Source organism: Panicum virgatum, chromosome 3N (assembly GCF_016808335.1).
Source record: "Panicum virgatum strain AP13 chromosome 3N, P.virgatum_v5, whole genome shotgun sequence".
NCBI classification, from domain to species: domain Eukaryota; kingdom Viridiplantae; phylum Streptophyta; class Magnoliopsida; order Poales; family Poaceae; genus Panicum; species Panicum virgatum.
Genome location: NC_053147.1, coordinates 27,327,247 through 27,397,370, shown reverse-complemented (window position 1 = coordinate 27,397,370; position 70,124 = coordinate 27,327,247). Strand labels below are relative to the sequence as shown.

At 48.9% G+C, this 70,124-nt stretch overlaps 3 protein-coding genes and 1 long non-coding RNA gene across 6 annotated transcripts; 1 reads left to right on the top strand and 3 right to left on the bottom strand.

Moving 5' to 3' along the window:
• Positions 1 to 14,284: 14,284 nt before the first annotated feature.
• Positions 14,285 to 17,683, bottom strand: LOC120665465 (probably inactive leucine-rich repeat receptor-like protein kinase At5g48380). 3 transcript variants are annotated; one of them, XM_039945036.1, is made up of 4 exons: positions 17,307 to 17,545; positions 17,096 to 17,139; positions 15,806 to 16,696; positions 14,285 to 15,689 (listed from the first exon to the last, which is right to left on the bottom strand). In XM_039945036.1, the coding sequence occupies exons 3-4, from the start codon at positions 16,619 to 16,621 to the stop codon at positions 14,697 to 14,699; spliced, it is 1,809 nt and encodes a 602-aa protein (XP_039800970.1). In that variant the 5' UTR covers positions 16,622 to 16,696; positions 17,096 to 17,139; positions 17,307 to 17,545; the 3' UTR covers positions 14,285 to 14,696. The 3 variants fall into 3 exon arrangements, with proteins under 3 accessions (XP_039800970.1, XP_039800969.1, XP_039800971.1); XM_039945035.1 differs by lacking the exons at positions 17,096 to 17,139; positions 17,307 to 17,545 and adding an exon at positions 17,555 to 17,683; XM_039945037.1 differs by lacking the exon at positions 17,096 to 17,139 and having other exon boundaries at positions 14,299 to 15,689; positions 17,307 to 17,683.
• Positions 17,684 to 53,247: 35,564 nt separating this feature from the next.
• On the bottom strand, positions 53,248 to 57,106 carry LOC120667711 (preprotein translocase subunit SCY2, chloroplastic-like). Its single transcript, XM_039947730.1, has 4 exons — positions 57,058 to 57,106; positions 56,821 to 56,962; positions 56,474 to 56,593; positions 53,248 to 53,755 (listed from the first exon to the last, which is right to left on the bottom strand). The coding sequence occupies exons 1-4, from the start codon at positions 57,104 to 57,106 to the stop codon at positions 53,527 to 53,529; spliced, it is 540 nt and encodes a 179-aa protein (XP_039803664.1). The 3' UTR covers positions 53,248 to 53,526.
• Positions 57,107 to 58,473: 1,367 nt separating this feature from the next.
• LOC120665462 (beta-hexosaminidase 3-like) lies at positions 58,474 to 63,960 on the bottom strand. Its single transcript, XM_039945034.1, has 14 exons — positions 63,345 to 63,960; positions 63,162 to 63,236; positions 62,329 to 62,364; positions 62,127 to 62,238; positions 61,407 to 61,477; positions 61,139 to 61,269; positions 60,828 to 60,893; positions 60,505 to 60,605; positions 60,218 to 60,277; positions 60,103 to 60,136; positions 59,874 to 59,972; positions 59,733 to 59,792; positions 59,171 to 59,421; positions 58,474 to 58,823 (listed from the first exon to the last, which is right to left on the bottom strand). Exons 1-14 carry the CDS (start codon positions 63,678 to 63,680, stop codon positions 58,657 to 58,659), a joined length of 1,599 nt encoding a protein of 532 aa, XP_039800968.1. The 5' UTR covers positions 63,681 to 63,960; the 3' UTR covers positions 58,474 to 58,656.
• LOC120665464 lies at positions 58,720 to 59,964 on the top strand. Its single transcript, XR_005671177.1, has 2 exons — positions 58,720 to 58,845; positions 59,641 to 59,964. It is a non-coding gene; the product is annotated as an uncharacterized LOC120665464 (long non-coding RNA).
• Positions 63,961 to 70,124: the final 6,164 nt, after the last annotated feature.

Here is a 70,124-nt window from a genome sequence, read left to right as displayed (position 1 = left end):
ACATGAGTTTTCCACATGTTCCACCAAGTATCAAAGCCGGTTGATGAGGAGGTGAAAGACAAATCGGCTGGTATTGGAATTTGGAGATTGTCAAACATGCTGTAGCATCTCGAGCTAGTGAGACCATCAGGCAGATCGGCGCTGCTCTCCACCAAGTGGTGAATATGGAAGTGGGGAGGGACCTGTCCTAGGCCAAATTGCTGAGCTGCTATGACTGGCTGGTAAGATTCATAGCCTGGCTTGATAATTCTATTAGAAGTGCTGATGCCAATAGGAAGGAAGCTAGGTCGAATCATCAAAGAATACAAATGCCGAGTGCTGTCGTCATCGGCAAAGCTATCTAATCTGAAGGCAGTTGGGTTTTCAAAGGATTCAGATTCAGTAAATGGGAAATATAGGGGATTATCTAGTCCTTTGTAGAAGACTCTGAACTAGTTTGCTGCATTTGCTGAATTTAGTTTACTGCCAGGAAGACTGAATAAAGCTTGGCCATAACTAGTACATCTAATTGGTTTGCCATTCTCATCAGGAAAGGAGTTCTTGGTTAGGCGTTGGAAGTTGGGAATATGGTGCTGAAAGTACAGTTGTGCCCATAATTGAATAAACCACCGAGGGCCTTCGGTTCTCAGTTTCTTATGGTTGAGCAAGTTAGATGTCATCAGATGGAGATATCTGTATGTTTCTCCAAGGAAAAGTTTGCCTAGGCCGGTATGATTACCATGGGCCAGGTGATAGGCCAAGGGGAGATAGTTCTTAGTTGGAGCTAAAGAAGGACCACAGAAGATGAAGTGCTCTAGCCAAAGATTTAAGAAGGCTGTGTGTTCCTTCTTAGTCATTGGACCTTTTGTTTTCATGTGCTGACTCATGTAAGTACCCCAGTTTGTGCAGTTAACCTTGGAAGAAAGTTTGAAGGGGACTTCTGCCATTTTGTGAGCAGCAGGATTAGGAGAGCTAATGTCTAGTCCATTGATCATGGTAACGTCCAACAGGGTAGGGGTCATGGGTCCATGACCAAAGAGGAAACAATTCAGAGCATCAGACCAGAAATAGCCGATGGTTTTCAGAAGATTTTCATCTTTGTCAAGGGGTGACAGTGATAAACTAAGTGCATCGGCTATGTTTAAATCTTGCCACAAGGGTATGTGAGCTTTTGCTACTCTGTTGTACCATGTAATCCAGCTCTCAGGTGGATTAGGCCAGGCTCTTAAGCAGTCGGCCCCGAGGTTCAAATCAATGTTTTGACTCACAAAAGGGATCCTATTTGCTTCACAAGAAATCAAATCTATGGGATTTTCATGGGTTTGTGGGCCAAGACAAAAAGATTTTGGATCGGAGGGATGCGACAGAAGGATGTTTGACACCTAAAGTTCAGAAGTTCAGAGATATGCGTATAGTGTCATGTTTCAGAGTTTCAGTTTCAAAAACTTGGTAAGCTGAAAGAAAACTAAAGGTTTAGGCCGGATATTACCTTCAGGCCGTGGGTTGCCGCATCATTAGAGCTTGTCGTCTGAGTTGCAGAATCTGCCATGGTACAGATCTGTTGACTTAGGGTTTGCCTGCTGTGGGCTCTGATTCGAATTCTGGCTGTTTGGAGAGTTATTGCTCGGATTTGTAGAGCGTGGTTTTCGAATTGTGCTCAGATTCAAGAGTTCGGTTCAGGCTGAAAGTATTACTCTATTCTTTTGCGAGTTGCTTCTAGTTTGAATTCCGTCGGCTCTTGGATATTTATAGAAGCCTGATGCGTTGCCATCGGCTTTTTGGAAAGTAAACGAAGACACATGGAATTAAAGGGAATTTGATTTCATTAAAAGGAAATTCATTACAGGGAAAGCCGATTTTACAAAAGGAATTAATCCTTCGGCTTTGAGATTTTACTCCTATGATACTACCTACATCTACCAGTCGTAGGTGTCTGAATGCCTATGGCGCTTCGGGCTTCGCGACGGTGCGTCTTCGCCGTCGTCGTCGTCATCATCGCCGTCGTCGCTGCTGCTTCGCCCGCCGCCGCTGCTGCTGCTTTCTGCTTTGCTTCCCTCCGTGGGGTCTTGGAGGAATTGGTGGGGATTCCCTCCCGCCGCCGTGTCGTCGCTGGAAGGGGAGCCGATCTCTTCGGAGGAGTCGGCTCCTTCCCAGGAGAAGGCGTCGTCTTCACTGCTCTCCAGTTCCTCTTGGAATAGGAACTGGAGGTCTTCCTCTCCTTCGGTCATGGGCTCGTCCTCCTCGGAGGCGACCCCGAAGTTGAACTCCTCTGCATCCCAGTGCAAAGGAGCCAGCGCCTCATACGCTGAAATCGGGTCCCATTCGGGGATCGGCTCTCGGCTCTCTGGGATAGAGTCGATGGAGGAGGCCGAGAGGGAAGAAGAAGAAGGGGGAGAGGAGGAAGAAGAGGAATCTCCAAAAGAGTTGGAGCCGGAGGAAGAAGAGATGGCCATGGCTGGTGAAGGATTGGGTTTCTGTGCTACTGGCTTTGAGAGGAAGAAGGAGTTTCGCTGTGAAGAAGAGCCGATGCAGAGGGAGGTTAAATAGTGAAAAGGTAGAAGATGGATCGGCAGTTTCACATTCTACGAGGAGACAGTTGCAGAGACATTGCGTCTTCTTTGGTAGTTGCAGTATGGTTAATGAGCATTAACGGGAAGATGATGCGACGGATTGGTTTTGGAATTATCATTGCCAAAACCAGGGGGCATGGGCCGAAAGCAAGATGGGCTTAAAGCAGAAGATTGAGGAAGACTTGTAAGTCGGCTCCTGCGTGAGCATATGGGCCACATTGGCCGTGTATCCTTAGATTTAGTTTAAGAATAGAGATAGAGTCCAATCGGGACAAGATTAGTTTAGATTGTTTCCCAAGTCTCCGGACTATAAATATGTATCCTTTGTTATTCATGAAGGAGAGCGTCATCACGTCTCGCAAACAACAACTCTCGGCGCATCACCATCCCTAATCCTAGGGTTTTCATCCAAGTAAGTGCCATGCTGCCCTGATCGCTTCCTGCGATCAGGGCAGCGTAGTTCTTGCTTTTACCTTGGTATTACTCATACTGAAGCATTTTTTATGGCGAGTAATGCTAGTTATCCTGATGTTCGTAGCATGGCTTTTTGTAGATCTATTGTACTTCATTGCTTATCATCTACGAATATCATGTTGTCTCTGTGCAGTCACGTTTCAATCTTATGCTAATTCTTGTCGCATAGAATTAGTTGCACAGAGGCAACACCCTTCTTCTTTTAAGTTTAATAGATCCGATTTGTTATGGTTTGCTCTTATTCTTAAGAGTTGGCATAATATCTGCTAGGTTAGGCCTTGCAAACGGATTGGATGATCCGGTGGTGTAATAGATGCTTTATCTAAGCCTTGATAGGAATTGTTCCGGGAATGGGCTCTTGCTAGTTCTTAGGCCTCTGTTTTGGGTTATAGTTTAGTTGTCTGTTATGTTCGCTAGGCCTAGTCACGTGTAGGATGTTCCGATCTAGCGGTGAAGCTTTTACCATCGTGGATTAGATTAATTAGATTTAATTGAGGCAATTTCTGTAGTTATTTGCTTTGTTTATCACATCTGGATGCAAACAGATCCCATCTGACACCGGGACTCGATCGGCTCTTTAAAGCCGATGCAAGAGTCGTCCCGGGGAGCCGACCACGGCTCGGACTTACGTTTACACGTGTCTTTGTATGCAGGAAACTGTTCGGAGCACGTCTGCACCCTCCTGATCGGGTATAGGTCAGGTGGCACGCCCGGTTTTCCACAAAACCTCCGGGCGCGTGACGGAATTGCGGGCCGTCGACGAGGGAGCAGTGCCTGCTAGCGCCCCAGCAACCTCCCGGCTCTTCGTGTTGCCCATCGCTACTCGCCGGTGGGTTTCGACCGACAACAATGTCGCATTGCAAGGGCTCAGCACCAGCACGAATGGCTTCATGATAGGCATTAACTGCCTGCGTAGCAGCTTGCTCACGACATTCTGTGTCCTTAAGCTCTTCAGCCTTCGCTTCCAGCGACCGGTGAAGCTCTGCTGCCTCAGCTTTGGCGGTTTCGGCTTCAAGGCGAGCGGCCCGCAGCTCCGTCTCCATTCTGGCACGGGCAAATGTCAGTTCAGCTTCAAGCGAAGTCTTCTCCTCTTCCAGGTTGCGAGCTTTTTGCTCCAGACTGGCAATGCGAAGAGGCTGATCACGCTCCACATCTAACAGACGGCAGGCGCACCTTGCCGCAACATAAGACTTCAGAGCAAGGTCCTCGGCACACTGCAAAGCGTTCCTGGCTCTGGTCAGCATGAGCCTTCGCTCCTTGAGCGGGAAGCAGAACGAGCCACCCGCTTCGGTAAGGTAGTCCCGCTCGTGCTGCCCGCTCTCAAAGCAAATTTTCCCGACAACCTGGCCACCAATTAACTTCGCATGTCTCATCCCGAGGGCCTCCGTAATCTCAGAAGGGACAGACTGACTAATCAAATAGGCGCTGCTATCTGAAGAGTCCGAATCGTCCGAGTTACCCTCGGCGGCAATCTGCTTCCCCTTCGCGGTCGCATCAGAATTCATGACATTAACATTCTCCTCCTCCTCTCTGACCGAAGAGGACGAAGCCATCTTCTCGGCACGATTCCCAACTTCCGTAGCCAAGCCAGCAGCAACGTGGGTCTCCGGGGCAACTTCTTCATCGCTCTCCGGCTCTGGCTTGCTGAATTGGAGGGAAAAGGTGGGCATCGCCCGCTCCGGAGCAATGTTAGCCAGATCAGCGGGGCTTCGCGTCGCCGTCGCGCTGTCACCGTCCGACTCCACCTGGCCTTGCTGCGAATAGGGGACGGCGCGAGGACAGCATCGATTAGGCGGGAACGCTTCTTTGGAAGCGCCCCCCCCACCTGCGGTCTTGCGTTTCTTATTCTCTAGGGCCCCGGTGTTGCCACCGCCCTTGGACTTCTTCTTGCGCTTGCCCCCCCCCCCCCCCCCCCCCCCCGCAGCACCCGAAGGCTCCACTTTCGCCTTTTTCTTCTCTTCAGCCTCAGCTAGTCGAGCGTCGGCGGCGCGCTGAGGGGCCTCAATCTCAAAAAATGCGAACACCCGATTGTTCCAAGTGCCCCCTAACCGGGACTCAAGAAGAGTCCGCTCCTTCGCAGCTTTCGCCCCAATGGCTTCGTCCGCAAGAATCTCTATGGCGACGGGATCAACACCTGCGCAAAATATGCGAAGGAGAAATTTTTTAAAAAAACTCGAAGGCAAGGCCAGGGGCTTACCGTCCTTCGTGATCCCGAAAGACGTGGAGAAGTTGGGCATAGGAAGACCGCCCACACGCTTCTCCCTTGCCGCCCACGAAGTTATGGACCACCCTCCGCGAACGGGAAAACACTTGCAAGCAACATACTCTTCCACAATATCTCGTGTTGAAAACAACTTTGACACCTCACGGAGCATCGCGACCTGAGCCTTCGCCTCCTCTATCCCTTCATCAACCTCCACGGATGGAGGCTGCTCCGGAAGCAATCCAAACTCTTTCACCACCAGAGGATGGGTCCGCGAGGATCCATCAAGGGGACCTTGTGGTAAAACCACATCGTTGTCCACGCGCCCCACCTATTGCGATAAGCAACGACCGGGCTTGGAACATGGGTGTGGAAAGCAAAGGTGTACACGCCGAATTGAGGGTCCGCCTCCGAAGCTTCAGCGTCTTCGCTCGCCTTCACAAACACCGTCTTCGGCTGAAAGTGGCATCTGAAGAGGCGGGCGAAGCCAGTGGCAGTAGGCTTCAGTTTATAGGTCTTCGACAGCCACATGTACAGGTTCAGCCGAACGAAGCCTGTTGGCGTCATCTGATGAGTATAGACATCGAATAGCTTGAAAATCTCCACCACCACCGGATCCAGCGGGAAGCGCAGGCCCGCAATGAAGAAGTCACGAAAGACAATGACTTCGTTAGGCTGAGGCTTTGCTTCAATCTCACCGTCTGGAGGAGGCCGCGCCATACCAGCTTCGAGGACACCTCGCTTCTCTAGGTCTTCGATCATGCCTTGAGTCATGTAGCTTTTGCCGAGAATCTTCGTTGGAGGAAACCAAGCTCTGTCGCGGGACGCCATATCCTCGGAAGAATCCGTCACGCCCGAAGAAGGGAGCCGAAGCAAATCAGTCAATCAGTGCCTCGCGAAGGCCTCAGAGAGCAAGAGCAAAAGAGAGGCCAGGGGCTGGGGGCCGAGGCATGGGAGAGGTGAGCTCTCGCCCCCGGGGATCGGTTTATATAGTGCCGGCCCCCCAGCCGTGGCGCATGGGAGAGTGCGCCTCCAGCGCAAAATTTCGATTTTGCCCATGCATCAAACAGAAGGAATCCGAAGAGCCGTGGGGTAGTGGCGTCTTTTGTTGAAAAACTTATCTGCATCTTTTTTCTAGTTTAATTAATCTAATCTTGTGAAAAGGACAGAACCAATACCTGACTTCGTCAACAGGCATTTCTTTTTACCTTTTCTATTGACTCCATAGATTCAGAATGTTCTCGCACGCTCGCACGACCGAAGGGTGGCACTTGAGGCTGCATTTCACGCGCCGGATGATAGAGCCTTCGGGTGCCATGAGGAGCAGCCGAAGCCTCGAGGGGCTGCTGTTGGGGAAGTCACCTTCGACGGAGTGCGAAGATGCCAGTACACGACAAGGCACCAGCGGTCAAGAGCGAAGACGCCGAGGCGAAGGCCTCGGAGCGAAGTTACCTCGACAAAGACCCCGTCCACCGGCGCAGCTGTCGGCCTCCATCCTGCTCGATCGCGAAGGGTCCGAAGTGAAGGTACAATGATGAATGGAAACCAAGCGAAGGAGGAGTGGCGGACTCGCTCGGTGAAGGCCCAGATCCGAAGCCCTAGTCGAAGGCATCCGGCAGCAAAGGATCTGGAGCAAGACTAGGACCCGCATGTCGGGCCAGCTGTAATCCATTGAGAGTTTGTATATTTTATATTACCTAAAAGCCCACATAATATTCTGTATTTGGGGCAGTTAGGGGGCATTATGGGAATTTTAGCAAGTGGGTAGGTGAGCCGTTGGGCTATAAATACCCCCCCTGTAACTGTACAGATCATTATGGAATACAGAGCAAACTCGCGGTTGCTTTGATTTTCATGTCATTATTGTATCTACTGCCATTTCTCGCAAGGCTTCGCCTTCTGCCATTTGAGCTGTTGTGCCCTCTTCATCCCGGAGAGTGTCCTACACCAACACGAGGTCTGTGGGAATGTTGGACATTCGGGTGGTCATTGCCCGGAAACCCAAGAAGAAGCTCTATATCTTAATGGCAACAACAACGGGTTTCGTCCACAAGGAGGTCAGAGGTGGAATCAACCATGCCCGTACTATCAAGGAGATAATGGTACCCGAATTCTTTCAATCATAACCAACCTACCTTGTGAGATCTTGTATACGGCCAAGTGAAGATCAATGAGTCCCTTCAGAAGAAGTTGGCCGCTAATGACAAATCCGTAGAGACCATCCATGCTAAGATGGACGGCTTCTCCACTGCCATCAAGAACCAGCTGAATTTCAACAAGATGAATGAGACTCAGCTAGCTTAGCTGGCTGCTGCTACACCTGCTGCTGAAATAGGAAAGATTTCGGGGCAACCCGAATCAACTCTAGAAAGTGTGAATGTCGTAAATGCTATGTGGGAAAAGCCGCCTAGCAAAACACCCTTCACCAGCTATGCAGAGAAGCTCACACGTCCCAGAAGGAGCGCATGGGGCGAACTAGTAGCTACAATACAAGAGGATCCTGGAACCCCAGTGATCAGTTGCTTAATCTTTGATTACAACTTCGATCACGCTCTGTGTGACCTTGGAGCAAGTGTCAATATCATGCCCAAGGTAACGTTTGAGAAGTTAAGCTATCCGGCACTCTCCCCTACCACCATGTGTGTACAGCTGGCAGACTCTACCGTGAGGTATCCCGAAGGAGTTGTGGAAGACCTCTTGGTGAAAGTCAGGAACACTTTCATACTCGCGGACTTTGTGGTCCTCGACATGGAAGGGGATATTGGAATCCCGCTCATTCTTCGGCGGCCATTCTTGGGAGATGCAAACGCCAGAATAGACATTGGGTCAGGGAAAGTCAGCCTCCGCATCATGGGCAAAACTATGAAATTCAAGTTTCAAAACAAGGATCCATGAGGATAGCGAGAAACAGGTGTTATGGGCAGAACCCGGATGGGAGAATTTGGACATTTATCATTCACCATCCAAGCCTGCCTGGGAAGATTGGGAAATTCATACTCCCCCGACTGAACTGGTAGACGACATCCAGAAAATTTCCGATTTCATCACCAACACGGCATGTGAAGATCTGGAAATTGTCTATTCTACACCCGAGGATCCTACTCTTGCGTCATCTATGCCACCAAAGAAGACCAAGAAGATATGGCACAAAAAGAAGAAGACATCATCGCCCGCTACTACTTCTCCAGGTACAGACGAAACGACCTCAACCTGATCAGGTATGGAGAAAGGTCCTGCTTTTTGGACTCTAAATCAAGAGCTAACTTGGGGGAGGTCCCCTCCCCTAAGTCAACTGTATCCTTTACTTGCTTTTGAATAAATTTGATAAAACTTCCAAAACAAAAAAATATTTATCGCTTTATTTCCCTTTAACATGCGCGGTAAGAATATTTTAACTTCTTATGAAAGTTGAAAGGATGAGTTTTGCTTTGTTTTGTCTTGTCTGTTATATCTGGTCTAGCAACAAAAGTTCTCTTAAGTTTCAGTAAAGGCTTCAGAAATGCCCTGCATTGGCGCCAACAAATGCCTCGACATTTCATATAGCAATTACTGATGACCAAACTAATGAACCATGATTCATTCTGCAAGCGGACAGAATAACCTGTGCAACATTTTACCCAGTGAGTATACCGGGGTGTCATTTATAATTCTGTAGGGAAGGCGGTGACTAAGTTGTGTAGGTAGACAACATGAACTTATCTCAATAGAATATTAAATCCATAAACAGGGGTAAGATAAATTATGGATGGAGGTAGTGTGAGAGAGAGACGAGCAACTCCTATTTCTAACACAAGGGTAAAAGGAAGGTAGGGAGCTAGGCCGAAGTTAGTTAGTCAAGGTCTATCTAATATTCTTGTAATTATCTATACCGTTTACTAGCATTATACACTTTGCACATGTTGGTTTGGATACTATCAAATTATGCCTAAAACACGGGAGCACTGTGCAAATGGCTGACAGATATGACTTTCAAGTCATCACAGACATTTATACCCTCCTACCCCCTAACCGAACGTGGAGGATTACAATGGCACTAAACATGATTGTCACCAGTTGCAGGCTACCTCTACAAACCGTGAGAAAGGACGATATTCAGCAACACTTAACTGGCCCAGACACCATGTCTACACTAGCAAGCGATACTCTAGTAAACCGTGTGGAGCTCCCACGCTTCGGATGGAGAGACATCATAGTAGAGCAAACATACGAATACTGGAGCATGTAGAAGTTAACAAGAACTAATTCTCTAACCAGGCAAAGCATATAATAGCAAAATAAACTAACCATGAAATCTATGTCTGTAACCACGGGGCATATATCATGCAAATATAAATAACTATAAGATAAGTCCAGTATACACGACCAAACATTACAAAAGAGATCTAGTAGCAAACCCATACCTATCTTGGATGCCGCGTGGCAGCTGGAACCGACCTAAGGAAACCAATAGGAAGCTTCCTGCAGAGGCTGGGGGTCGGTGGGGGCCGAGCCCACTCGGCCGACCATGGTGGTCGGCCGACTGGCAGGTGGGCCCCACCGGCCCCCCTCTGCTCTTGTGGCCTACCACGTGTGTCCTGGCTCCTTTTTCATGTGTCCAAGCTTCTGTTATGTCAGTTAGGTGCTGCATGTGGGCCCTTTGATCCATGTCAGCCTGAATTCTGCGCTCTAATTGGTTGACGATTTTTTCCCGTGGATCATAAGGTAGTCCTAACCTGCACTTTTGTCCCATTTTCTATCTTTGCATAATTTTTAGAGCATAGTGGATTTCTACTTTATTTTAGATAAAAATGCATATGAAATATTTAAACTCTACAGATTTTCTGATCAAATTGACGCTTGAAATTAGTCGTTAGCAAGCGTCAACAATCGCGGGCGGTGGAGGGGGACTGTGCGGCAGCCGCGGCTCCTGTGCGCGCCTCCCCCCTACGCGTCGGCAGGCCTGGGGATGCGGCGGCTGTGCCCCCCCCCTCCCGCTTGCGTGTCGATGGGTCTGGGATGCTGTAGCGGCTGGCGGGGATGTTGGGAGGGAAGACCAAAAAAGGAAAGGGGAGGGGGGCTAGGAAAGGGGGGTCGCGTGGTTCCCTATCGCGCGATTACCCGGTCCTTTTGTATAATTAGGAAATTATGTTAAACTGACAACTCAACAAAGTTTCTAATCAATCAATGAAGTCTCAGATACACTTGGATGATATCAATGCGTTAAGCATAAACATATGAATACCACAAAAACCAGCCACCACCTTGAACATCAATTAGAGCAAATAAATGAAATATTAGTTTCTAGCACACTTCCCGTGTTCCAAAGTGACTAGAGTTAATGAAAACCTCAATGAAGGCAAATTCAACGAGCAAGGGTGAAGAGGTTAGAATTTTAGGGTTTGTGAGTGGATATGGCAAATCAGGGAACTTTTTTGGTGGTGCTGGTTTAATAGTAGGGATCTTGGGTGGCGGCCACGTTAGTAGAAGTGGTTGTGGTCGCAAGGTTAGAGGGGAGGTGGGTTTGGAGGAAGAAGAAGGGAGAAGGGAGATGAGCCCTCTACCTCTAATTCCTACATCCGTCCATGGATACTATCACCATAAATGGATGTCTAAGATCATCGATTAGGAGCAATGTAGTTTTTATCTATTGAAGAGTAGCAACATTCCATTTCTACTCTATGTTTAAATTACGACGACTAGGTCTAGCTAATCAATTCATTCAAAACTAACTTTTTTGTGGACATCATATATTGGAAAACAATATAACTTTTCCTCCTTATGAATTTTTTTTATATATTTGGCGGCCTACTTTTACCACTCTTTTTATCAAAATGTATCTATAAATTTGTGAATTAGGGCAACTTAGCTATTTAAATTATCTGTGGTGGAACCTGTCCACTCTGATTTGACTCAGTGCATATGTTTACAATTTTAGATAATTATTTTTCGTGGCACTAAGATGCTTATTGTGTCTTTATCAAAATCACAAGATTTGCAGATCTTACCTCTTTGCCTTATAAGGGCAGAGTGTACGTAGCATTTTGTTAATATGGGTGGGCATGTGTGCTTGCATGTGAGTGCTTGGACTCGTGATATGTTAAAAGATGTATAAATTTTTTTAAAAAAGGTTAATTTTAAGGCAAATCCACACATGCAAGTTTCATATTTATAGTTTAATCATTTCACAAGTTACCGGTTGTAACTTGTAAGGTAAACATGACAACACCTTGTAGAAAGCGCCAGGTATACACCTGCCTTGAGAAAGTAATAAAATACAAAAGTAAGCATGTTTATTTGGACTTGACCCCTTTGTCCTCACTGTGTGGCGCTGCTAGCGTTGAGCCGCCTGATATCTGATGCTTTTTTTTTTGCAAAGGGAAATTTTATTGATTTCAAGTACAATACATCAAGGTGATACATCGTCTTGAAATTTTCCCGACCTCTGCCTAAACGACACACAGCCTAAAAAGAGTTTGATATAGATTATTTCACACTAATGACTGTCAATCCAGACTAGACCGCCACCCATGTGCCCGGGCAAAAAAATCCTTGGCGACCTGTCCCAAGAAATAAGAAGCCGCTACAAACTTGTCCTGCAAAGTATGCTTATGAAGGATAGCCCATGTACGGAGCCAGTGCGTAGTTGAGTAGATAACCTGCAAAAAAGAAATATTTTTTTGTTATCAAACACTACAGCATTTCTCATAGCCAAACAGACCAACACAAAACTGCCGCGCCTAGAAGTACTAGTGACTTATATTCTTTAGGAATTTCAATGAGCCAGCTCCCACACATACTAGGCATATTGTGAGGTTTTGGTATGCCCCAGGCCGCATAGACCGAAGCTCATACCATTCTCGCGAATCGGTAGTCAAAAAATAGATGTTGTATCGTTTTATTTTCATGACAGAAACAGCATTGTTGGTTCCCCTACCAATTCCATTTTGCAAGATTATCCTTTGTAAGAATAACGCCTCGTCTAAGATACCAGAGGAATATTTTTATCTTGAGTGGGGCTTTTAGTTTCTAAATTTTCTTATTTAGGTTAGGAGTGTTCTGATTGATATCTGATGCTTGAGAGCAACTCTAACAGATTGATTTTTCCTTTTCCCCTTTCTCATCTTATAGGGGAATTCCCCATTATAATTTTAGTTTATTGGAGAGATGTGTTCCAGCAGATTGATTTTTTTCTTTCTCCTTTAATTCATGAGTGGCCAGAATCTTCTCATGCATGTAGATCTTGTGGCTAGAAAAGAATGGATAGAAAGAGAGAAAGTGAAATTCCCCTTAAAAAATGAGAGAGGGGAAGGAAATAAAAGGTAAAGTGGAAAAAAGAAAATCAATTTGTTGGAGCTAAATTTTTTCCCTAAATCTTTTTTATGGCTAAAAAGTGAAAAAAGGAATGAGAAAAATCAATCGGTTAGAGTTCTCCAACGGGCAGCGGCAGCAATGGTGCATGGCGCGCGACATGGCGCCCTGTACGTGCAGCACTGCAGGCTACCAGCTGCTGACATTGGAGTCGGGAGTCAGCATGGAGTTGAGGTATCATACAGAGGGAGAGGGGTCTGTGACTGTCCACATGAATGGTTCAATGGTACATCATCTCATCTTCTTCCCCACCCTGTCCAAATGCCAAAGTATCTTCTTTCCCACTCTTGGCCGTGTTTGGTTGAGGTTGTAAAAAATTTCGCAAATTTTTTTTGGTTTTTTGACCACTAATTTAGAGTATCAAATGAAGTCTAATTACAAAACCACCTCCACAACCCCCCGTGTAAATCGTAAGACGAACCTAATGAGGCCTTTGACCGCGTGATTAGAGGATGGTTACTGTAGCATCAATGTAGCAAATCATCAATTAATTACCGCCATTAGATTCACCTCAAAAAGTTACATCCGTCCCTGAAAAGGTTTTACAAATAAACTTTATTTAGTACTCCATGCGAATGTTTGTCTTTTTGTGTAAACTTGATTTGATGTTTTACCAAACACGGCAAAGCATGTCATTCATAGAGGGGAGAGAGTGTGGCAATGGCATGTCATGACTAAAGAAATCAAAGTGGTGCACATAGGTAAAGCATATGCCTAAGTACTGATATTTGAACCTTGAGTGCAATAAGGGTGTGTTTAGATCACTTTACATTTTGCATTTTTGCGTTTTTGAAAATGAATCTTTAATATTTGAAGTATTAAATGTAGGCTAATCACAAAACTAATTACAGATCTCGTATGTAAACTACGAGACGAATCTAATGAGCCTAATTAATTCATCATTAGATCATATTTACTGTAGCAATTTAGTGCCTAATCACGTCATAATTAGGCTCATTAGATTCGTCTCGCGATTTACAATCCATTTGTGTAATGTAATTTATTTTTTGACTATATTTAGTACACCATGCAAGCAATTTAAAAAACTTTGTGTTTTGTGTTTTGGGATGTCTAAGTAAAACTTTAGAACCCAGATTTGCAAATTGAAAGTTCAAGGATCTAGTTGATGCACCTTGCTTTTTATGAAAATCTTGTAATCACAGCCCTCGATAATGCGTGTCTTTGTGATATTTTTTCTCCCTAACCACCCCTGATGCTACCTGATAAATCAATGGTCAGAGTCAAAACCTTGAGTCTTTGACTGCCGTGCACACAGACCAGGCCTGTGGACCATAGAATAGTTCCAAGTGGCAGAAGTTTACAAAAACTCACCAACTTGTAAGTTTAAGTCATAAGTTCCATCACATCACATATTTAAACACCAATTAAAAGTACTAAACATAGATTTATTATAAAACTAATTTCATAAGTCATGACTTAATCACGAGAAAAATCTATTAAGCCTAATTAATTCATATTTTGACCACTAATTGATACAGTAACCATCCTCTAATCGTGCATTAATTATATTTAATAGACTCATCTAGAGCCTTAATTGCAACTTATATAATTAATTTTATATTAAGTTGGCATTCGAACATTCAAATTGACATCCGAACATTTGATGTGATAGCTGCTTAAAAAAACCAAACGAGACAGTTTGGTCCAGGTGCAGGAAACATAGAGCACAAAGGTCGGCCGTCAGTGCATGTTTGCTAAAGAATCTTACCGTGAGCTGTCATTTGATTTTCACGCATACATTCGTATGCTTAGATTTGCTAAATCTCCGGTACAAACTACATACAAGTGTAATGTGAAATGGCTTTACCAAAGGGCCACTACATAATGACAATAAAACCCCATGCCACCAGGGTCACAAACTTACAAGTAACAACTACCTCGTAACCAAATTGGTTACATGCAAATTGCTACCAGCACCTCCCAAGGGTGGGTAACAACCAAGCTACAAGAACTATACAGCTAGCGGATGCAGTATCCTGCTACTAATTGGTACATCTTATAGGCCTTCTTGCTCACTTCAGCAGATGCTAACTCCCATGGAGGAAAAAAAAAACTCGCAGCCTTGTTTGTCTTCTGGAGAGTGGAGACATATGGCTGTGCAATTACTTGGCAACAATGAGTTCGTCCAGGGTTTCGCCATCTGTGTTAAGAGGTGAAAGCACCAGGTCATCATCTGCAGTGAAATGGTACCTTTCGCCAATGGCTCTGAGGAGCTGGTAAACCTCAAACATGGTTGGTCTCTCCTTCGGTGTGGCAAGCGTGCAGGAACACGCGACTTTGAGGAACTGCATCAACTCGCCATCAGTGTCCTTTCCTATCAGCAACATATCGATGGCATCTTGGAGGAGTCCGTTGTTAGAAAGATAACTGATCCATTCCACTAGGCTCCCTCTGAAATTCTCTGGAGCCCTGGAAATGTGGGTAGGCTTCTCGCCGGTGATGAGCTCGAGGAGAACCACACCAAAGCTGTAGACATCACCCTTGGGTGTGGCCATTAAAGTGCGTGCATACTCCGGTGCAACATAACCGAGGTCACCAAATTCCCCGTTCACAAAGGTGCTGAGATGGGTGTCTATAGGGTTCATAAGCCTAGCAAGTCCGAAGTCTGATATCTTTGGTTCATAGTCCTCATCCAAGAGAATGCATTTGGAGCTGATGTTGCGGTGAAGAACTCTAGGATTGCAGGTGTGATGGAGATATGCAAGCCCTTTTGCTGCACCGATGCCAATTCTTAACCTCAGTGGCCAATCCATCTTACTACCTTCCTCTTGGTTTAACTGATCATAAAGTGAACCTTTGGGCATGTGTTTGTACACCAGCAACTTCTCCTTCTTGGCAATGCAAAACCCCAGGAGTGGAACCAAGTTCCGGTGCCTTACCTGGCCAAGTGTCTTCATCTCCGATGTGAACTGGGACTCAGAATGCTGTGAATCTTGTAGCCTTTTGACGGCTAGGAAGGAACCGTCAGGTAGCACCGCCTTGTACATAGTTCCTGTCCTCCCAGTACCTATGATGTTCTCTTTGCTGAATTGGTCCGTGGCCTTCATAAGATCACTCAGTTTCATCTTTGAAACTGGATTCTCAAACATAGAGACCTGGATAATAAAAACAATGTCAGAGATATTTTTGTAATTATTTGTGAGCAAGACTACTTGAAATTGCCAATCATGACAAAGAAAAAGAAAAATATAGTGACAATAAAGTGACTTGCCTTGATGGTTTTTGTTCCTTTGATACTCTTTGCCCACTTATTATCATCCTCATCCTTTGCCTTCTTCTTGGCTGGTAATCTCCGCAGACAGAAGAACACAACTATTGCACCAATTATGACAACTACTACCACGCCAACAACAGCCCCGATGATTGCTGCAGTGCTCTTGCTCTTTGCTGAAGCTTGACAGTCACCTAATGGAGGCCCACACAGTCTTTGATTACCTGCAAAGCTTGATGACGAGAATTTCTGTAGACCAGATGGAATAGTCCCTGATAGTTGGTTGTCAGCAACATTGAATGTTAATAGCCGAGCCAATAAACTGAACTGCCCTGGAATTTGACCACTCAATTGGTTATGTTGAAGATTAAGGGTGTTTAGGTATGTCATGTTATAGATAAGTAGTGGAATTTCTGCTGAGAAACCATTATAGGAGAGGTCCAGCGATGTCAAAAATGGCACTTGCAGAGAGATATCTGAAGGAATAGGGCCGGTAAAGTTGTTGCTTGATAGATCTAACCCTGTCATACTGGTACAATTCTTAAGACCTTGAGGGAATGGACCCTGAAGACCAAGGTTGCTGAGGTGCAATGAAAGAACTCGATTCTCATCTGGGTGCCAGCACTCCACACCGGTAAATCGGCATATAAAACCCGCAGTGTTATTTTCAAAAATCCATGAGGATTTGAGTATACCATTGGGATCACTCACCGATTTCTGTACTTCTCTCAAGCATTGGACATCTAGGTCTGAACTGAAACAAGTAGTACTTAACACCAGTAGAAGTAGAACACTTAGAGCAAAATGATCTGTCATCGAGCACTTATGCGGACTGCAGACTAGTCCAACTTCTCCTTGATGGGTAACACCACTACACGACTCAAGCTTCACCTGCAAAAAATCAATTTAAACCAAAAAGTTAGAAACACACACATGCTAATTGGTGACAGCAACCGCATGGGGACCTGAAAGTCGCTATGCATCTTCTATCTCCCACTACCTAAAATGCAAAATTCGATTCAAACGTGATATGGACAATATGAAGAATATGAACCACACGCAGGCAACATCAGCAAAAAACCGGTCTCCACTACAGGCAAGCAAATAACACGAGTTGCCAATTTCGGTTAAGATTGTTGCAGCAAGAATATGCACAACCGGATGCATCATGCATGGCAGGCAACAAAAAACGAGCAGCCATCTGATAGAAGCAGATCATAAATCATTCCTCAGTTGTAGTACAAAAACAATAAAAAGGCAGTTCTTGTTTCATATCGTCATCTCTCATACCCAGCAAAAACGGCTCCAACCGCAAAAGGGCGCCCAACTTTCCACTACAAAAAAAAAATCTATGAAAAAAATATCTCCGGAAAGGGGGAACCATCGAAACACATACTCCCATCTTTCCCTCCGATTTCACACCCGGAGTCCTTCTTTAATAAATCAAAAGGACTATTTGGTTGCCGCAAACCCAAAAGAAGAAGAACAACATGCTACTTACATGCACAAGGCTTCTCTCCCAAAATTCCTCCACAGTACTCGGCGAAAAAGCAAAATTGATCGATGTTCTCGGTACGACTCACGGCTCCTCTCAACTTGGAGAACCCTCAACCCGACCAGAGCATGCAACAAAGATCATAAGGAACCATGGCAAACTTGCAAGAACTACAGTAGTTAACCACGAAGGCAGTACAATCAAATAGATGAGGAGAGTAGGGAGGGAGAGAAAGAGGGGAAAGGGATTCTCACCGCGGGAGCTGCTTCCTGCCGTGCAACCGCACGAGGACGGACCAGGGCAGGGGGCGCAGGCGAGGAGGAGGCGACAACGACGACGAAGCCGCAGGGGGGGGGGAGGAAACGAGGAGTAACTCTGTAACTGGACTGAACGAGCAGTCAGGGCCGGTGTGGAATTAGAAAGCGAGGCGAGAATTTTCAAAGCGTGTGGGGCCCAGCGGGGCCCGCGAGAAGGGTGCGGTGTGCTGAGGCTATTCGCACTCGTCGTACTCCAAATTCACTCTCTACAGGTAGGACCCACACCACAAAATTTTTTTCTTTTTCTTTATCCCCCTGCCTCCCCCCTCTCTCTCTCCATTCTCTTCCGCGTCGCCCCTTCCTCTCTCCCTACTCCGGAGGGCGCCGACGGCCCTGTCCCCCTCCTCCCTGCTCTCTGTCCCCCTCCTCCCTGCTCTGCTCGCGCGGCCGGCAACGGCGACCAGGCGCGCGGAGGCGGAGGACGATGAGGCGGTGCGTGGAGCTCTCCTTCCCTCCCCCTAGATCCGGCTCGCTGGGTCCATCTCCGCGAGCTCCTCGCGGCCTCCGCGGCGGCGGCCCCGCAACAGCACTCCGACGAGGAGGCAGCCGCAAGATCCGGCGAGGCGGACGGCGGTGCCCCTCCTCCCCCCTCTCCCTATGCGGCGGCTGCGGGGCACTGGGCCGGCTCCCGCACCCAATCCCGGCCTCGACGGCGGCGGGTCCTGGGCGGAGGAGGACGGCGCGGCCAGCACCGCTTGGCCTCGACGACGACGGCTTCGCGGACGGATGGGATCGTGGCGAGGCGGAGCTCGGGCGGCGAACGGAGCTGCAGCGGCGAGCCGGCGGCGGGACTTCACGTCGTCCTCGCAACCACCATCCCCGCGCCGGGTACACGCTCGTCGTCCCTCCTCCCACGGCTCGCCGGCGGAGCTCCGCGCCAAGGGCGCCGCGCGAGGGGCGTCCGCGGCGGAGGCTCGCGCAAGGAGCTCGCCGGCGAGAGTCCGGGCCCTTGGAGCTCAGCGCCGCCCCTGGACCTCGCGTGGCCGCAGGCGGGCTCCCCTGCTCCCCTACGGCGCGCGTGGCCGGATCCCGTACGGCGCGCGGGGCGGATGCACGAGGCGAGGAGGCGCGTGGTGGATGTTGCGGCGGCCCGCAGTGCGGCGGCGCACGCGCAGGACGGCACGGTGGAGGCCCCTCCATCGCCAGCACTCCATCGGCCTCGCCGCCGGCAAGCCTGCTCGAGCTCCGCCGTGCAGCTCGCCGGCCTCGCTCTCCTGCTCCCTCCTTCCCCGCCGCGGCTCCCTGCCCCGCTGCGCCGGCGAGCGCGCGGGGCCGTGCGGGCCCGAAGCAGCGGCGCCAGACGGCGTCCATGGAGCTGAACTCGAACGCGGCGTCCATGGAGCGGAGCTCGAGGTGTCCTCGAGCTGCGGCGCGAGGCAGGGCAGCGGCGCAGGGCGGGGCGGGGCGGAGGCGCGCAGCTGCGGCAGTTGGAGACGGCGCGGGAAGGACGAAGGGGCCCGCCTCCGTCAGTTTACCGCATCGCGCCGTACCGCGCTGCATTTTCAGTTTGAGCGGCGGTGCGGAAAGATATCGATCGGTTTACCGCACCCCGCTGCGGAGGTTTTCGCGGTAAAAACGTACTGTAAAAGGGGTAGCACGCGTTTTACAGAGTGGGTTCAGAGCCCACTGCGGACAGCTTGGGGAGGAGGAGGGCGGGACGCGGAAACGCAAGGACTTTCCGGTCAACTCTCCCAGTCCACCCGGCTTGCTCAGGGTCGTGGGTCCCCCATTGGCCCTTGCTCTGCTCGGCGCCCTCTGCCCATGCCGCCGTTGCTGGTTCTCGCACTCGTGCCGCCGCTCACTAGCCCGCGTCGCCAGGGGATCTATTCCCCGCATATACGAGGGGGGCGCGGCACATCGCAGAAGGTAGAGCCGGCCGCCGCCCCGCCCTTGCTCCCCCGCCTCCCGGGCTCCGGCGCCGCCCCCGGCGCCTTTGCCGCCATCCTCCACGGCCGCCGACGCCAACCGAGCTCGTCGTCGTGCCATCCAGCCGCCGCCGCGCCGTCTCTTCTCGCCCCCGCCGCCGGCACCACCCACCGGGGGTCCGGCCCTGCCCGGCCGGCGGCGCTCCCGCGCCGCCGTGCCCTCCGCCAGCCGAACCGCCTCCGCCGCCGGGCCGCCGCCACTGCCAAGCCTTCCTCTAGGTCCGGCGACCTTGGAGCCGCCCCACCCCCAGCAACCCGGATTCATAAAGCCGACTCCGCCCTCCACCACCCCGGCCGCCGGCGACCTCACCGGCGGCCGCTCCGCCCACCAACCACCGCTCTCCGGCCACCCCCCCCCCCCCCCACCGCCGCCGAGCTCGGGGAAGAAGAAGAACAGGGGCTTCTTCCCCCCTTCTGCGATAGCGCCGCTATTTTTCGCGTGCGCGATAAATAGCTTTTCCGGCACCGCCCGGCCCGGAGGTCGTGGACGCCGTGTAAATTCCTACGCATCTTTCTCCTTTTTTAAAAAAAGAAAAAGAGAGAAAATGTGCATCCATCCTCTTGTCCGTCCAATCAAACAGAAACAATGGAGGACTCTACTCTTGTTCCTGTATTCCATTAACCAAACACGAGGCCATCTCATTTCTGAAATCTTAACCAAACGATAGGATTGGATAGCGGCAATGATCATGGTAGCGTATGTTGCCTGTATTGGAAATTTGGAACCAACCTTGAATTTCTAACACGCCGATTGTACTGCAAAGCAAAGACTCTGGACGGACGTGTAAACAACGGCAGGTCTTTTATCTCCACGGGCACGAGGGAGAAGGATCAGAGATGAGCTCGCCGGCGCCGTTGCCGCGGCATCGGTTGAAGCTGCTGCGAAGGCGACATGCATGGACGCACGGCAGCCGGCCGGCAGGACGTGAGCCGCATTGAACGGGTCAAGTCCTGCGGGTCCGTCTTCTGACGTCCGTGTCCATCGATGGAAGACTGAACTCAAACATTGGAGTTGGAAAACCGGTTCGCCCGGGTTCACACGAACGAACACGCGCAATCGCCAGTACTAGACTTGTGGAAAACCGGTTCGGCCTGCTTCTCATGTAATCACCCCCCCCCCCCCCCCCCCCCCCCCATGTTACGTTTTTTCAGGTCCATGTAAAAAGAAAAAAACCCAAGACCTTCGCGGCAGCAACTCTTGCACGTCTCGAACGGGTCTGGAAGGGGAATTCCAGTGAACGCATAGTCAACAGCAAACTGGATCGAGAAAATCTTTGATAGCGCCAACTTGACCACTGGGGTCAAGAGTAAACCGGTAACAAATCGGAGGCATATTCTATGACGCGCACCCCTTTTTGTTTCTTATATTTTTTAAGTTAATTCTCAAATACAGTAAGTTTACTGCTGTTTTTTTTTTTAAAAAAAAGGTTGGTCTTATGGTGATGTCCAAGGTATAGCTTTGCATCGCTGTTATTCCTTTAGAGCAAATCTTCAAACACTAACCCGTGTCTGGGGGCTCCTTTTGCTGCTTGGTCAGGTAAAGATTAGACGAGGCCAGTGGGGGCCACCTGTCCACCGGGGGAAGAAAAAAGTTGGGCAGTCAGCAGAGGAACAATAAGGGAACCTGCGTGGGTGGTCAAGCGCTACTTGTTCACACTTGACACTGCGCTTAAGTTTTGTGACATGGATCAGCCTGTTCGGATGGACTACTTTTGGTTGGCTGGAACGGACGGCTGGCTAGTTAAACAGTGATGTCTGATTTTGGCTGGTTGTGCTGGCTGGCTGGATGCGCGGGTGTTTGCGGATGGGGGCATGCGCAGCGTGGCTTCAGCACCAGCCGTTCGGCTGGAGCAGGCGCCGAACGGCTGGGCTTAAGCCCAGTCAAATTCACCCCCATCCAGTGCATCCGAACGGGGCCGATGTTCATAGGAGCAGGCGTCTGTTGCATTTTGGATTCCGGTTTGTTTTTTTTCACCCACACGGCCCACACCTCCTGCCTTTCAATCGGTGTGGACACGCCAATTGCTTAGCGTTTAGGGTGGGGTGCTGCCGACTAGGAACTTAACCGCAGGTAGCGGGGGAGGCATGGAAGCTTGACGGTGAAGGGTAAGGCGGCCAATGGCGACCGTGGCGATGCCATAGGTGGTCGCGGGAGCTATACATCACACGTGCAACAAAATTTGGATCCATCGTCGGAAGAAGTCAAGCTTCTTCCTCCTTGCTCTTGTGTTGCCGTTGCTCGTCGCCGATTGGGATTAGGGGTTCGGGGTTGGGGGCGGGAGGTGGGGGGAGAGGTCGCTGCCGGCCGGGGTGGTGGTCGAGGCCGGCAGCGAGGTTAGGGTTGTGGGGTTGCGGGGTCTGGGAGCTCTAATGGCCGCCGGCGTTATAAAAGAAGGTTTTTTTTTTGGGGGGGGTGATCTACATGTGGTGGGAGGTGGTGTGTGGGCAGGAGGAGAGGTGGCGAGAGCCGCCGGCGGGGGCGGAGGATGAGGGGGCGAAGGAGGACGACGGCGCAAGGGTAAGAAAGAAGAAGAAGAAAATGTTTGTGAGCCAACCATCGGTCTTTAGGCAATGTATCTTATTTTCATCACCTTCGATGATGTATAGCTGCGCCGAGCCCGATGACAGCCTCACGATGCTGAGGGGATGGAGGCAGGAGGCTAGGCGGGCCACGCCTAAGCATGGAAGAGGTTATGGTTACCGTGGTGGCCATAGGTGGTGGTTTAATTGGGAAATGTTAGAACAAGATCCAACAGTTACGGTTCGTCACTAAAAGAACAAAAAAAAGTCTAAACATATGAGAATATAACAACTTTTTTCTTCACCACAAGTGGAAAGAGAAAAGACCGCATTTTCTAAAATTGACTACATTTTTACTATGCACTGGTTTATTCTAAATAGACCTCAACATTTATTTGGGCCGGGTTGAAAAACCCAAGTTTATTTCTAGTCGAAAATTCACGCCGGCGCCAAACCCATGAGTATGGTCGGACCCAATTTTGAAGCTGGGCTCAAGCTTCCTACTATTTTTTAGTTAAAAATAACCAAATCAATCTTTGGGCTGGCCTCAGCCGACCCGAATTTTTCAGTCAGGTTTCTTCTAAGTGAGCATGACTTTATTATAGACAAATGTGGCCGGGCCAAATCCCGGCAGGCTCAGGCCGAACCTAAAATGCTTTCTAATTTTAAATCATGATGAAGTGTTTGGTGTGTATCGTGACTAGCATCCAATGAGTACCCCTCAAAAAAAAAAATCTAACGAGTAGAATGTTATAGGTAGCAGCAAAAAAAGAGAGACTAGAGTATCATGCTTGCAGCAAAGTGCAGGCTTAACTAAAACGACTTTTGGTTTGTGTTTCTTCTTCTTCTTCCCATTTCAGAACACAGAATTTCGCAATTTCTCTCTTTATGGCAAGATTGGGGTTTTTAACCTCTATACCTATATGAAAGTTGCTCTTGACCTCCATATTCCTAAAAAGTTCACTCGCACTTGTATGCCCTGCCGTCAACTTTTTTTTTTATCCGTGTACCTTTCCGTCCACCTCCTTCTAGTTTACACCATTAAGATGCCCTGACATTGAGCCCAGCCAGCGAAGATAATCAAAATGCCCCCTGCCCTCTCCCTCACTCTGTTCAGCTTGAGCACTGAGGTGTGGCGCACCGCCGTGCCGCGGCTCCTGCTCCCGGGACCCAGGAGAGAGATCGAACCTGATGGCGTTCGTACTGACCTCGTACTGCAACAACAAATGGGTGATTTCTGACAGGAGCATGCACGCACACAAGCAAGCAAAATCAAACCAAATCAGACAAGCGATCCGAGTCTTGAGTCTTGACCACGTCCACGGGCTTGGACGCCGCAGCGGCGACGAGGCCCGCGGTGAAGCTGGCGGCGACGTTCGTGGTGAGGCCGTCGGCACCGATGCCCCCAACGCGCGAGGATGGCCTCCTTGGCCTGGTCGTAGGTGGCTAGGTGCGATGCCGGGACGATCATGGCTTGGTTCACCGTAAGCGCTGAGCCGCGCCACAGGTCATAGATGGCCAAATGGATTGGGCCAAATGGGCCGCACTAGGCACGATATGAAAAAAACCCTACCCTAACCCAGTCCAGCCCATGACCTATAGGGTCAGGGTCAATCCGATACAATGCATAGGGTAGTGCCTGGGTCTGGACTTCGACCCATAGTGTTGACCCTGACCCGACACGACTAATGGGTCTAACCCGATCAGACACGACTAATTTTGTTCCCAGCACAATTTGGTCCATTAATAGCCCATACTTCTCCACCCAATCGTAAATTCCTACCCATCCGGCCATCTCTCTCCTCTCTTCCAATCTTATCTGCTCCCTCCCTTCCACGCTCCCTCCCTTTGGATCTCTCTCCATGCCGCCCCTTCCGGCCAAGCGAGCTGCGCGTGCGTGCAGGGGCCACCGGCGAGTTGTGGCGGCGCACGCGCGGGATAGGGCGGCCCGCGAGCGGCGGCGGCACGTGTTTGCAGGGGGCGTGTGGCGAGCGGTGATGGCAAGCGCGTGGGGCGGCGCGCGCGGCGAGCGGTGGTGGCAAGCGCGTGTGGCGGCGCGCGCGGCGGGCAGCAGCGGCCAGCGTGGGTGGCAACGCGCGCTACGGGCAGCGGCAAGCGGCGGTGGCGCTCATGGCGAGTAGCGGCGGCGCCAACAAGGTTGGTGGCTCTCCAGTGCTTGATGGGCTTGCTGGGCTGCCGTGTTTGTGGGCTAGATGGGTCGGCACGACACGACTAATCCTTAGTCGTGCTGTGTCTGGGTCCGTGGCCAGGCATGCAGTGCCGGCACGACACGGCACGACTAACCTACCGTGTCTAATGGGTTAGGGTCAGATAGTGTCGTGTCTAATAGGTTTAGGGTTGGGTCGGGTCGGGTTGGGTCGTGTTGGCCCATTTGGCCATCTATACCACAGGCTGCGGACGCCCTCGTCGCGCGCCATCCGGCCAATGGCGTAGTTGCGGCGCTCGGCAAGGAGCTTTGCGGCAGAAACTCTAGTCCCGTATGAACACCACACACAGCTAGCTCTTTGCTCGGCAGCTAGCTTGCTTCCTTGCCTAGTACTTAGCTCTCGGACTCGGACAGCCAGCTAGCTCTCGGAGCACCCGCACGCACGCGCGCCTGCGGCCGAGCTCCCGTCCGCGAGCTCCCACCAAACTCGCTTGCCCGCGCGGCAGCGGATCTCCCGCCCATGCAGCCGGCCGAGATCATGTGAAGCGTCCCCTCATAATAGAATATCAGTCCCAGGAAGCTGATAACATTTTTATTACATCAGATGGTACATCACCGTACAACTCTACGCGGAAGTGGGCAGTGAAGCGCCACTATCGCGAGAATAACAACTAACACCCACACAACGATACTAATTACGAATAGGGGGTCATCAGAGACTTGCGCCACACGGAACTTCCTGCGTGTGACCCTATCCACAGGCAAAGTTGGGTGCAGAACGAGACCTCTACTCAACGTCTTCGGGAACGAAGTCTGAATCATCCTCTGTAAAAATTAAGAGTGTGGTGAGTACAAACGTACTTAGCAAGCCCAACCACACCCACGGAGGGGTATAAACAGAATATAATGCACAGGGTAAATCAAGGATAAGACTAGAGTTTAATTTGCGGAAAGCTAATTTTTATGCAGGGGTTGATTTGAAATAAAGGGTTTTCAAAAACAATTATCTTGCACTGAGTAACACATAGGGTTGATCCACACAGGATTCAAGTTTTAAATTGCTACCGGACTCCTCGTCCGCCGTAGCACACGGCGCAACTGCCGGATACTTTTCTAAAATAACTCACGCCAACCCATCCATTCTCAGAAGAAACACTAGTTGTGTGACCACACCATAACTCGCCCAGTACCGTGGGCACGGCTATTCGAATAGATTTTAACTCTGCAGAGGTGTGCAACTTTACCCACAAGCGGGGTACCACAGCTCGATCACCGTAGTGTCGGTGCAGATCCCAACAAAGCCATTACCCACCTTAGCTAGACCTGACTAACCATCACGGGATCCACAAAGGGGTCATTGACCTATCACAGAGGTTTTAACCGGGGTATAAGTCACACAGAGCTAATCCCTTCTCTTTGATCACCCGTTGCTCTCAGCTCTCCTGATGGCTATCAGACTAACTAGTAGGGTTTATGCTAAGCCGTTGCCCATACAACGGTCAAGTAGTTTGCACGATAGTGGAGTTAGGTGAGATGACACATCAACTCGGTTCTTAGTTGTGACAAGATGGATATCTCCCTTCCTTGCTCTGCCACACAGGCACGAGCACACCATTCTTCAATTCACACAGAAGTGTCATCCACTTCGTCTAATCTCATCCTTCAAAATTCCACACTTTTCCCTTTCCACACACTCACACATTTTCCTTTTATAAAACAAATTGTATTGTGTTTAAGGTCCTAAGCATTCTAGCAGCGATTAACGTCCAAACAAATCACATTCAGACATTAATCTAGGTGGTCAAGGAATGGTTATAACAAATCAGGGGGTGGCTATCCAACCATGTTTTCAGCAGGCAAAACATATTCAATTTTATAAAATAGGCTAATAGGTTGTGTTTATAAAAACTGGGACAAAACATGCATCAAAGGGTGAGATTGAACTTGCCGTCTTCAAAGCCTTCCGGGAAGTCCTGATCGAGGTACTGTCCTTCGGGTTCGGGGTCGTGAAACTGGTCCTCATTCGCTTGCTCATAGTACTGCTCATCGACGGGTTCTCCCTCGTTCACACCGTGATCTACGACACACACAAACAAGCACACAATAAAAAAAAGAAATAAGGATTTTATCGTTGAGCTCGAATCAGAAACAATTAAGATATGGAGATAGGAGCAATAGTTATGGGCAATTTCCTAAAGGCATGGCCAAAACTATGTTAGGAATAGTGTGGTAAAGTTTCAGGTCGATCGGAGATTGTTTGGCGCATGAAATGATAGGCCGAAGAGGGGTTCAGGGTTAATTATGGATCCAAGGGCTACTTTGTAATTATTTTTGAGATAACATGGGCTTGGTTGGAATGTTAGAAAACATCGGGGTCACTCTGGAAAAGTGTAGGGGCATATTTGAAATTAAGTTTATGGTGGAAGGGTTTATTTGCGAATAGGGAAAATAGAAAAGGGCTCTTTTGTAAATGAACTAGAGAGGTGGGAGGGCCCTTAATGGAATAACAGAAAGGGCAAGGGGGTATGGGCATATTTGCCCTTCTCTTCTTCCTCCCGACTGGGAAACAGGGGAGGGCGCGTGAGGGGCGGCGGCGGCCCTTGCCGGCGGCCCTGGGGGCTCGGCGGCGGCCGGGTAGGAGGTGGAAAGGAGGAGGGGTGCACAGGGAATGGATTCCCCCCCTCAGTTTCGGAGGAGGGGCCCCGCAGGGAGGGGAGCCATGGCGGCGGGCGGCGGTCGGCCCTGGCCGGTGCGGTGGCGGCGCTGCAGGGCCTGGCGGTGGCCGGGGCTAGGGGAAAAGGAAGAGGGCGACGGTGGGATCCTTTTCCCTCACTCACCATGGACTGGGGTGCAGCGAAGCGTGCTAGCCACGGGGGCCGGCGGCGGCGGTCAGAGCTTGCTCGGGCGGCGGCGCTAGAGGGCTGAGGTGGAGAGATGGGGGTAGTGGGCTGGTCGTGGAGGTCGGAGGTGAGGTGAAAGGACTACTTATAGGCATGGCAAGGCGGTGGAGCGGGCGGGGCATGTCGGGCGGCCGGCGAGGTAGCTCGCGGCCATTAATGGCGTTCGCCGTCGCGGCGCGAGAGGCGAGGCTGCAGAGAGCGATGGGATAGCTCGGGCAGAGGCCGAGCGGCATGCCGGGCACTGTAGGAACGTGGGGCGCGTGGGTGCTATGCAAGCACAGGAGCGGCCGGCGGCGAAGGCGGGGCGCCGCACGTGGCTCTGCTCGCTGGCGGACGCGGAGCTCGGGCGTCAAGGCAGGCAAGCGGCAAGGCGGTGTCGGGGTTGCGCAGAACGCGCGTTGCACACAGCGCGCACGCGGCACGTGGGCAGGCTGCGAGGGGACTCGGCGTCGAGCTGGGAGCGGCGAGCGGCGAGCGGCACGGCGGGTGGCTCGGCCGCGTGGTGCACGCGCGGGCAGGGGCGCGCGCATGCGCGTGCCGCGCGTGGGGTCGGCCGGGAGCAAGGGTGCGCGCGTGCGTGGGCGGTGCCGAGCTGGGCAGGCGTGCGCGCGTGCATGGCCGGGGCGGCGCGGCGAGCGAGCTGCTCTGCAGCGCGCGGGAGAGGAGAGAGGGAAGGAAGGGAGGGGGAGGAGCAAAACAGAAAAAGAAGGAAAATGGAAAAATGAAAAAAAAGAAAGAAATGGAGAGAGAGAGAAAGAGAGAGAGTGAGATGGCGGAAATTTCGGCGACGACCACGGCGGTGTCGGGCACGCGTGCTGGTCGGGCGTGACGCGCGGGACGAGGGCGAACAGGGAGACGGGACAGTGATGGATTCGGATGTCGGGACCGGTTTTTCGGGAGATCGGGAGATCGGGCGGGGAAGGTTTGAGCTCAATGATGAAAAGTTTTGAAAATTATTTTTAGCGCGTGTTTTATTTTGGTAGATTTTTCGGGATGTCACAAACCTACCCCATTTAAAATGAATCTCATCCTCGAGATTCGGCTGGTTCCTGAACAGATGGGGAAACTCATTCTTCAGAGCATCTCACACTCCCATGTAGCTTCTTCTACTCCGTGTCTGCTCCACTGAACTCTGCAAATCCGTACTTCGGTGTTTCTTGTCCTCCTAGTGACAGTGTCCAAAATCTTGACAGGTACTTCCTGGTACCGAAGGTCTGTCTGTAGATCTCTCTCTTCTTCTGGCACATTCTCTTTCTCTGGTACTCTCAAACATCTCCTTAGCTGGGACACATGGAACACCGGGTGTATATCCGATATTCCTTCTGGTAGCTCTAGTCGGTATTCTACGGCTCCAACTTTCTTCAGAACTTGGTACGGTCCAATGTACCGAGGGGCCAGCTTTCCTAGTACTTGAAATCTTCGAGTTCCCCGAATAGGTGAAACCTTAAGGTAGACGAACTCTCCCGGGTTGAAGCTTATTTCTCGTCTCTTCTTGTCTGCGTAGCTCTTTTGTCGAGACTGGGCGGCCTTCAGTTTTTCTCTAATCTCGTCCACTCTTTCTTCGGCTTCCTTTATGAGTGCGGGTCCAACTAGGACACGTTCTCCAACTTCTGACCATATCAGGGGAGTTTTGCATTTTCTCCCATAAAAAGCTTCAAATGGTGACATGCCTAAACTCGCTTAATAACCGTTGTTGTATGAAAATTCCGCATAGGGTAAACTCTGCTCCCAATCCTTGCCATAGGTAAGGACACATGCTCCCAGCATATCCTCCATAATCTGATTCACCCTTTCTGTCTGGCCATCCGTTTGCGGGTGATAGGCGGAGCTGAAATCCAATTTAGTGCACATGGCTTTATGCAAACTTTTCAAAAATCTAGAGGTGAATTGGATCCCTCTATCTGAAACGATTCTGCTAGGCACACCATGCAACTTTACTATATTTTTCACATAAAGCTTGGCTAGCTTTTCTCCACCGTAATTGGTCCGCACGGGTATGAAATGAGCCGTTTTAGTGAGTCAGTCCACTATTACCCATATGGAGTCATGTCCTTTCTGTGTTCTGGGCAAACCCACTACAAAGTCCATTCCTATCTCATCCCATTTTCAAACCGGGATAGGTAGGGGTTGCAACAATCCTGCTAGCTTCTGATGTTCGGCCTTGATCCTTTGACAAGTATCACAATGGGCGACAAACCGTGTAATATCCGCCTTCATTCCCTTCCACCAATATTTTTGTTTTAAATCCATATACATCTTGGTGGATCTTGGGTGGATGGAGTAGGCCGAGTTATGGGCTTCATCCATGATTATTTGCCGGAAGTCTCCTTCCTGGGGCACACAAATCCTATTTTTATACCATAAAGTTCCCTCATTATCCACTCTAAAATCCGGTGCCTTATTTTCTCCAGTCTGCGTTCGGATTTCCATCAAGTCTTTGTCCGAACTTTGTGCCTTTCTGATTTTGTCCTCCAGAGTGGGTTGAATGCTCATCTTGCGAATGGAACTCCGAGGGACAATGTGCACATTCAATCGTTCCATTTCTTTGTGCAGATGGGCATCCTTGGGTCCATAAGATTTCCGTCTTAAGGCATCGGCTACCATATTAGCTTTGCCAGGGTGGTAATGAATGTCCACATTATAATCCTTAACCAGTTCTAACCACCTTCTTTGCCTTAAGTTCAAATTTGGATGGGCGAAAATATACTTTAAACTCTTATGGTCGGTATAGATCTCGCACTTATTTCCAATTTGATAATGCCTCCAAATGTTGAGGGCATGCACTACGGCTGCAAACTCCAGATCATGTGTTGGGTAATTCTGCTCATGAGGCCTGAGCTGTCGGGAAGCATAAGCTACTACCTTCCCGTCTTGTATGAGGACACATCCTAATCCTTGTCGGGATGCATCACAATAAATGACAAAAGCTACATGTCCACCATCTAAAGTGTGTGTTCCATTCTCTCTCTCTCTCCTTAATAAGAATTATTTTCCAATGGTCTTTTTGACGAGTCTCGGTAAATCCATAAGAAGTATTTCTTGTTTTTGATAATATCTTGATTATAATATCTTTTGTTAGGACTAACCTTTCCAGAGCTCCAGATAAAGCCTCACACATACATATGAGAGAAAGAAAGGAGAAAGTTCTAGCAAGTTTGAGAGACAAGATGAGCTGAGAGTTTTCATGAGCAAATTGCAATGAGGTTTAAATTATTGATCTTGCTTTAGCATTACTCATGGAACTTACTTTCTTAATTCTGAGACTTGTTTAATTTTGAGAGCATGTGCTTAATAATTGTGGGGAAGCATTTAACTTGTATCTACCTTCCACATTGAAAAAGCTGGTTACAACTTGAACTATTAACTGCAAAATATTTTTGGGAGCATTGTGTTTTCTCGTGTATGATCAAGTGCAGGGATTGGACACTGAAAGGCAATGCTGATTTTTATCAAAGACTTACTCGAGGACGAGCAAGGTTTAAGCATGGGGGGAATGTTGGCGCTCCTTAAGTATCCATTTTATCCCCTATTTAACTTTGATAATGGCATGAATTTAATATCAAAATCACTAACCATCCTAACCTCAGCCCAATTATTGGTCGTTTTCGCGTTTGCACATATATTTTGGAGGTACTTCGTTTTTGCAGGTTTTTGACCAATTTTGGAGCATGAAATGACGAGGCCCACGATCACGCGATGACACGAAGAAAGATGAAGGCCAAAACCCGAACAAAGGACCGAAGGCCATGATGATTAGAGGCCCGTTCGTGCACATCCACCCTCCAATGAAGCCCAAAGGACAAAGCCCACAAGATAAGATCAAGATACTTCGGGGCTAAGCAAAGCAAAGAGAGATTTAAGGAATGATTTTCCATCCTTTCCTTTTCCTCGAAGAAATCTCGAAGATAACGACGTCTAATGAGATGCAATCGTGAAAGGCATAAATTCTAGAAGACTCCAGGAGACTTGGGGAGAAAGAAGGACACGAGGCAGCGAAGAAATGGGCCAGGCCGACTGGCTTGGGTCTATTGGGCCGGCCGGCCCAGCCCCTTTTTGAGGCGGTTCGGCCTCCCCTTTGACCTAGGGTTCCCTGAGGCTATTTAAAGACCCCTCCCCAAGGTTCACGGAGAGATCAATTCGGGAGACGACGCCAAGGAGCAGAGAAGATAGAGGGACACCTCTCGGAGAGCCGAGGGTTGTGCTAGTTGTCTAGGGTTCGCCCTAGCCGACGTGGGAACCTTGCAAGGAAGACCACGTCGGAGTTCTGGAACTAGGATCATCAAGATCAAGGTAGGGCCCCGGTTGTGATCTTGTGATGTACAATCATTCATGGTGAAGTTATTTGTGATTCCCAATGTTTAGTGACCATGTTCTCTCTTTCGATTTCGTTCTTTTCTTTGGGTTTGCTTCATCCTAGATCTATTATCGAGATAGATCGCTTAGCATGATCTTGTAGTCATGGTGGCTAGAGGTTCATGGCGGAACTACCAAAGGGGGTTCGACTTGCTTCAGGGTACTTTTGTCCAAAGGGGTGGCGTCGTGACAAGGCGTTGCCACTGAGTAGGTGGGGTATCGAGGGATCGGATTGGGGATTTTGAGTTTAAAGATGTTTTTCATTGAGATTCACATCTATCTTACTTCACTACATCTAGCTGGAACTACAACATATGCATGATCTAGGTGATCTAGATTGGTTATCTCTAACTTTCTCTTGCTACCTTCGGTGTTTGTCGTTTTTAGTAGATTAGATTCATTTTTCACCATCTCAACACAAAGGAATCTCTATGCTAGTAGATTGTTTCTTGTATCTTTGGTTCCATGGATTAATAAACCTTGGGGGAATACTCTAAGGGAAAAACTACACGAACCATGTGCTTGCGGTATACAAATCGGGGCGCTAAGGAGCGTCAACACTTGCTGAATTTTGCATAGAGTTTGTTTGCTCTTAACATTTCCAAAACTACCCTCAGATGTTGCTCGTGCTCCTGGACACTCTTCGAGTAAATAAGTATGTCGTCGATGAAGACTACGACAAATTTATCTAACTCGTCCATAAACACCTTGTTCATGAGGTTCATAAAATAAGCAGGTGCATTAGTTAGTCCAAAAGACATCACGGTGAACTCAAACTGCCCGTAACGGGTGACGAATGCTGTCTTTGGGATGTCGCTTTCTCTAATCTTGAGCTGAAAATATCCTGACCTCAGATCAATCTTGGAAAAGTACTTGGCTCCTTTTAGTTGATCAAAAAGGTCATCAATCCTAGGGAGGGGGTACTTATTCTTGATGGTAACTTCGTTCAGTGCCTGGTAATCTACACACAACCTCATACTCCCATCTTTCTTCTTGACAAATAGGACTGGGGCTCCCCAAGGTGAAGAGCTTGGTCTGATGAAGCCAATTCGTTGTAGTCCTTCCAGCTGCTTCTTTAATTCCACCAATTCAGAGGTTGCCATCCGGTAGGGTCTCTTGGCTATAGGAGAGGTTCCAGGGACAAGATCGATGACAAACTCTATATCCCTATCTGGTGGCATTCCGGGAAGTTCTTCAGGAAAACATCTGGGTATTCGTTTACTACCGGGACTTCTTCCAAGGATTTGGCTTCCATGCTAAACACCATCGGGTCTGATCCACTTCCCCGGGTATGGCAGGTCGCTCGTACTCCTTCTGGGTTCGTTAGGTGTACCACCTTGTCAGCACAACCTATGAGACCATTGTGCAGGCTTAACTAGTCCATTCCAAGGATCATGTCTATTCCCTTAGACTTAAGTACTACTAGGTCTGCTAGAAATTCTACCCCACTTAAATTGATCCTTACCCATAGACAACCTAGTTGACACTTGATGTCACCTCCAGGCGTCCGGGTTAATAGGGGTGTTTTTAGTAGTACTATAGGTATATCGTGTTTTTCCACAAAACTTGAGGATATGAATGAGTGTGATGCTCCAGAATCAAATAGTACTGTTGCAAGAGCTGAGCTGACTAGGTACTCACCGAACACTACGCCCTGAGCTCCTTGAGCCTCCTGCGCGTTGATGTGGTTGACGCGGGCTCGTCCAAATGACTACTGGGGCTGCCTCATCTGCTGATTGTTGTTGTTGTTGTTGTTGTTGTTGTTGTTGTTGTTGTTGTTGTTGTTGTTGTTGTTGTTGTTGTTGTTGTGGATGGGCACTCGGTTGGCACCTGACAGAACTGGCCTTGGTCCATTCACAGAGTTGGAGAAGGCTGAGGCTGCCGGCTTGTTGTTGGCATACGGGCAGTTAGCAATGAAATGTCCTGTCTCTCGGCAGTTGAAACAGGCCCTAGCATTGCTGTTGTTGGTGGTGACTTGGCTGGCATTGCTCTGCGGGGCCTTCATGGTGTTCTGGCTTCTGAGCTGTGTGTTAGGGGCTTGGGATCCTGTCGCTTGTGACTGGGTTCTATACTGCATTGGGGCCTAATATCTTGGTGCCATATAGCTGGAATTCCTTGGTTTCTGGAAGTGATCCTGCTGGCGGGCCTTGCTTTCCAGAAACTTGCGCTTGTTATCCTTCCTTTCTTCAACTTTGGCCCTTTCTGTGAGAATGGACTTGTTCATCAGAGTGTTGAAGTCTGGGTTGATCTGAGGGGTAAGCAGGGTTCGGAGTTCTGGGTTCAATCCCTTCTTAAACATGTCCTGCTTCTTTTCATCATCGTCCACTTCCTCTGGTGCATATCGGGCCAGCTCCATGAACTGGTGGGTGTACTCTTCTACTGACATGCTTCCTTGCTGCAGTGCACGGAACTCATCTGCCTTTCTATTCATGGTGGCTGAGGGGATATGATAGCGCCGGAATTCCTTCACAAATTCCATCCAGGTGATGGTGGAGGCATCTTCGGCAGCAGCACAGTAATTCTCCCACCAGGCTAAGGCAGTCCCGGTGAGTTGGTGGGCTGCCATAAGGACTTTGTCTCAATCCTGGCATTCGAACGGCTCGAGCTTCCTCTGGATTACACATAGCCAGTCGTCTGCATCCAAGGGGTTGCTGGATCCGGCAAAGGTGGGTGGCTTGGTCCTTAGAAAAGCTGTCAGCTTGTCATTCATGGTCTGCTCTCGTGGCCGCTTGTTGGTGAGGGCATTGGCCAGTGTTTCCAGTATGAGGGTCTGGTTGTGTATTATCTGTGCCAGGTCCCCGAAGGGTGGTGGTGGTGGCAGTGGCACTTCTTGATTTTCTCCTCCGTTCTGGCTCACTTCTTGTTCCTCCTGAGGAGGGTTTTGTCCATTAGAATGTCCTCCCACGCCAGCGGTTGCAGGAGTCCGGTTGCGGGAGGCCCTCGTACCGCTTCGGGATGCCATCAATAGATTGGGCAGAGTCTTTGTGAGATTGGGATTAGGATTAAGTGATGTTTAAGTTGTTTAATTCGTATTTTTGAAAAGGCAGAATCTTCCTTCCGCCAAAAAGCACACAAACTAACAACAAGCAAACAAACTAGCAACCAACAAGCACAAACAACTTTATTACTGCAAGAGGGGTACACACTGGGACAAGGCCAAACCCGTACTACACGTCCGGATACAGGGTCACACTTAAGGGTACAACTTAAGCAAAGGGGCTGGGGTGGCTTCGGGGCATGCTACTCGCGGGGCGAGCCTTCTTCGGAGTGTGCTTCCAGGGGAATGAGCAGTCCTTGCTCGCCGTTCTCTAGGTTCCCATTTTCCAGGGGTTGTCCAGCAGCTTCCCCTTTAACGGCGGCAGTAGACCCTTCAGGGTTCTCGGATGGGGCTTGTGGGGTTCTCAAGAGTGGTCCCCATCCTATGACGGGCGTTCCGAGTAGAATATGGTCTTCCCCAATTGCCGGGACTGGTGTTCCACTTCTGGTACATTCTTCCATATGCCGGTCTCGGGCTTGCCTGAGGCTCTCCTGAGCAACCGCTTCGCTGCTGACTGTGGCTGCGGCTCTTGCCTCGGCTTTGTAAGCATCTAGGCCCTCAAGGTATGTTTCGGTGATTAATGACAACCATTATTGTGACTAATGAGTTTGTGCAGCTTAATAGATCATTATCGCTCATTTGGTCGTATGTCAAAAGAGGCCCCTCAATTTCGGTCATTCAAAAAGGCGATCTCGGTTTTTAACTTATATTTGTCAAGGCTAAGGATCTTTCTAGTCCTAAGTGTCACAAGGTTGAGAAGGACACTTAGGTTAGTATAGGTTTTATAGTTTTGTAGTGATCGCACTATTAAGAGGGGTTCATGAGTTAGTAGCTTGATCAAACTTGGTTTGGCCCTAGACATATTACACACTCACTCAAAAACAGCAAAAGATGGTCAATAGAAGTCAACACAACTCTTGGAAGAAGAAACAATCAAAGTCACATTCGAATCCAAGTCAAAACAGCTGAAAACAAAGAAAATCAGTAGCACCGGTTGAACCGGTGCACAAGCATCGGAGCATCCGATGCATGGCGGAAGGACCGATGCCCTGTCGGTCCATCTTCTCTGGATGAAGGCAGATATCAAGTAAAGCACCGGTTGAACCGATGATCAAGAAGATAAGCACTGGTGCAATGAAAGTCCTTTGTTCCAGAGAGCATGTTTTGATGGATTTCAACCTCTCTTCAGCACCGGTTGAACCGACGCTCCGAAATCAAAGCACCGGTGCAATGACAGTCCTTTGTTCCAGAGAGCATGTTTGATGGACTCCAACTTCTCTTGAGCACCGGTTGAACCGATGGTTCAGAAACAAAACACCGGTGCATTGGATGTACTTTGTTCCAGAACGCTTGTTTGAGTTGATCAGCGAACCTCTTCAGCACCGGTTGAACCGATGCCCCTACGGAGCATACACCGGTGCAATGACGCAAGCGTGGATACTGTGTCAGAACTCCAACGGCTACTTCTTTGACACAGAGAGACCGGTTGAACCGATGCCCATATTTTCTATACCGTCGGTTCTTCCGGTGGTCACGGTTTTTCTGCAGAAAACCTCCAACGGCTATGTGACCTCCTCCACTCTATATAAGGGTACCCCCTGGTTCATTTCAGTTGCCTTTGACACCTTGAAAACCTGAGGCCACCCTTGAGAAGAAGAGATAGAGCTTTGAGCAAAAGAGAGAAGATCTAGTGCTTAGTTTGTGCTTCAACCTTGAAGAACTCATCCATTGCAAGTGTAGCAAGTGTGCTTGAGCTAGGGCCAACTGAGTATAGGTCAAGTGAAGGCTTAGGAACTTGTTACTCTTGGTGTTTGGCAGCACCTAGACGATCTTGGTGATCGAAGTGTTTCTCGCGGAGCTTGCCAAGGATTGTGGGAGCCCGGAGAAGAAGATTGTACGTGGTTTGAGCTCCACCACGCCGGGATGGTGAACGGAGACTCTTAGTGAGCGCCCAAGTCTCGGTGACATGGGAGGTGACAAGACTCTTAGTGAGTGTCACAACGTGGATTAGGGGTGTGTGCCAACACATCGACACCACGGGAAAAAATCCGGTTGTCTCTTGCACTCTCTTTCATTTCAAGCACTTACTTTCATGCTTTCTTTCATGTGCTTGACCTTAGAGATCATAGCTTAGCTCTACCTTGCTTAGTTTCATATCTTTGTTAGGTTGTGTAGTTTGCTTTGTTTAGCCGGTTGGTGAATTGAGCCTTACTAGCCTTGCATAGGTTAAGATTGTTTTATTGCTTTAGAATTTTGAAAAAGGCCCAATTCACCCCCCCTCTTGGTCCATCGATCCTTACAATTGGTATCAGAGCCTCGTTGCTCATTTGGATCATTAGGCTTCACCGCCTAGAGCTATGGCTAAGATGGGAGGTTCGCCGCCTCACTTCGAGGGCAAGAACTTTGCCTATTGGAAAGTTCGTATGGCCGCATACCTTGATGCGATTGCCCCCGAAGTGTGGTTGGCAACAAAGACCGGGTTCACCGGAACTCCCACCACGGAGCAGTTAAAATGGAATGCAAAGGCTAGAAATGCAATTTTCGAAGCCATTAGTGAGGAAGTCTTTGCTAGAGTAAATGGCATGGACTTAGCAAGTGATATATGGAAAGAGCTAATTGAAATTCATGAAGGCTCCACAAAAGTCCGTGAACAAAAATATCACTTGTTTAGAGCAAAATATGATTCTTTTAAAATGCTTGCTCATGAAAATTGCAATGATATGTATTCCCGCTTGAATGTCATTGTCAAGGACATTAATGCTCTTGAAGTTTCCAAAATTGACAGTGGCTACATCAACCGCAAGATTCTCATGCTCCTTCCGAAGCCCAAGTACAACATTATCAATGCTATGCTTCAAAAGGAGAATCTTGATACAATGGAAGTGGGAGAGCTTGTGGGCGAAATTCGCGCTCATGAAATGAGTATCCTTGGTATGACCGAAGAGCCAACAACAAGCAAGTCAATTGCTCTCAAAACCAAGGCTAACAAATCCCGCAAGCTCAAGATGGTCAAGCAGGAATCAAGCTCAAGCAATGAAGAAGAGGATCATCATGAGAGCTCATCCGATGAAGAAGATGATGGAGAACTTGCTCTCATGATGAGGAAGTTCACACGCTTGAATGACAAGATCAACAAGAAGGGTTTCAACTTTGACCCCAAAAGAAGAATGTTCCGGCCATGGGGAGATGTCAAGAACAAAACTTGCTATAATTGTGGAGAAAAAGGCCACATCTCTCCCGATTGCCCCAAGCCGGACAAAAGGAAGAAGGACAACAAAGGCAAACATCGCCATGATTCAAGTGATGATGAAGAAGATGAGAAGAAGAACAAGAACAAGAAGCTTGGGAAGAAGAAGAGCCATGACAAGAAGACCAAGCTCTTCCCAAAGAAGAAAGGGCACACCAAGAGAAGCTTCTTGGTGGAAAAACAAGAATGGGTGACCGATGTCTCATCAAGCGAAGATTCAAGTGATGAAGAAGACATCGTCACCATCGCCCTCACCAATGAAGAACCACCACTACCTCCGCCTCCTATGTGCCTAATGGCAAAAGGTAACACCAAGGTATGTGAGGTGGATAGTGAAGATGATAGTGATGAAGAGCTTGATCCATATGAATTCACTAACCTCATTAATGAGTATACATCTGTCATCAAGAGGGAAAAGGGCAAAGTCAAAATTCTTGAGAGCACTCATGCCAAGTTAGAGCTTGCCCACTCCGACTTTCTTGGCAAGTACAATGACTTGCTCAAAAAGCACAATGAGTCACTTGTACTTGCTAAGCAAGTTGAAGAGAGCCACAAAAAGCTTAAACAAGAGCATAGGGAGTTGGCTCACAAATATCAAGAACTTGAATTTGCCTATGAAGCAATTGACCCAAGTCTTGAAAACTTTGCTCATGAAACTATTGAAAAGGTCAATGCTTCTACCTCATGTGATGACCTACTCATTAATGCAAATGCCACTAATATTGTGTCCAAGCTTGCTCCTTCTAGGGAAAAGGAGTTGATGGATCAAGTAGCTAGCCTCAAGAGTAGTGTGGAGAAGCTCTCAAGAGGAGAATACATCCACAAGGAAATTCTCTTCAACAATGCACGTGACTATGGCAAGAGAGGTCTTGGTTCATTTCCGGAGCCAAATCAAGGCACTACTCCTTCTCCGGAGATCAAGATAAGCTTCATCAAGGAAGTTGGTTCATATTGCCAACATTGCCAAGTCACCGGGCACCACACTAGGGAGTGCACCTTACCATCACGTCCTCTTCCTAAATTACCCAAGAATTACTCTTCAATGTTTCAAAATAACCATTTTCTCTTGAGTAAAGTGAAGGGCAAGGTGAAGGCCAAGTTTATTGGCACACTCACTAAGGAGTCAAAGAAAAAGCTCCCCAAGCAACTTTGGGTCCCAAAAGCTCTTGTCACACATGTGCAAGGCCCAAAGCTTGTTTGGGTTCCCAAAACTCAAAAGTGAATTCTCATGTGTGTAGGTGAACTACAAAGCCGGTGGAAAACATTGGGTACTTGATAGCGGTTGCTCTCAACACATGACCGGCAATGATAGCATGTTCACCTCTCTTGAAGACCCCGGCGATCATGAACATGTCACCTATGGTGATAACTCAAGGGGGAAAGTCTTAGGTTTGGGTAGAATAGCTATCTCTAAAGATTTATCTATTTCAAATGTTTTGTTTGTAGAAGCACTTAGTTTTAATCTCATTTCTATTGCTCAATTATGTGATCTTGGACTAACGTGTACCTTTGACAAGAATGGTGTTGTAGTAACTCTTGAAGAAGACAAGTCAATGGTATTCACGGGGTTTAGGCATGGCAACATCTATTTAGTGGACTTCTCTTCAAAGCAAACAAGCACCATGACATGCCTCTTCACCAAGTCTTCTCTTGGGTGGCTTTGGCATAGAAGAATTGCTCATATTGGCATGAGCAACCTCAAGAAAGCCCACAAGAGAGGGATGATCACCGGCTTGAAGGACGTCACCTTTGACAAGAACAAGCTATGTAAAGCATGTCAAGCCGGGAAGCAAGTTGCAACACATCATCCCATCAAGACGATGTTGTCTACCTCCAAGCCGCTCGAGCTACTTCACATGGATCTCTTTGGTCCAACTACATACAAGAGCATTGGTGGTAACCTCTATTGCCTAGTAATTGTTGATGATTTTTCACGTTACACTTGGGTTATGTTTCTAGGCGATAAGGGTGAAACTCCGGAAATCTTCAAGACCTTTGCAAGAAGAGCTCAAAGGGAGTACAACTCCCCAATTGTGAAGATCCGGAGTGACAACGGCACCGAGTTCAAGAACATGAAGATTGAAGAATGGTGCGATGAAGAGGGCATCAAGCATGAGTTTTCCGCCACCTACACGCCTCAACAAAATGGAGTGGTGGAAAGAAAGAACAAGACACTCATCACCCTAGCAAGAGCAATGTTGGATGATTATGGCACGTCCGAGAAGTTTTGGGCGGAAGCAATCAACACGGCGTGTCATGCATCCAACCGAGTGTATCCCCACCGACTCCTCAAGAAAACTCCATATGAGCTCATCACTGGGAAGAAACCAAATATATCATACTTTCGAGTCTTTGGTTGCAAATGCTTCATCTACAAGAAGAAAAGGCTCGGTAAGTTTGAAAGTAGATGTGATGAAGGTTTCTTTCTTGGTTATGCATCAAACTCCAAAGCATATAGAGTATTCAATCAAACCTCCGGGTTAGTTGAAGAAACATGTGATGTGGAGTTTGATGAATCTAATGGCTCCCAAGAGGAGGTTGTTGGCTATGAAAATGTAGGTGATGAGGAGATTGATGAAGCTTTGAAGAAGATGTCCATTGGGGATATCAAGCCGGAAGAGGTGCATGAAGGCAATGATCAAGGGGGAGGACCTTCCTCATCTACACCAAGCACCTCCACGGCGCCCCAAATGGATGAAGATCAAGAAAAAGATGATACACAACCTCAAGAAGATGTGCCAACGCCAACACCCCAAGTTCAAGAACAAGAAGAGCAAAGTGTTCCACCACAAGCACAAGTCACACATGATCCACCCCAACAAGCATCCACGCAAGTACCGCTAGTGAAGCATGGTCGCATCTCCAAGGATCATCCAATTGGTCAAATCATTGGTAGTCCTTCCAAGGGAGTAAGAACTCGCTCTAAGCATGCTTCATTTTGTGAACATCACTCGTTTGTTTCTTGTATTGAACCCACTAGCATAGAGGAAGCGCTTGAGGACTCGGATTGGGTGATGGCCATGCAAGATGAGTTGAACAACTTCACCCGCAATGAAGTTTGGGTCCTCGAAGCTCCTCCGAAAGACAAGAACATCATCGGCACCAAGTGGGTCTTTCGAAACAAGCAAGATGAACATGGGGTGGTAATACGCAACAAAGCAAGACTTGTGGCAAAAGGGTTCTCTCAAGTCGAAGGTTTGGATTTTGGTGAAACTTTTGCTCCGGTCGCAAGACTTGAAGCTATCCGTATCCTTCTTGCTTACTCTTCACATCATAACATTAAGTTGTATCAAATGGATGTGAAAAGTGCATTCTTAAATGGCGTTATTAACGAACTTGTTTATGTTGAGCAACCTCCCGGGTTTGAAGATCCGAGGAATCCTAACCATGTTTATAGGTTGCACAAGGCACTCTATGGGCTCAAACAAGCTCCAAGGGCTTGGTATGAGAGGCTTCGTGACTTCCTAATCATGCAAGGCTTCAAAATCGGGAGGGTGGACACCACGTTGTTCACAAAAGACGTCAATGGGGATCTTTTCATTTGTCAAATTTATGTTGACGATATTATCTTTGGCTCAACTAATGATTTACTAAGCCATGAGTTTGCTACCATGATGTCTAGGGAATTCGAGATGCCCATGATTGGCGAATTGACCTTCTTCCTTGGTTTTCAAGTCAAACAAATGAAGGAAGGGACATTCATCCATCAAGAAAAATATACTAAAGATATCTTGAAGAAGTTCAAGATGGATGAGTGCAAGCCAATCAAGACACCCATGGCAACCAATGGGCATCTCGACTTGGATGTGGACGGTAAACCGGTTGATCAATCCCTCTATCGTTCAATGATAGGGTCTTTGCTTTACCTTACCGCATCTAGGCCCGATATAATGTTTAGTGTGTGCTTGTGTGCCCGCTTTCAAGCTAACCCAAAGGAGTCACACCTTTCGGCTGTGAATAGGATCCTTCGGTATCTCAAGCACACCCCTAGCATAGGCTTGTGGTACCCCAAAGGCGCTAGTTTAGATCTCTTGGGATACTCGGATTCGGATTTTGCCGGAAGCCGTGTGGATCGCAAGAGTACCTCCGGGGGTTGCCACTTGCTTGGGCGTTCTCTAGTTTCTTGGTCGAGTAAGAAGCAAAATTCCGTGGCTTTGTCCACCGCGGAAGCGGAATATATAGCGGCCGGTGCATGTTGTGCCCAAATCCTATATATGAAGCAAACCCTTTTGGACTTTGGTGTGAAACTAGATAGGATCCCGCTCCTTTGTGATAATGAAAGTGCCGTAAAAATTGCCAAAAATCCGGTTCAACACTCTCGCACAAAGCACATTGATATTCGCCATCACTTCTTGCGTGATCACGAAGCCAAAGGAGATATATCTCTACAAGGTGTGAGATCCGAGGAGCAATTGGCGGATATATTCACAAAACCTTTAGACGAGAGTACTTTTGTTAGGCTAAGGAGTGAGCTTAACGTTCTAGATGCTTCTAACGTCATATAATTGCCTTATCATATAGATGCATTTCATATGTACATGTGCTAGGGCTTGTCTAACCTTGTCAAGATAGTGATGAACATGGGTCTTGCATGAGCCGGTGGTCTTGGTTTTGCTCATGGCATGAAGAATGGTTCATCATGAAGAAGCTTGACGAGGGTTCAAACTTGACAAGATAGATTTAAATTTTGCAATGCATGTGCTTGTCATATAGAATGCATCCATGTTTAATTTCACGCTTTGCATTGGCATTGCATCACGTTAGTAGCATCACAAGGGAGCAAATCACACTTCGAGAAAGATATTCATGCTAAATATGATATATCATCTCCACAAGAGTGATAAGATCAATGTTGTGCTTTCATGCCTATTGAGTCACGTCCTATCGAACTTAAAGTTTAAATCTCTAAGTTCATAGGCAAAGTGGCTCATACATTTGGTTTTTGTGTTTAACCCTCGCTTGGTTCTTAATTTGCCTAAGTTAATATAAAAGCTTGCGAGCATTTAGTTTGAGTGTTTGAGGGGTGAGGTTATCTCTCGAAAATGATCCAAAACTGAGTGTTTATGGCTTTGGCTTTGAGTTTTTGGATCAGAAGTAGAGTTTGTAGTTCAGCAGAAAATTTCTTTAACCACCGGTTAAACCGACGCCGTGTTTTTCATCTCATCGGTTCAACCGGTGCTTAAGTCTTCGTGGCTAGGTTTCTGCAACGCCTCTGGAACAACCTCCGGCCGTTACTCCGATGGCTCACCGGTGCTTCCGATGTATGGCGGATGAACCGACGCTTCAGCATCGGTTCAACCGGTGCTACTGCGTGGAGTAAATGGGCCTTGCATAGCCTCTGGACCTTACTCCTGCAGATACACCGACGCCCATCGGATGTTCCGGTGCCTCAGTGGCGGATCTTCCGGTGCCCTTCTGACCACGTTTCAATCTCGTTCAGATCTGGTCAAACTTACACCGGTGATTACACCGACGGTCTTTTTCTCTGCACCATCGGACCTTCCGGTGCTTAGGGTTGGCGGGCCCGTCCGTTCTGTTTTCACTTAATCCTTCCACGGGCCCACGTGTCAGTCTCACTCCTGTTCCTCTTCCTCCTCGCGAAACTGCCGCCCTGCACCCCGCGCCCGTACGCCGCTTCGCCGCCGCCACTCCCGCGACGCCCCTCCACTGCCGCACGCGCGCCGCTCCTGCCCAACTTCGCCGCCGCGCCACGTGCCAGCGCTTGCGCACGCGCCGCGCCTGTGCCCGCGCCACGTTGCGCCGCCCTGCGCTCCCCTGCGCCGCCCGCACCGCGCGCCGTCGCCTTCCACGTGCAGCGCCGCCGCTTCGCAGCACCTCCGCACGCGCGTTCCCCTGCTCCTTTGCCCTACTCGAGCCGCAGCAAGGGCTCTGTCTCACTCCCTACACCCCTTGATCAGGCGCACTCAAGGTGCTCGAGAAATTGCCTCTTAGGTTTCTTCTTCGATTTCTTCCCTGATCTGCAAGGGTATGACCTTTACACCTTGTTGCAAAGTGAATTTCCTTTGTTACATCATCCTTTGCACACATGTTTACATATATCATTGCCTTGATCACACACACAAGAATCTTGTCACTTATCTTTGCACATGCTCACATAGATATCTTTTAAATCCTTTAGCGTGTCATCAATATCAAGGCTGCTATCCACTAGATTTCACGTCATAGGCTCAAATCAAAACTTTGTTTTGACTCTCTATGTCAGATGGCTGGTGACAAGAAGGGCAAGAGCAAGATGGTTGTGCAGAAAAAGAAGAAGCGCACCCGTGAGGACCGCGAGCGAGAGCAGGCCGAGGCAGTGGCAGATGCAGCTGACAGGCAGGGCTCACTCAGGATCAGAGAGCCTCAGGCTCAGGGGGAGCCACAGCAGCAGTTACGTCGCTCAGGACGTACTCAGATAGCTCAGGCCACACCTGAGTCCCGCTCACGTCCACGGACTCGAGGTGGTGGCACTCAGAGGGGAGCAGGTCATGCACCGCAGCAGCACACCGACAGTCAGACTCAGACAGGTGGTCAGGACAGTGGTGAGGAGCTGCCCGAGGTTGAGTTGTTCGATCTCAGGGGTATTCCAGGACCTAGGGTCAAGAGACTGCGTTATGTGACCCCGGAGCAGTGGTTTCCCGAGCAGAGGGATGTCGGAGTTGATCGTCGTTTTTACACTCTGCTTCAGGAGTCTTTTTACCACACCTACTGCCAGTTGGACATCAAGATTAGTGAGCACAAGATGCTCCACTGGGTAGCTATGCATGTAGCAGCAGGTGGGACTCCAGTGCTTCCTCTCTTTGAGAGATATGTTGGATTGCCTGCTCTACTCAGTGAGAGGTCCAGGTATATTCGAGAGTGGGTTCGAGTCTTCTACGCCACTCTGTTTATTGAGGAGGACCGGCAGTTTATAGACTTCATGTTCCAGGAAAGGCACTATCGCTTGACCCGAGCACGACTGGCTACCTATCTTGGAGTTCAGATTGCCGAGGAGCCACACTTCATACACTATCAGGCTTATGGCAGCACGGTACCTCCTCGACGTCCTCACGAGTCTCACGTTCCATCTGATGAGGAGATCAGTGTTCTGTTTCAGCAGCCTTTCCTGCCTGGCACACCGAGGACTCCGGACAGGCTGACTCCCATGGCACACACTATCCATCTAGCCTTGAGGAAGAGCTTGTTGTTTCGGATTGGATATAATGAGGGGATCACAGCTCTGCAGCAGTGGCTTCTACTTTATATCATGACAGGTCGTGACTTTGACCTTGTCGACTTCTTTATCTGCGAGCTAGAGGATGTGATTCTGGATGGCATGACAGTTCACCGTCGGCATCCGTTTGCTCATTGGATCTGTTGGATTCTGGCTCAGCTAAGTCAAAATGAGCACATGGATGAGCTGGAGCACTCGAGGACACAGTTCAGTTTTTACTCTCCAGCTACTCCTCGAGATGGTCGTCGTGGCTCGAGAGGCCAGCGCCGAGCACAGCGGGTTCTGGATGAGCGTTTCTTGGCTGAGGGCAGAGTTGCAGATGATCCGACAGCAGCCGAGGACGCTTCACTAGCAGCTGCAGAGGCCCAGCTCCCACACTACCTGATCACTGACTCAGAGGACTCGGAGGATGACGAGGACTTCATTCCCACTGTTACCGTCCCTCGAGGAGCTCATGATGATGAGGCAGGATCTTCTGGTGCAGCACGAGCCCCCGCTCCTCCAGTCTCCACTGCTCAGGTCACTCAGCCCGATGCACTCGCTGCTATTCTTACTCGGCTCTCAGATCAGCAGGACAGATTTGCAGCAGCTCAGCTGAGTATGCAGGCCGAGCAGGCTCGCCAGCAGGAGGCCCAGACTCTAGTGCTTGAGGGGATTCGGCAGCAGCAGGAGGCCATGAGGTTACAGCTTCAGCAGCAGTCCCAGATCCAGCAGCAGATGTTTACCTTCTTCTCGGGATGCTTCGGTCAGCTGTACCGACACACTGGACTGCCTGAGTCTCAGCTCCCTACACCCCAGCAGCTCCAGTTCGACCCCACTGCTCCTCCTCCACCTGCTGGCGGTTTCATGCAGACACCCTTGTCATCTTTCCCAGTGTCACCACTTCTACCGACCGGGTTGTTTGCCAGTCCTGTTCCTACTGCTGCCCCAGTTCCTGCTCCACAGCCTAGTGTCTGGACAGCCGAGTAGCGTGCAGAGTTTCATAGACAGCAGCAGATCCTACACCAGCTCCAGCACCCCTCGGCTCAGTCACTCACGTTTGACTCTCCTTCTCAGCCCGAGGTGCTCCGTCCGTCTGTCGTGCGCCCCACTCAGCCAGACCTGACTCCCGTCACGTCTGCTCCTCCGACGGACTCCACGATCATCGCCGCGCCAGCTTCTACCGCTACTCCAGCTACTTCTGCTGCTCCGACGACTCCGGTCGAGCAGAAGTCTTCTTCGGTCGACGACGAATGGACAGACGACGACGCCGACGACTCCGCCGCTCAGTTCTCCACCGGACCCAGCCGGAAGACCCCGCCTTCTCCTGCTCAGGATTAGATCGCCTTCCTTTTTGGTGCCTTGTTGCCAAAGGGGGAGAGGTGTTAGGGGGAGGGTAGAGAGTTAGGGGGAGGGTAGAGCTAGAGAGAGAGCTCGTAGTTATCAGGACTTTGATTCTTTGTATCACATTTGGTGTTAATTCATGGATATGTACATTTGTCGCTTGAGTATGCCGTGCTTTGAGACATATCTATGAATTTCGTTTGAGCCGTTGAGCTCTTTGGTCCTTCTTTTCGAGTTCGCTTGTGTTTATCTTGCTTTATCTTTCTCGCTCTCTCGTTATTTATGGTTGTGTTGTCATCAATCACCAAAAAGGGGGAGATTGTAAGCATCTAGGCCCTCAAGGTATGTTTCGGTGATTAATGACAACCATTATTGTGACTAATGAGTTTGTGCAGCTTAATAGATCATTATCGCTCATTTGGTCGTATGTCAAAAGAGGCCCCTCAATTTCGGTCATTCAAAAAGGCGATCTCGGTTTTTAACTTATATTTGTCAAGGCTAAGGATCTTTCTAGTCCTAAGTGTCACAAGGTTGAGAAGGACACTTAGGTTAGTATAGGTTTTATAGTTTTGTAGTGATCGCACTATTAAGAGGGGTTCATGAGTTAGTAGCTTGATCAAACTTGGTTTGGCCCTAGACATATTACACACTCACTCAAAAACAGCAAAAGATGGTCAATAGAAGTCAACACAACTCTTGGAAGAAGAAACAATCAAAGTCACATTCGAATCCAAGTCAAAACAGCTGAAAACAAAGAAAATCAGTAGCACCGGTTGAACCGGTGCACAAGCATCGGAGCATCCGATGCATGGCGGAAGGACCGATGCCCTGTCGGTCCATCTTCTCTGGATGAAGGCAGATATCAAGTAAAGCACCGGTTGAACCGATGATCAAGAAGATAAGCACCGGTGCAATGAAAGTCCTTTGTTCCAGAGAGCATGTTTTGATGGATTTCAACCTCTCTTCAGCACCGGTTGAACCGACGCTCCGAAATCAAAGCACCGGTGCAATGACAGTCCTTTGTTCCAGAGAGCATATTTGATGGACTCCAACTTCTCTTGAGCACCGGTTGAACCGATGGTTCAGAAACAAAACACCGGTGCATTGGATGTACTTTGTTCCAGAACGCTTGTTTGAGTTGATCAGCGAACCTCTTCAGCACCGGTTGAACCGATGCCCCTATGGAGCATACACCGGTGCAATGACGCAAGCGTGGATACTGTGTCAGAACTCCAACGGCTACTTCTTTGACACAGAGAGACCAGTTGAACCGATGCCCATATTTTCTATACCGTCGGTTCTTCCGGTGGTCACGGTTTTTCTGCAGAAAACCTCCAACGGCTATGTGACCTCCTCCACTCTATATAAGGGTACCCCCTGGTTCATTTCAGTTGCCTTTGACACCTTGAAAACCTGAGGCCACCCTTGAGAAGAAGAGATAGAGCTTTGAGCAAAAGAGAGAAGATCTAGTGCTTAGTTTGTGCTTCAACCTTGAAGAACTCATCCATTGCAAGTGTAGCAAGTGTGCTTGAGCTAGGGCCAACTGAGTGTAGGTCAAGTGAAGGCTTAGGAACTTGTTACTCTTGGTGTTTGGCAGCACCTAGACGATCTTGGTGATCGAAGTGTTTCTCGCGGAGCTTGCCAAGGATTGTGGGAGCCCGGAGAAGAAGATTGTACGTGGTTTGAGCTCCACCACGCCGGGATGGTGAACGGAGACTCTTAGTGAGCGCCCAAGTCTCGGTGACATGGGAGGTGACAAGACTCTTAGTGAGTGTCACAACGTGGATTAGGGGTGTGTGCCAACACATCGACACCACGGGAAAAAATCTGGTTGTCTCTTGCACTCTCTTTCATTTCAAGCACTTACTTTCATGCTTTCTTTCATGTGCTTGACCTTAGAGATCATAGCTTAGCTCTACCTTGCTTAGTTTCATATCTTTGTTAGCTTGTGTAGTTTGCTTTGTTTAGCCGGTTGGTGAATTGAGCCTTACTAGCCTTGCATAGGTTAAGGTTGTTTTATTGCTTTAGAATTTTGAAAAAGGCCCAATTCACCCCCCCCCCTCTTGGTCCATCGATCCTTACAGGCTTGGGCTGCCCGGATCTGTTGCAAACTTACCGTGAGCTCTGCTTGCTCAGCTCGATGGGTTTGCTCCCTCAGAATGTTGGCTTGCTCGTCAAAGAGCTGATCCAAGGAGGCTAGGTAAGTAGCCACTTGGTACAGGGGGTCTTCTTCATGTCGGCGCCGTTCCAGACTTCTCATGTGTGCTTCCCAAACTGGGGTTCTGATGGCTGGAGGGAAGAACCTCATTGGTGTGGGGGCGGTGTCCTTAAAAAATCCGGCATAGATAACGGAGCGCCTTCCTGACGGCCAAGGGATAGGTGTCTTGGTGCTTAAACCCTGTGGCGGTCACTCGTCATGGCTGGATGTCGGGATAGCGGTCACTTCTGGCGATGACCAGGATCACCCTGCAGCGGAGGGTACCATGGTGCTCGTACTCTCTGTTGTAGTACCTTGGGCGTTCCGTAACGCCAAGGCTTTCCAGGGCATTGATCAAGAGGCTGGGGAAGCCAGGTGCAGCTTGGCAAATGCCCTGGGTCCATCCTTCCTCAGCCATCTGAAAAACAAAGATAGGGTGAACAAGCTTTGCACAAATACTTGGGTACAAAGGGGATAGATGGTCCTAATGTGGAAGGGCTTCGAAAAAGGGTCTCGATCCTAGGGGTCACATCCTACGGCCAAACTATGGCTCTAATACCATCTGAAGTGTCCCCTCATGAGAGAAGACTTAAAAGTGATAGAATATCAGTCCTAGGAGGCTGATAACACTTTTATTACATCAGATGGTACATCACCATACAACTCTACGCGGAAGTGGGCAGTGAAGCGCCACTATCGCGAGGATAACAACTAACACCCACACAATGATATTAACTACGAAGAGGGGGTCATCAGAGTCTTGCGCCATACGGAACTTCCTGCGTGTGACCCTATCCACAGGCAAACTTGGGTGCAGGATGGGACCTCTACTCAACGTCTTCGGGAACGAAGTCTGGGTCTTCCTCTGTAAAAATTAAGAGTGGGGTGAGTACAAACGTACTTAGCAAGTCCAACCACACCCACGGAGGGGTATAAAAAGAATATAATGCACAGGGTAAATAAAGAATAAGGTTAGAGTTTAATTTGCGAAAAGCAAATTTTTATGCAGGGGTTGATTTGAAAGAAAGGGTTTTCAAGAGCAATTATCTTGCACTGAGTAACACATAGGGTTGATCCACACAAGATCCAAGTTTTAAATTGCTACCGGACTCCTCGTCCGCCGTAACACACGGCGCAACTGCCGGACACTATTTCCAAAACAACGCACGCCAACCTATCTATTCCCAGAAGAAACACTAGTTGTGTGACCACATCGTAACTCGCCCAGTACCATGGGCAAGGCTATTCGAATAGATTTTAACTCTGCAGAGGTGTGCAACTTTACCCACAAGCGGGGTACCACAGCTCGATCACCGTAGTGTCGGTGCAGATCCCAACAAAGCCATTACCCACCTTAGCTAGACCTGACTAGCCATCACGGGATCCACCAAGGGGTCATTGACCTATCACAGAGGTTTTAACTGGGGCATAAGTCACATAGAGCTAATCTCTTCTCCTTGATCACCTGTTGCTCTCAACTCTCCTGATGGCTATCAGACTAACTAATGGGGTTTATGCTAAGCCGTTGCCCATACAACGGTCGTGTGATTTGCACGATAGTGGAGTTAGGTGAGATGACACACCAACTCGGTCCTTAATTGTGACAAGATGGATATCTCCCTTCCTTGCTCAACCACACAGGTACGAGCACACCGTTCGGCAAATCACACAGAAGTTTCATCCATCCCATCTAAACTCATCTTTCAAAAATTCCACGTTTTCCCTTCCCACACACACTCACACATTTTCTTTTTATAAAACAAATTGTACCGTGTTTAAGGTCCTAAGTGTTCTAGCAGCGATTAACGTCCAAACAAATCACATTCAGACATTAATCTAGGTGATCAAGGAATGGTTATAGCAAATCATGGGGTGGCCATCCAACCATGTTTTCAGCAGTCAAAACATATGCAGTTTTGTAAAACAGGCCAATAGGTTGTGTTTATAAAACTGGGACGAAACATGCATTAAAGGATGAGATTGGACTTGCCGTCTACAAAGCCTTCCGGGAAGTCCTGATCGAGGTACTGTCCTTCGGGTTCGGGGTCGCGAAACTGGTCCTCGTTCGCTTGCTCGCAGTACTGCTCGTCGATGGGTTCTCCTTCGTTCACACCGTGATCTACGACGCACACAAACAAGCACACAATAAAGAAAAAGAAATAAGGATTTTATCGTTGAGCTCGAATCGGAAACAATTAAGATATGGGGATAGGAGTAATATTTTTGGGCGATTTCCTAAAGGCATGACCAAAACTATGTTAGGAATGGTGTGGTAAAGTTTCAGGTCGATCGGAGATTGTTTGGCGCATGAAATGATAGGCCGAAGAGGGGTTTAGGGTTAATTATGGATCCAAGGGCTACTTTGTAATTATTTTTGAGATAACATGGGCTTGGTTGGAATGTTAGAAAACATTGGGGTCACTCTGGAAAAGTGTAGGGGCTTATTTGAAATTAAGTTTATGGTGGAAGGGTTTATTTGCGAATAGGGAAAATAGAAAAGGGCTATTTCGTAAATGAACTAGAGAGGTGGGAGGGCCCTTAATGGAATAACAGAAAGGGTAAGGGGGTATGGGCATATTTGCCCTTCTCTTCTTCCTCCCGACCGGGAAACAGGGGAGGGCGCGTGAGGGGCGGCGGCGGCCCTTGCCGGCGGCCCTGGGGGCTCGGCGGCGGCTGGGTAGGAGGGGGAAAGGAGGAGGGGTGCACGGGGAATGGATTTCCCCCCTCAATTTCGGAGGAGGGGCCCCACAGGGAGGGGAGCCATGGCGGCGGGCGGCGGTCGGCCCTGGCCGGTGCGGTGGCGGCGCTGCAGGGCCTAGCGGTGGCCGGGGCTAGGGGAAAAGGAAGAGGGCGACGGTGGGATCCTTTTCCCTCACTCACCATGGACTAGGGTGCAGCGGAGCGTGCTAGCCACGGGGGCCGGCGGCGGCGGGCAGAGCTTACTCGGGCGGCGGCGCTAGAGGGCTGAGGTGGAGAGCTGGGGGTAGTGGGCTGGTCGTGGAGGTCGGAGGTGAGGTGAAGGGCCAACTTATAGCTCGGGCAGAGGCCGAGCGGCGCGCCAGGCACTGCAGGCACGTGGGGCGCGTGGGTGCTGTGCGAGCACAGGAGCGGCCAGCGGCAAAGGCGGGGCGCCGCACGTGGCTCTGCTCGTTGGCGGACGCAGAGCTCGGGTGTCGAGGCAGGCAAGCGGCACGGCGGTGTCGGGGTCGCGCAGAACGCGCGTTGCGCACAGCGCCAGGGCGCGGCGCGTGGGCAGGCGGCGTGGGGGGCCAGCGTCGAGCTGGGAGCAGTGAGCGCCGCGGCGGGTGGCTTGGCCGGGTGGTGCACGCGCGGGCAGGGGCGTGCGCATGCGCGTGCCGCGCGTGGGGTCGGCCGGGAGCTGGGGTGCGCGCGTGCGTGGGCGGCGCAGAGCTGGGCAGGCGTGCGCGCATGCGTGGCCGGGGCGGCGCGGCGAGTGAGCTGCTCTGCAGCGCGTAGGAGAGGAGAGAGGGAAGGGAGGGGGAGGAGGAAAAAAGAAAATGAAGGAAAATGGAAAAAGGAAAGAAAAGAAAGAAAAGGAGAGAGAGAAAGAGAGAGAGATGGCGGAAATTTCGGCGACGACCACAGCGGAGTCGGGCACGCGTGCCGGTCGGGCGTAACGCGCGGGACGAGGGCGAACAGGGAGACGGGACAGCGATGGATTCGAATGTCAGAACCGGTTTTTCGGGAGATCGGGCGGAGAAGGTCTGAGCTCAACGATGAAAAGTTTTGAAAATTATTTTTAGCGCGTGTTTTATTTTAGTAGATTTTTCGGGATGTCACATACGAGCACGTTGGCGTATCATAGTTCGCTGCAGGGAGGCAAGGCCGAGAGAGCATAGTTTAGCTTTCCTGCGCAGGGTCAGTTCATGTGGCGCCAATGGCCTGTAGTCCTGGGTGGAGTGAAGTCTGTATACGATTTCTTTGGCAATTGCTAATTGCAAACTAATGGACCCGACCTTTTTTGCGCTCCAGCTCTTGAGGGCCTTGGCAGTGTTTCGCAGCTTGAAGTCTAGGATTTTGAACGCGTCCACAGCCAAGTTCGACCAGGGAAGGGGTGCATTCCAAGCTTCTTCGACAACCTGTAGATATCCATCACATTTTGCCCAGTAATTCTCAAAACGGAAGCATTTGAAATGGGGCAACGAGCAGTCGGTTTTGAGCATGAGTGGAGCATGATCCGAACATTCGGAAGCCAGGGCAGAAAGCTCATGGTCAAGGTGGTCTAGCATCCACTCCTCGGAGGCCAACACACGATCCAGCCTCGCTAAGGTCGGTGTGTCACGTTTGTTCGACCAAGTAAATCGACGTCCCTTGAGGTGCAATTCTTGTAACTCAGCCTCACTAATGAATCGTTAGAAAGCATTCATCATGCGCCTATTGAGTCTGCCATTATTCTTGTCAATAGTCTGGTAAATAAGATTGAAATCGCCCCAGATGAGCCAAGTTCCCGGGCAGACAACACGCACTTCCCGCAGTTCATCCAGGAAAAGGAGTTTCGCCTGGTCCGTTTGGGGTCCGTAAACACAAGTGCACCACCAGCTTTCATTTGTTTGCAACAGAGTGACTTGAGCAGTCAGGCTAAACGACCGTATCGATGGGTTTGTTACCGACCAAATATCACATCTCCATGCAAGGAGAATACCACCACAGGAATTGACCGCTGGTTTGAAAAAGAAATCAAAACCAGTGCCGCATATTTCAAAGAACAAGCTAGCTGGGCAGTCATCTAATTTAGTTTCTTGCAGAGAGAGAAGGGAGATTTATTCCTGATCGACCAGCTGGCGCACAACATTACGTCGAGCTCTGGAGTTTAACCCCCGAACATTCCAAACCAAACAGTTTTGTCCTAACATAGATGACAATATTTGCGACCGGACAGCAAAAGAGCAACAACAGTACTGGGGTCAGGCCACCAGCAGTGATGCGGCCGCCTCAGTTGCTAGCGAGCCCATCCCAGCGGGCAGTAGTGCGTCCAAGGCTTCACAATGCGCCGGAGTTAGGGTGGACTAGAAAGTAGCCGTAAACTGCTGGAAAGAGGAGGCATCCGGCGGTCGAGTGTCCGAGGTGATTCCTAGTTTCTTCATCAAGACATTTTGTGCTTGGACCACGGGCTTCGTGGCGCGATGCCGCGACTTCTTTGCCAACCTTTCGCTGCGCCAGATAGTGAATTCCTGTGGCTGTGGGTGCGACTTCCTTCGCGGCGGTAGGGTTTGCAGCACCGGCGGGGGAACCTCTCTGCAAATAGATTGTTTGAAATTAGTGACCAACTCATCTGGAAAGGCATCAGTGCCAGCAAAGAAATGAAGTGGGAGTGTTTCCCAGGTCCCACGAGCGACCGTTACATTGCGTAGGTTGGCAATAGTGCTCTGAAATTCACAACCAGAGGAGTCCTGAACATCAAACAGGACGGGCTCAAGTTCGACCGACGCCGCAGCTTCAACAGCTGCCGAAGAATTAGCGACCACAACCTCTGGAGGTGGCTGTCGAACTGGTTCAGGCATAATCTGATCAGAGAAAATATCCAGGTCCAAGAGATCAGGCCGGCCCGACCTTGCCTCTGAACCAATCAGCCCAGTATCACCGGCCCGAGGAGGAATGTGATCAACTTGGGCCGCCTCATCAAGCATTGGGTCAAAAACCCTGACAGTGTGATCAACCATCTGGGGAAGAAGTGTAGCTTCGACATTCATGGGGTCAAAGTCCTGATCAGGGACAGAAATCGCACGTTCCATAGCCAAAGAGTTGGCAATCGGACAAGCCAGCACGACCATGGACATCATCAGGATACACAAAAGAGCCGAAATGAATGCGAACGGAACCAGGCAAAGTCTCTGCGATCACCAGAGCAAAGTTGCAGCCAGAATTGGCACCACCAGTACCAGAGCCACCGGCGCCAGAACCACCAGCATCAGAAGTGTTACAGCCCACGTCACCATAGCCAGGGGTTCTGAACACAGCCCGCCTAGGCCAGGGACCAGAGTGTAGATGTTGGGTTAAACCAGGGTAATCTTCATCTGAATCAGAATCAGCAATAGCGCGATCAGGCAAGGTGCCATGATCATCAGACGAATCCGACTCGTTCCAGTCGTGGATCTCCAAGATTTCAATTTCAACCTTGTAGCAAAGCAAGCGCAATTGGTGATGAATAATTTCCTCTGGCCGCAAGTAGAGATTATTGTTGCCTAAATCCTCAAGTTTCTCAGGAATGCGGATGATGGCCTCATTTGGAATGCGGTCTGGATCACTACACCAAACTGCAGTCTGAAAACAGCGCAGGTCAGCACACGCAGAAGTGGTCGGAGTGAGTTCAGGGTTTGCGCAGGTGTCGCCGAGGATGACCTGCGCCGTCGCGGCGGACCACGCATGGGCAGGGAAACCTCTGATTTCCAGCATTACACGAAAGCGCATGACATCCCCGTCAGCAGTTGCAAGCCGGTTCTAGGGGGGAAAACACAGTACCATGTCAGCACTTGGCAATGGCGGGGCATCGAGAACCCGCCGGAGGTCCGCAGAGTTGCGGAAAGTGACGAGGAAATCTTACGGCCAGTAACGGTGCAAAGTAAAATCAGACCCGACCAAGCCGTAGTTATCCAGAATAAATCGGCGAACCTGGTATGGAGCAAAAGAGGGCCTTGTACCAAGGACCAGAATCACCAAAGAGTTTGCGACCAAAGAATCTTCGACCTGCTGCAACTCCGGCGTGCGGACGACGGTCCGGACCACCAGAGGGGGGCGCCGGGCAGGATGACCTCTCGGGAATTCTGGAGGAGGGGAGCCACCAGCAGATGGGCATGGACGTCCAGCCGGCGATTGCGAGCGACATGCCGGCGAACTTGAGTGGCCTACCGGTGACTGGGAGCGACGAGTCGGAGATGCAGTGTAGATAGATGGAGGGCCGGAGTAAGTGCGGCCCGTGGATGCAGATCCCGACGAAGCAGTTGAAGCAGAAGCTGCAGATCGACCTACTCCCCTCCTGGTTGTGGCCGTCGCCACATCCGTGCCCAGCCCTGCACGCCGGACTAGACGACCGCGACCACGCAGCGGCGCACCCGGGAAGCGAGGCCTCTTGCAGTTTTTAGCGACGTGCCCAACCTGCTCGCAACGGAGACAGCGAGATGGGTGGGTGCATTGCGATGCCACATGATCTGACGCCAGGCAGTTGAAGCAACGCCCCACCAGATCAGCGGGGACCGGCCGGCGTATCCGCTGGGGCTGTTGGCGGCGAGCTTCAGTACGATCGTGTCGGTGGCTGACGACCCTGCGGAAGCCGTCCGCATCAACCAGAGGGGGGGAGGGGTCCCAACCGAATGCCCCCCAGCGACCAAGGGAGGGGAAGACGACCGGGGCGCACGCCCCGTACGGCGCGCGTCGCCATGAATCCATCCAATGCCTTTGCCTTTGGGGGAATCGCAGGGAGGCAGCCAGTGCAGCTCCTCGTCCTTGTCGTCGTCCCCCTCCGAGTCGGAGGGAATGCTGAAGCAAATCCCCTCCGAGGCGGCAGCCTCCGGCTCAGAAGGACCGACGTCCGGCGGAGGAGGAAAGGGGATCGCCTCGGGGTTCAGTTGCCGGCGAGGATCTTGAGTGGATCTGGATCTGGGGGAGGTGGCGGTGGGGGGGGGGGGGGGGGCGGAGGAGGAGGTGAGGTACCCATCACGGGTAGCAGGAGGGAGCGCGCTGAGGGAGGAAGCTCGGGGCGCCGGGGCCGGCGGGTGAGGGTGGACGCCGGGACCGGGCGGTCGCCGGCGGGGGAGAGCTAGCTAGCTTCGATCAGAGCTCGCAGGGGCGTCGTCGTCCATGACTTTTCCAACCCAGGGACTACCACCAGCTGAAGTTCTTAGATTCATAATTTCCTTCAAGTTTTTCCAAAAGTGCGACCCAAAAATGCTGTACATGTTTCATAATAGAATGTCAGGGGAAGTGAAAAGACAAGAAAAGAAATAGCTAATGGCGAACCTGGCCATGATGCTTGGAAAAGCTAGTAGGTATGAGGTTGTAAGCAAGGGCTGCATTCCAGTCGGACTGATGTTGAAGGGGATATATGGCTCAACCTCTGTAATAGGGTGGCTCTCGTTCCTACAAAATAAGGGTGAAATGGATAGGTCAAATATTTAATTTATCTGAACAAAGATATAGCACAAAGTGTAAGAAATAGCTAAACATTGAATTATTTACAAGTTGTATGAAATACGAATAATCTTGTACTGTTACCTGAAGTTCTCTTGCAAATTCGTGCAGATCACATGTATGTAGAAATAAATCACAAAAGAAAGAAAGAATGCAGAATTTATATTTTCTATTACCCTGCACCAGAAGCCAATTTAAATCCATAGTACTGAAGCTTTATCTTCCTGCATCCTTCAGTCACAAGCACAGCCCCCATGGTGAGCATCATAAAAATGCCAGCTACGCCCAAGATGTAAGGCCAACACTTGGAAAAATTCCCTGTTTCAAATGACAAGCTGGACTAAGACAAAATAACATAAACTAAAAACTCTCAGTGCAGATAAAGAAGGTATAGGAAAAGATTAGTGTATGACTTGTGATTTCAGGATAGTGCCATGAAAACATGTTCTTATTTGTCGCCATGATCCCACCCATATTCCTAGCCCCGCAAATCAAGCCGATACCCCGCCAAGGCCGGGAAACTGAGTCAGATCTGTCCTTGGTCAGCCCGAGCGGAGGACGACTCAACCAGACGCGAGGAGGAGGACTGGTGTCGGTGGAAAACCTTCGTCGGCACATATCGCCGCCAAAGTCGTCAAGCCCTAGAAACCTAGGTCGTATCCCACATTTACTCCATATAAATGGTTCGATCCAAACTGACTGGGAAAGATTGCTCTAGGGTGGATGTTCGTTGGGCTGAAAGTTTTGCCTTATTGGGCTGGAAGTTTCTTCCTGAATGCCTCCTTCGCTGGGCAGTTCAACTCGCTGGGCCCTTTCTTCAGCCCCGTGTTCTTTGCCTCCAGCCTGGCAGATTCGGCCCAGAATCCACGAGTTCAATGGGCTTTTGCGCCGCCGCCGCCGCCGGCCGGAAGCAGCACGACAGCGCGGGCCACGGGGGCTGGAGCTCCCGCCTCCGCCTCGCGCCTCCGCCGTCACGGGCTCCGACAACCACGCACGCACCGCCGTCACGGGCTCCACGAGCGTCGTCGAACCATGCTGTTGCCCCGCGGCGCGAAGTGGTTCTCATATGAAGCGGAGACGGACAACGAGGTACTACGCTTTCTCCTACGCATATACACCGTTCAGTGTACGGAGCAGAGCAGGGTTGAAGGCTGAGGACGAGCGATCCAACCCCTGGCGGCTCAGTCTCAGCCGGATACGTACGATTTGATTTCAGTGGCAAATTCAGTCTCAGCTTTTGGATGTTGCCAACTTTAAACCATATCACATCAAAAACAATCTTAGTATTTAGAAGTGTTAAATGAAGTCTAATTACAAACTAATTGTAGAATCTCGGAGCTAAACTGCGAGACGAATCTAATGAGGTATATTAATCCATAATTAGAGGATGGTTACTGTATCATCACTGTAGTAAATCATGAATTAATTAGGCATATTAAATTCGTCTCGTGAATTAGCACCCATCTATGCAAAAAGCTTTACAACCAGATTTTATTTGATACTCCAAGATTTTTTTTATGTGACGGGAGCTAAAGTTTAGCCCCTGGAAACAAACAATTTTATTCCTCAGAAAGTTTAACCACTCGAAACAAACAATTTTATTCCTAAAAGGTATTGGAGGTGCGATCTGGTGCTTTGTCAGAAATGCTTTGTAAAGGAAGTCCTTCCACTTTGCCTTATGGATGCAACAATTTTATTCCTGAGAAAGGTTTGGGGGTAGGCATAGACGCATAGTGGATGCATTTAGTCCTTCCACTATGCCTTATGTCCTCCGTTGATATATGAAACCAAATCTTGCTATTTATGATCGCACATTGACTCATTGAGAGTAAAAAAGGAGAAGATATCTCCAAATGAATGCACAACATCAGATACGGAATGCCATTAGAAAACCCTGTTGGTCAGCCTTACATTGATCCGAGCTCCTCTTAATCGCTCGGGGTGGTAAATTGGATGCCTGAAATGATGTTTATTTTCCTCCTCTATGAATAATATGTACCTAATATGAATATCTACTGCCTTAGACAGGAGCCTGGTTCCGACGGCGCTGAACGACCATAACCAGCTAGCGGTGCAGCAGCAACCCCTCTTTGATTGAGCAAGCACCTGAAGCGTGCCAATCTTGCAGCGACTGATCCCGGGTCCTTTGCAAGCTTCTCAATGGGAGTCCACAGCCGCTCTTCAAATTAATAAGTGATTTGGTGAGTAAATGCGGCTTGTTGCAGAAACAACAGGTTATACAAATTTAAGCTACTTAGTATTTTGTGTGAGAACTCAAATCAAAACTATACGTGTTAATGAGTTTGTAATTATGAGTGAGTTTAGAAAACTGATAAAGTGATTATGCCTTTCATACAATGCAAGTGTGATGCAGATATGAGATGCTTCATTGTATACTAATCCTTTTGTAGTCGTATGTACCTCATAACTGATAGTCCACTACCTTTGCTATTTTATAAGAATCAATCTGCTAAACTCGTAGTGTAGGTACAATTAGAAGATGAAAACATATTTAGCTAATCATACCTGCAGCTGCTGCAGCACGTGGCCAAATGGTTTGCTGAATGTCTGATGCATCTATGTGTTCACCCCACATGCATACCTCACCACCAAGAACCAATCTCTGCTGTTCCGGGTTGTAGATATTTGTCAATGGTTCATTCATGTAAAATCCTTCCCATGTAGCATCCAGGTGATCTAGGTACCACTTATCCTGGTTGCTTACAATGCATCTCAGACCAGCAGTAACCACTTTCTGTGCAACTCCACTTCCAAGCCTGCCAATTTATGAGGAAAAACTAGCAGTTAAGCAGATGGGATAAATTGTTACTTCAGTATGTGATTGCACTATATAGGTCCCTGTTATCCTATTATTTAGGGATGTAAAAACTTCCATAGTCCTCTATTCAGAATTGCCGATATAAGTTACTGAAGTTTTTTTAATTAAGAATTATGATTGTTTTTCACTAATAGATTTGTTGGTGCAATTTGGCCAGGGGTGCAAGGCAAGCTAGCTGCTATTTTCCAACAAGGATGCTAGTCAATACAGTATTTATCAAGTGCCAGCCAATAGGATGCAAGGAGATACCAGTTATGCACCACGGTTTTACGATCCAACTTGTCTCCAAAGTTGTTAAATGTCTCTTCCCTACAAGGATGAGAAACTGTTTGTTAAAGCTAGCTGGAAAATTCAAATATGCAAAAAAACTAGTAACTCCAGTCACCCTACCAGTTAATAATGTCATAACCATGTGATATGGCTATCTTTTGAGCTCTCAGTACAAAATATCTGTAGGCATCAGATTCATTCATGCCATGCTGAATCAACCTGCAAACCAGGAAACTTTTGGTCAGATTGGATGGCTGAACATGACAGTTTGTACCAATGACAACAAACAGAAAGGTTATCAAGTTAACGCATTTTCCAATTTTCTCTCCTGGATAAGATAAGTACATACCATGATTTAATGCGTGGTGTGGTAGTCCAGCAACCTGAAATCATGATACAGCATTAATAGATTCTTCTAGCGTACATAAACTAGCTATAAGAGTACAGAGTTCTGCAAAGCTTACTTGTGTTTACTTCATCTCCTCCTAAATGGACAAACTTGAACTTAAAAATCTTGCCGAAATCTGAAAATACAACCAAAGTTAATGTCATTGATTTAGTATTAAATGAGGCCATTGTGTTATTTTCTCCTATGATTGACAATTATGGCCATTCAAGTATCTTTTTTTCGGCTGAATTTTAGTATAAAGTGCTCATTTTTTGAGACAAAGCCACGAAGATGTATTTTAGTTGATATTTCCAGTATTGACTGGGGGTCTAAATCTCGAATAATTCCTTGACAGTACATGACCTGATAGAATTCCGTTAATCACTTGGAATGTGAAGTCATTGCTGACATCAAGCGGTTCTTTACATGTAGCTGATGGCCACAATGATGGATATCCGACACCCCTGAAACAAGAGAAGTGCGGCAAATTGTAACAAACTTTTGGTATTCTCAATCTTAAATCTATGTATATTATTTCATTAGTAAGACAAAATGTTCTTTGTACATACTAATAATATAATGTGAGTTACAGTGCATAAAAATAAATATTAAATTTTGTATCAATATAACTTTGAAAATTGTGATCCATTTTTAGAGAAGAATAGCTGTACAAATTAATATCTTACCATGAGAGAGCATGGCCAGGTACATCAATCTCAGCCAAGACATTCACACCTCGTTTTTCAGCATACCTGTGAGTTCCTGGTAAGTCATCTTAATTTGGCGAAATCCGGCAGCATAGCTAATTAATCTCTACAGCTGAATCTAGGCAGAAGGTGAATAACATTTGGAGTTCTTTTGAGTTTCCTTTTCATAAGTAAAGTTGTTTTTGCAAAGTTTTGCTGCCATGTTGTTGTTTATCACTTAAAAGTGTAGGTCTAGACGTCAAATGATTACTGAGATATAGTTCCCATACAATGAAAAAAGCAGGACTCACTGTACAATGTCGATAGCATCATCAAATGTATATCTCTCTGAATAAGAGTATGCACCATTCCATAATTTTGGGTATGAAGGTATTTGAAGGGGAAATGATTGCTCATCCACGATATGCCAATGAAGAACGTTCTGTGTGATGAAAGATTGCACAGATCACATTTAACCAGAATTAGTCTAAGAAAATTATGTTTAAGAACTTTTCAGTAAAGGAAACAGTAGCATTAAGGATTAATGAACTTGCTTTGCATGTGGAAAGGCAAACATACCAGTTTACTGAAGGTCATTGAATCAATTACACTTTTTATCACTGGGACAGGAAGATAGTGCCTTGAAGTATCTGTAGAATACAATGCACAAGTTAATATGGGCACTTCTCTTCAAACAATTTGTTGATAATAGATGAGCTATTAGATCAAGTTTTTCACATGAAGAAAACTTGGGTTTGGGTGCATTGTGCATATAAGATTATTGAATATAGAAAGCGTAAAGCTTCTGCTAAGCAATCTTATAATTGTTCTTCTTGGTGGTTGTCAAGGGATTAACCTATAATGTGATGAATAAATGATGTATGTGCTTGTGTGCATAAATTTAAGAGGTGAGAGAACTCTGCTATTTTTTAGACTTATTATGACATGGTTAATTGTTTTTGTATTTTTGATAGTTCTACTGATTGTATTCAAGAACAGTGTAGTTTTACTGTGTCACAGAGTGTTTCGTCAAGGGTCTTACTTATGCGCTCTATCTCATACCAATTAGGTGTCTTGGATCAAGTTATTTATGTGTCCTGTGATTCATGGCTTTAGGTTCTAACAGTTCTGTTTCCAGAATATATTAATTAATGCTTTATATAAGAGCAGAAAGATAAAGTGCATTGCTTTGAACCAATAGAAGCAACATTGATTTGACGGGAATCAGCTGCTATGAGTTTATTTTCGAAGCTTGTTACTCTGAGTACCAGAATTGATGCAAAAGTCAGACTAGCATACCAATAAGAAGCCCCCGGTAATGAAACCTCGGCACGTCCATGATAGTCCAAGGAGCTGAATGAAGTTCAATCAGCCTTGCATTGAAATCAAATTTGCATAATTGGCTAAACGTCTGCAAGAATACAAAAATTACAGTTAGATATCTTGGAAGTAATAATTGGGTGGACTGTTTATACTCGTACATAGGTCTCATTTGAGTTACCTCCAAGGCGTGAAGTGCTCCGAAAACTGTTTGAGCCTGCAAAATATTATGACATGGCATCAACTATGTGTCACAATTTTTACGGTGGATAAGTTATTGCAGCAAGTGGCACCAGGAGATAAGAATGATATGCACCATTTTGAATTTCTTTTTTTTCTCCACTTTTGATTAGACAAAAGAAACTAATCGGTTTAACGCAAATTATTTTTATTTTGTATTTCAACCACATGAGGTGTTGCATGGATATTACATAGTTCTTCATAGATTTTAGTTGCCTGACTCGTCTACAACAGAGGAATCCGGCTAATTCTGTGTTAATGACCAGCGTTCTGTGCCAGTGGAGACAGTAGTGTTGGTGGATTTGGTGGTACATGGCAACTGCTTCCGCAGAGCAGAGGAGACGCTAAAAGCAGGTATCGTCGAAGCACACACTGCTATTTTCCCCCCATTTTTTTGGCTATACATCTTATTCTTAACCCTGCTAGGCTTCTTCAGAGAAAGGAAAGCAAGCGACCAATCTGTACAGCGGGCATTGCATATTTCTAAGGCGGGTGCGATGTCTGTGTCACCATCCGGATACAGACATACAGTCTCGATCAAACTCGGCGTGTGACACAAACACTTGTGTCGTCTGCTGTTTCCCCATGAAAATAGCAATCACTACTTCTTTTCTTGTCCATGCATCCATTCACATAGGGAAGAAATCTGCGGACTCTAGATTTTTCAGCTCCTGAAAATATCCTCTGCCAAGTTCCTACTGCATATCGTCGCTAGCTCAGGCAATGAGAGAAGATTGGAGATTTGGAGCACTGCATTCTCAGTTTCTCACTGACCTCGATCTGCGCGTACAGCGGGTTCCCGGTCGCAGGCACGGACAGCTTGTACGATTCGTCCACCCCGAAGTTGAGCTGCAGAATTGAAGAAGCCCAATCAGAATGATGCAGAGGAGCAGCAAGCAGTCCTCTCCTGCATCTTAAGTGCCCAACTGCCCATCAGACTTTGCGTTGCGCGCGCACCTCGTCGTTGGGCGAGCGGACGACGACGCGGACGCCGGCGAGCACGGGCGAGCCCCGGCCGCCGTAGCTCCCGTTGACGACGTGGTCGAGCTCCACGACGGCGAGCATCCGCTGGAACGCCTCCCTGAGGATGCCCCTCCCGTCGGAGTAGTTGCTCCCGGGCGTGGACAGCTTGAGGTCCCGGCTGACGAGGAGCGTCTGCGCCCCGCGGGCCACCGACGCCGGCATTGGCCACAGGTCGACGCGGCCGGCCCCGGCCCCGGCGCCGGCGCACGGCCCGACCGCCGCCGCCGCCGCCGCGAGCAGCGCCAGCAGCAGCCTCGCAGCCGGCGCCATCTCCGCCCAAGCTCTGGAGGCAGAGGGAGCACGAGCGGACAGTACAGAGAGAGCACAGTGTCGGTTCGCGCCGCGCCGCTGCAAAATCCACTCGCCAGTCGGATGATACTATGTTGTTACATATAAAAACGAGACGCAGCTGGATTGGAAGGGAACGTTCGAACGTGACAAGGAGATGGATGGATTGGACGGAGAACAAGCGGCTGACAGGGATGGCGCACCCACTGATCGGGCGATCACCGACGGAGAGCCCTGGCCCGAGCCGCGCGAGCAGGCTGTGAGCACGAACTGCCAGAGCCAAAATCCGAAAGCGCCGGGGGCCGCGGAGCGGAGGGAAGAAAAGGCGCGGCCTTTTGCGCTGTCCGGGCGGGCGGGCGGGGCCGGGGGGAGTGGGAAGCCGGGAATGAGATCCGCTGCAGTGGTGTCCTTGACACGTGGGCCCCACACATGCAGGCCCACCTGTCAGTGGCCCAACTGCAGGCTGCCGAACTGCAGCTGATCCCTTTCCGGAAAGCCGGCGGGTACGAGCAGACGACGATAATGCGCCAGCAAATAACCAACAAAGGAAGGGGAAAAGGAGGCCGCCGGCCGGAATCAGATGGCAAAAAAGTTCACTTTTTTTTTGGATAAAGGCAAAAAAAGAGTTCACTTTGGGATCGGAGAAGCGGCGCGTCCTCGAGTCGAGCGGAGCATGTCGTGTGGCGGTGACAGGGGTTCGGTGTAGGGGACTGGAGAGCAAGAGGTAGAGCCGTAGAGGGGTTGGGGTAGGAGGACGAAATGGAGGGGAGGTGGTGGTGGTGGTGGGGTAGAGGCAGACGTGGTGATCTGGGAAACGTTGCAAAGGTAAGCGAGAGATCCGGCAGCTTTGGTCCGGTTGCTTGGCTTGGCTAGGCCGGGTAGGTACGGTAGCTTAGCGCCAAATCCAAACGCCCGATCTGGATCGCATTGCCTTTCAACTCGGTCCCAAAAGTGTATCGAAGGGATAGTGTTCGATGGAGCAGAGGGTCCCGAACATGTGATGCTAGATGAAGTGGTTTGGTTTGTAACAAGGAGGAGCTGCACGTCGCATCTTCGGAGCACAGGAACGGAGCCGAGTCATTTTGCTACCTGAATTCTGATTCCGGCGGGAGCTTGGACCAGTGGTGGGCGGCTGTGGCATGCAGCTGCAGCAGGAGCAGGAGGAATAAACAGCGCGCCGGCTGACAGCAACATAATGGGCGCTGTAGCAGCTCACATGCATGTGGGTTGTATCCCATCCATCCGTGCTCCCCGTGGCCGGCGCCAACTGACACGTAATTGGCTAATGGCCCCTGACCCGAGTCTGCCGCGTCGCTTGCTAGCTCCGCGTCGTCCTAGCCTGCATGGCTGCATCCGATGCTCTGCTGCCGACGAGTGCTTCGCTGAGAGAGGAGGAATCGCCGAATCGGCGCGCGCTGATAATCAGTGCCTGCTGCACTGCGCACTTTTATTTTTTTTCTTTACAAATGTGTTCATTCCTTTGGCTACTACTATGCTCTCTCCATTCTTTTTTTATAGTCTTAGGTGCTAGTTTGTTTCCGGCAGCTTTTTCTAGCCTCTATCCTATTTAAAAGAAATCTTACCGTTTAGAAGTAGTATCAAATAAAATCTGTTGCTTCGGGAGCGGTTTGCGGGCTGCCAGGTGCATGCGCATTAGTGATTGGGCCTTGATTTGCAGGGGCAGTCAGCCCTTCCGCATTCCTCAGGCAGGCTTCTTCGCCTTTCGCTTGGGAAGATAGATACGGCCCGGGCCGGTGGAAATTTTGCGGCTCGTTCTTCACTTCCTCTGCGCATGCAGCCATGCACCTTGCAGCCCGCAATCACTCAGTCAGTCACACGTTGCTCTGCTTGCTTTTTGGGGAAAAAAATTATTTTTTTACCTTTCCTGGATTTTAGGATGAGTCCATATTTCCTCCTTAGATAAGGAAATCGTTTTGGACTTCTCGTACTCGCAATACCAGACAAATGACCTACCTTGCTGTTTTCCTAGGTGATTTTTCTATTTTTCTTTGATGTTTATTTCGACTCATATGATATGGTACATTTAAATACAAAATTTTTATATAGCTTGAGATATATATTTTTCTATAATTAATTCATAGCTACAGTCCGTGATCCAATTATGGTAAAATTTTGGTGGGCTAATCATTATGTGCTTAAGCTGTAATAAAAATTTCATACTCATTGAATCATGTATGGCTGAGTTATAGATTTGTCTAGGTAAATCTATAACTCGGGCATGTATGATCCCGTGAGTATGAAATCTTTATTACAGCTCAAGCATATAATGATTAGCCCACCATAAAATTTTTAAAGATTCAGCCAAAATAAATATCAAAGAAAAATAGAAAACCCACCTAGGAAAACAGCGAGCAAAGTTACGTCTCTTATATCGTGAGTCCGAGAAGTCTAGACAGACAGTATCATTTTAAAGAGAAAACGCGGGCTTGTTCTAAATTCAAGAGAGATAAAAATAAATTTTCCTTTTTTATAAATTATGTAGTGCTTAAGATGGGCTTGGCCTAATAGGCCTTTGGAAACCTCAGGACATGTACAACAGTTTAGACGACTGCCGTCTATAAACACATGCTATGACATATAAAGACAATTGAACAGACAGCTCATACAAAAGTGTCTACTAGATTGTCTATGGGCTATTTAATAAACATATAAATTTTAGATCCCATCCAAAATGTGAGCACACAGCGCAGCTAGCAACATCCACCGAGTCAACCTCGGAGCATGAGCCATGCCTGTCGATGAACGAGTCGATGAGTGGGCATCAGGGTTCACCGAATCAGTGGGAACCGGTCCGGTTTGACCGGTTACCGGTCAAACCGGTCCGGCCCGGTTCCGGTTTGGGCCGGTATCAAACCGGCCCAAATTCAAAATTCAAATTTGAATTCAAAAAAAATGAAAGGCGAAGAAAATGTGGAATTTTTGAAAGATGAGTTTAGATGGGATGGATGGCACTTCTGTGTGATTTGTCGAACGGTGTGCTCGTACCTGTGTGGTTGAGCAAGGAAGGGAGATATCCATCTTGTCACAATTAAGGACCGAGTTGGTGTGTCATCTCACCTAACTCCACTATCGTGCAAACCACTCGACTGTTGTATGGGCAACGGCTTAGCATAAACCCCACTAGTTAGTCTGATAGCCATCAGGAGAGCTGAGAGCAACGGGTGATCAAGGAGAAGGGATTAGCTCTGTGTGACTTATGCCCCGGTTAAAACCTCTGTGATAGGTCAATGATCCCTTGATGGATCCCATGATGGCTAGTCAGGTCTAGCTAAGGTGGGTAATGGCTTTGTTGGGATTTGCACCGACACTACGGTGATCGAGCTGTGGTACTCCGCTTGTGGGTAAAGTTGCACACCTCTGCAGAGTTAAAATCTATTCGAATAGCCGTGCCCACGGTACTGGGCGAGTTACGGTATGGTCACACAACTAGTGTTTCTTCTAGGAATGGATGGGTTGGCGTGAGTTGTTTTGGAAAAAGTGTTTGGCAGTTGCGCCGTGTGCTACGGTGGACGAGGAGTCCGGTAGCAATTTAAAACTTGGATCCTGTGTGGATCAACCCTATGTGTTACTCAGTGCAAGATAATTGCTTTTGAAAACCCTTTCTTTCAAATCAACCCCTGCATAAAAATTAGCTTTCCGCAAATTAAACTCTAGCCTTATCCTTGATTTGCCCTGTGCATTATATTCTGTTTATACCCCTCTGTGGGTGTGGTTGGACTTGCTGAGTACGTTTGTACTCACCCCACTCTTAATTTTTACAGAGGAAGATCTAGACTTCGTTCTCGAAGACGTTGACTAGAGGTCCCGTCCTGCACCCAACTTTGCCTGTGGATAGGGTCACACACAGGAAGTTTCGTATGGCGCAAAACTCTGATGACCCACTCTTCGTAGTTAATATCATTATGTGGGTGTTAGTTGTTATCCTTGCGATAGTGGCGCTTCACTGCCCACTTCCGCGTAGAGTTATACGGTGATGTACCATCTGATGTAATAAAAGTGTTATCAGCCTCCTGGGACTGATATTCTATCACTTTTAAGTCTTCTCTCATGAGGGGACGCTTCAGGTGGTATCAGAGCCGTAGGTTGGCCGTAGAATGTGACCCCTAGGATCGAGACCCTTTTTCCAAGCCCTTCCACATTAGGACCATCTATCCCCTTTGTACCCAAGTATTTGTGCAAAGCTTGTTCACGCTATCTTTGATTTTCAGATGGCTGAGGAAGGATGGACCCAGGGCATTTGCCAAGCTGCACCTGGCTTCCCCAGCCTCTTGATCAATGCCCTGGAAAGCCTTGGCGTTACGGAACGCCCAAGGTACCACAACAGAGAGTACGAGCACTATGGTACCCTCCGCTGCAGGGTGATCCTGGTCATCGCTAGAAGTGACCGCTACCCCGACATCCAGCCATGTTGAGTGACCGCCACAGGGTTTAGACACCAAGACACCTATCCCTTGGCCGTCAGGAAGGCACCAATGAGATTCTTCCCACCGGCCAACAGAACCCCAGTTTGGGAATCACGCATGAGAAGTCTGGAACGGCACCACCATAAAGAAGACCCCCTGTACCAAGTGGCTACTTACCTAGCCTCCTTGGATCAGCTCTTTGACGAGCAAGCCAACATTCTGAGGGAGCAGACCCATCGAGCCGAGAAAGCAGAGCTCGCGGTAAGACTGCAACAGATCCGGGTAGCCCAAGCCGAGGCAAGAGCCGCAGCCGCGGTCAGCAGCGAAGCGGTTGCTCAGGAGAGCCTCAGGCAAGCCCGAGACCGGCGTATGCAAGAATGGACCAGAAGTGGAACACCAGTCCCGGCAATTGGGGAAGACCATATTCTACTCGGGACGTCCATCATAGGATGGGGACCACTCTTGAGAACCCCACAAGCCCCACCCGAGAACCCTGAAGGGTCTACTGCCGCTGTTGAAGGGGAAGCTGCTGGACAACCCTGGAAAACTGGAACCTAGAGAACGGCGAGCAAGGACTGCTCATTCCCCTAGAAGCACACTCCGAAGAAGGCTCGCCCCGCGAGTAGCATGCCCCGAAGCCACCCCAGCCCCTTTGGCTTAAGTTGTACCCTTAAGTGTGTCCCTGTATCCGGACGTGTAGTACGGATTTGGCTTTGTCCCAGTGTGTACCCCTCTTGCAGTAATAAATTTGTTTGTGCTTGTTGGTTGCTAGTTTATGTGCTTGTTGTTAGTTTGTGTGCTTTTCGGCGGAAGGAAGATTCTGACTTTTCAAAAATACGAATTAAACAACTTAAAAATCACTTAATTCTAATCCCAATCTCACAAAGACTCTGCCCAATCTATAGATGGCTTCCCGAAGCAGTACGAGGGCCTCCCGCAACCGGACCCCTGCAGCCGCTGGCGCGGGAGGACAGCCTAATAGACAAAACCCTCCTTAGGAGGAACAGAAAGTGAACCAGAACGAAGGAGAAAATCAAGAAGTGCCACTGCCACCACCACCACCCCTCGAGGACCTGGCACAGATAATACACAACCAGACCCTCATACTAGAAACACTGGCCAATGCCCTCGTCAACAAGCGGCCACGAGAGCAGACCATGAATGATAAGCTGACAGCTTTTCAGAAGACCAAGCCACCCACCTTTGCCGGATCCAGCAACCCCTTGGATGCAGACGACTGGCTACGTGTAATCCAGAGGAAGCTCGAGCCGTTCGAATGCCAGGATCGAGACAAATTCCTTCTGGCAACCCACCAACTCACCGGGACTGCCTTAGCCTAGTGGGAGAATTACTGTGCTGCTACCGAAGATGCTTCCACCATCACTTGGAAAGAATTTGTGAAGGAGTTCCGCCGCTATCATATCCCCTCGGCCACCATGAAGCGCAAGGCGGATGAGTTCCGTGCACTGCATCAAGGAAGCATGTCAGTACAAGAGTACACCCACCAGTTCATGGAGCTGGCCCGATATGCACCAGAGGAAGTGAACGATGATGAAAAGAAGCAGGACATGTTTAAGAAGGGATTGAACCCAGAACTCCGGACCTTACTTACCCCTCAGATCTACACGGACTTTAACACTCTGATGAATAAGGCCATTCTCACAGAAAGGGCCAAAGTTGAAGAAAGGAATGATAACAAGCGCAAGTTTCTGGAAAGCAAGGCCCGCCAGCAGGATCGCTTCCAGAAACCAATGAATTCCAGCTATATGGCACCAAGATATCAGGCCCCAATGTAGTATAGAACCCAGTCACAAGTGACAGGATCCCAAGCCCCTAACACACAGCTCAGAAGCCAGAACACCATGAAGGCCCCGCAGAGCAATGCCAGCCAAGTCACCACCAACAACAGCAATGCTAGGGCCTATTTCAACTGCCGAGAGACAGGGCATTTCATTGCTAACTGCCCGTATGCCAACAACAAGCCGGCAGCCTCAGCCTTCTC

Bases quoted from the DNA above. Each gene is read 5' to 3' on its own strand.
- LOC120665465 (XM_039945035.1), bottom strand. From the start codon at position 16,621: ATGACAGATCATTTTGCTCTAAGTGTTCTACTTCTACTGGTGTTAAGT. The intron at 15,690-15,805 runs GCAAGTCACTTT...TTTATTATCCAG, and splicing joins AAGGAACAAAAACCATCAAG to GTCTCTATGTTTGAGAATCC.
- LOC120667711 (XM_039947730.1), bottom strand. From the start codon at position 57,106: ATGGCGACAAATAAGAACATGTTTTCATGGCACTATCCTGAAATCACA. The intron at 56,963-57,057 runs GTCATACACTAA...CATTTGAAACAG, and splicing joins GCACTATCCTGAAATCACAA to GGAATTTTTCCAAGTGTTGG. The intron at 56,594-56,820 runs GTAATAGAAAAT...CTTATTTTGTAG, and splicing joins AAATTGGCTTCTGGTGCAGG to GAACGAGAGCCACCCTATTA.
- LOC120665462 (XM_039945034.1), bottom strand. From the start codon at position 63,680: ATGGCGCCGGCTGCGAGGCTGCTGCTGGCGCTGCTCGCGGCGGCGGCG. The intron at 61,478-62,126 runs GTATGCTAGTCT...TGTATTCTACAG, and splicing joins TTACCGGGGGCTTCTTATTG to ATACTTCAAGGCACTATCTT. The intron at 60,894-61,138 runs GTGAGTCCTGCT...AGGAACTCACAG, and splicing joins GATGCTATCGACATTGTACA to GTATGCTGAAAAACGAGGTG.